We start from the raw sequence: 70,167 nt of genomic DNA, 5'->3' as shown, positions 1-70,167 counted from the left end.
CTGGAAAGTAACTGAACTATTCTTGGGAGATCCACGAGCCATGAGGAAGCACACTCAGGTCTGGCATCTGTAAACTTGGAGAGTAACAACAACACACAGGGCTGAGAGTAAAAACAATCAAAGGATTCTGTAAAATCAGCAGAGCCAAAGTTCATTTAGTTTTGTCCCTGGGTTCCTAAGTGTTTAGAGTGTGTTTACCTTGTGTTTTCACACTCTTCACAACCAGAAATACTGATACACAAGATGGGTTTCTTAATTGAGAGCCAAGACTTTGAGGGAATCTTTGCATGTTTACAGCTAATGCTCTCCAAGACACACAAAACCTTATCACATTCAGCTGCCACCAGTGTGCTGCTCATCTCCCAACACTGCCACATCCCTGCACAAAACCTCCTGGAACTAGAGAAGCAGTAATTCGGATCACAGGCCAACACTGGCCTGTGAATGCTGCTTCACAGACCTTCTGCTCAACCTGGGCGTCGCTAGGATGTGTTCTGCACTGCTCCTGAAGGCAAGGACCTGTAACTCTGGATAAAGCACAGGAAACATCAGTGGGCAGCAGCCACCAAGGGTCTGTCTGCTCCCTGTTCACCAGCACCTCACGCTCTGACGCTGCCTTTCCACATGAACCAGACAGTGCCAACACCATGGAAACATTTATGGAGTAACATCAGGTTAAAATAACTTCTCATGGCTGTGACAGCCTTCTGTTGTACAGCCCCACATCCACCAAACCCTGGTTACTAAGATGAGCCCCTTAAGGACAAAGTAAAAGCCACATCTGCCTCAGTGCTGCCTTGGAGACAGAGCTGTGGGCAGGACTGACCCGAGCCCCCAGGGCTGCTCCCTGCACATCTGCCTTCCTGGCTGTTTTACTGGGTGTTGGAGAACAAAATCTAAAAAGGGAAGCAACACAAAAAGCAAATGCTGCCCATAAAACCTCCTGCCACTCCGTGGGCTATTACCTTCCAGAGTTATTTTCATCCCTTGGTGTCAGCTGGGATACAGATGGCTGCTCAGGGTTATTGCTTCCAAAAACTAGGTCAATGGTGGCACAGATATGAGGTTAAAATAAAAATCCTGGGCTTTACCCACCAAAACCCTCCCAGCAACAGCAGCCCAACAGACACAATCCTATTCCTGAGAGACCTCATCAACCCCAGACTTCACAGACATAGCTGCCCTACCAGTACCCAAACTGGCTGGCAGGACAGAGGACTGAGATGCTGTTATTAGAGACACAGAATCATTGTTTTTTCTCTAGAACCGAGTAATTCCCACAGGATCTCATCCTTCTGCATGACATTACAGCAGACTTCATCAATACTTTTTTAACATTTCCTATCATTTAGTTAATTGTTGGGCAACAGTTTATAGAACAAAGGGAGCACAAAGCCATTACTATTGTTCCAAGTCATACCAATGTACCAGGGATCAAAGACAGATCCCTGTGTCCCTTCAGACTTAATACAAAATGTTCTGCAGTCAAAGACCTTACAGAAGTTCCCTTTGCTCGTGCTCCTTTTAAAGCTGGTTTCCCAATTCACAGCAGACTCAGCAGTTGCAGGAAGCAGGGTTTTGCTGTGGAGCAGGAACAAGCAGCTGTGCTCCTGGGAAGCACCACTGCCAAGAGTTACCTTAAACTGGTACTGCTGCCAGAGAGCACAGCCACGCTTTTACTCACACAAACCTTCCCCAGGAGTTTTGATGGAGTTGCAGGATTTGTCCCTGATAAAATGCAGAATTGTATATTTCTCAGTGAGAACAGTCAAACCATGTCTGAAAGCCTTGTTAGAAAAGTAAAACACTGTGGGGCTGGAAAAGGTTTCCAGCTGAAACGATGCTGTAAGCACATTTAAATCCCATACCACCAGTGTCTGAGCTCTCTGAACTCATAGAGAGACCTTTCAGGAATGCCATGTGCTGTGTCACACAACAGAGGGACCTTTTCTAAATCAAGGGGCTGCACCAGCCCAGATAAGTGGTTGCATTTCCCTGTTTAACTGTTTCTCCAAGCAGCTGAATTTCATTTTGCCTGGCTCAGATTGCCAGAGATCCCTGGGCCTGGGGTGGGATCTGCTCAAGCCATTAAAGTGGAAACGCAGCGGAGTCAATGTTAGTGCTAGAAGGGGAGATGCTGCCCTCACACCCCTTCCCCTCCTGTCCCCAGCACTGACCCAGCCCAGCCTCGCTGCAGCTCCTTGGACTCAGGTGAGTTGATTCCCTTTGCTCACCTGCCAGGAGCTGTTTGGGGTTACATCAAGTTTTCCTGCTGGTTTATTGAGCCAAAAGAGTTCATGGAGGAACTGGGTGGTTGTTGAGTCAATGGGAGAGGAGGAGAGGAGGAGCTGCCAGGCACAAGAGCTGCGTTCCAGCAGCACTGAGCCATCCCAGCACGCAGGCTGCAACACAGACACTCACCCAGAGCCACTTCATGCTCTTGGGCCCTGATGGGATACATCCACGTGTGCTGAGGGAGCTGGCAGAGGTGATTGCTGAGCCGCTCTCTATCATCTCCAACAGGTCTTGGAGGGCAGGAGAAGTGCCTGAGGACTGGAGGATAGCCAATGTCACTCCAGTCTTTAAAAAGGGCAAGAAAGAGGATCCCAGTAACTATAGGCCAGTCAGCCTCACCTCTGTCCCAGGAAAGGTAAAGGAACAGCTTGTTCTGGATGCCATCTCCAGGCAATTGGAAGAGAAGAAGGTCCTGAGGAGTAGTCAGCATGGATTCACCAAGGGGGAATCATGCTTGACCAATCTCATAGCCTTCTACGATCTCATGACAGGCAGGGGGGGTGGACCCGATGATCTCTCGAGGTCCCTTCCAACCCCTACAATTCTATGATTCTATGATTGGTGTTAGTGCTGAGCTGAGCACCCTTTGATACAAAAAAGGGTCTGGGTGTGAGGCACAAAAAGCATCAGAGCCTGTCCCTGCACCCCACCAGAGGGTGTGAGGTACCTGAGATATGGACATACATCCTGTGCTGGGCCAGCAAACAGAGACCCAGAGAAGTCCACTTGAATCCTGATTCCACTCAAATCAATGGCAAAACCCTCCCTTTGTAGTGGTAAAAGAAAGAAACAGGGCCTTGTGTTTCAGCAACGTGTCTCTCAGCAGAAGTCATACTCTCTGTTCTCACAGGGAACTGCAAAACTGGAATTCAAATGAGACTCATCACTCTGCTAGGAAGAAAATGGTTCAGGAATCACACACGCAGCTGAGTGCTGAGGAGCAGTGTGGGATGCTAATAACCGGCTCCCAAGGGGGCAGCGATCTGCTTGTTTGGCTTTTAAGCCCTGTAAAACGTGAGAGAAGTAGGAAGAGAGGAAGACACAGGGGACACTGTGGGTCCCTTGGGACGGGGGTCAGGCTGAAGAGCTGCTGCTGTCATCAGGTGTGTGCTCCCCTCTTCCTGCACCTCGGGAACAAAGGAAGGAGGAGGGATTCTGGTGGTCTGGTTACAGGGCAGAGGCAGCAGCAGGCCCTCTGCTTCCTCTCACAACGTACAATGGTGCCTTTGTTACAGGGAGGCTAAATAAATAATGTAGCCACTGGATGCCATACAGAAAAGCAGAGTTAGGTGATTAAATTCCAGGTATGGAGCAGCTCTGCCCTGCTCCCAGAGAAACCAGTGCACAGTGATGGAAGCTGTGGGCTCTGCCAGCAGCCTGGGGGGTTTTACAGGCAAAAATTACACAGGGTCAACAGAGATAATGCCCAGAGCATCTTGTTCTTTAAGTACAGTGCAGAATAGTTAATGACTGGTAACAGGTATTTCTTTCTCCTATGCTCTTGTTTACTGCAGTGGAGCTGGTAAGTGTGTAAAACCAGCAGGATCTGAACTAATGACTCCTGAATGGAACTTTTGAAATGCCAGCCTGTCTCACAGCACAACTTGAGCTCATATTTTCACAAGGAAAAGCAATATTATTCTAATAATCACACACTAAGAAGAGTTCCAGAGGCCTCCAAGCAAACCTGGCTCGTTAATCACAACTTCACATTTGGCAAGCGTTCATTTGGCCAGTAGTCTGGAAATGCCAGTTAATAATTTAAATTCTGGACTCTCCCTGAGCTTCAGGAGGCATTGGGATGACAGAATAACATACAAAGCCATTTTACATTTAAGATGACTCTTAGGAAACACACATTTTCTTTTCTATGAACCCTTTCTGCTACTAAGGACGTTGCTCCTCCAGCCAGGCACAATGGAAATGACACAACAGCTTCTGTGGGAGTTTTTTCACAAGAAACATTTGCTTCAAACTAGGATTGGAATTCAGAGATACAGGCTCTGTGGACAGCCCAATGCATAATTACTCCTGGAGAGGTGAATAGCAATATTTTCAAATTCTGATTGCATTCCTTCCCTGTTCCTGAAGCCTGTACAGCAACAGGGACAGGAGCACAAAGCTCTGCGACCCAAGGAATGGTCTCTTGAGTAGCTCCACCAAGAATAAACCCCCAAAGAGGAGGGATATCACTTCACAGGCAGGTTTGTGTATTCTAGAGATGACCTCTGTACACCAGCATTGCTTCACATTTCCAACTGCAGGGACTTCCTACGACAAATGTTTATCCATCTGACTGGGATATTCCCATTGGAGACAAGTTCATGGGGTTTGGGTGCTCTTTTTTTCTTTAACTCCTCAGATGAAGCGTTCCAGCTGTTTAAGAACAAGTCTCAGGATAATACGTGGTCATCTCCAGGTTAAAAACACTCTGGCAATCCTTTATGAAACACCAGCTCTTCTCCATTAGAACTCAGACTAAAAATCTGGCAAGGGGCAGCTAGTGCACCAAGTGCTTAGACTTCCTTGGGTTTAATTTTCCTGTGAATCTAAATTTGGGGCTGAAATTAAATCCCTGAACAATCATTTTGCATAAATCCAGTGGAGAGCTGATGCATTAATGTCTCCATGCAGCCAATCTGCAGCTTGCAAGGCTATTCTTGGAACTTCTTTTGGAAGTGCAGTGTCAGCCACAGCTGGTGAAAGCAGAGCAGCTCTCTGCATCCCATTTCTGTGCTTCTTGGATCAGTGTCTGGGGGAGCAAAGGAATTGCTGGATTCAGAGAAGAGTTAGAAGCAGGTGGAATCAAGGTAAAGTGTGTTGAGGCTGGACTGGTAGGGAAAAGGATGGATGAGGTTGTCCTAGCAAGGAGGCTTGAAATAGGAGCCTGTAAAGGAAATCAACTGAGGGTGGGGAGAGCACCAAAAAACCCCAAGAGGTGCTAATTGGAGGAGGATGAAGAGGAAGACAAAGAAAACCAGAGGGGTTTGGGCTGGTTTGGCAAAGAGATTGGGGCTTGGAAGTATGTGAGGGACAAGAAGAGCTACAGCCCAGGCAGGCACAGGAAGAACCTGGAGATCAGGAGCTGTTCAGGACAAGAGAGGACAACATAACACTAAGTTCTGTTGCTCTCCTTTAAAAGGTTCATTTCAAGGCTGCTGAAGTAAATGGCACCTTTACACCGATTTTACCACTTTGACTCAGACCTAAACCAAACCCAAAGGAATGGGCAGGAAATAGCCAAAGCAATTAATCTTTTGCATACCCTTGAGATAAATCCTTCCATTGCTTAAGCTTGTTTGGATGTGCAAATGATACACTGGAGAGAAAAAAAAGAGCCAAAAGCTGTGCTGGGAGGCAGTGAGGTGGTACCCAGGGAGCCCTGGGGAGCACACAGGGGCTGGAGCCAGCCCCAGGCTCCACAGCCTGCACTGCCCTGTGCTTGGCCAACACTCCCAGTGTTGGCAGTGGAAATCCAGAGCTCCAGAACACTCTGCAGCAGCACTGAGCTGATACCACACCACCAAAAAATATGAAAACTCAGGTAACAGAAATGAAAGAGAATCAAAGAATAAAGTTTACAGGATATATTCAAATTTGGCATCAATGATATTTCCAACACAGGTTTTTTTTCCCCTTTGCAAATAACTTCTAAAGAAATTAAAACTTCATTTGAATAGCTAAGATTAGGAGAACATAAAGAGGAATTAACCATGATTAGATCTTTTTCCCCTCTTCGCTTCTTGTTCACTCCTTATTAAAATACTCTGTCCTAAACCACCATACCTATGAAATTAGGTTAAATTAACCCTCCCAGAGCTCTGCTTCTGTGTCAGCCCCACCCTTGAGTTACTTTGCAAACCCATTTTCCCTGTTTTGTGCCAGCAAGCCTCCTCTCCTGTCAAGTCACCACAGTGGGCTCAGCTAGTGCCAGCTCTGAGCTCCAAACTGGCCAAAGCCAACAGGAACCAGCCACCATGTCAACAATCTGGTCTATCACCTGAAGCCAGAGGTCAAAGGCAGCATCTCCATGTCTACTTTGGGACTGGCAGGGTCAGCCCAAGCCATGGCTGGAAGCTCATGGAGATTCCAGTTTGATGAGGACAGACTCTTCAGACATTTAAGTTACTAAACAATAAGTGAATAAATCAAAGCACATGTATTTTTCAGAGACTTATTAACTGGCCAGACTGGGGGAAGATTTTCAGAGGGAACTACAAAAAAAAAAGCACATCCCTGATGCAAATTCATGCAAAACAGAATCCAGTTCCTTTCTCCAAAGCGTGGGAAACCAGGCTGCTCAGGGACAGGTCAGCAGCAGGGAGAACAGGCAAGGTGTCCTTCTGTCCCCTGAGCTTCTGCTGAGGTTTCACCTGGCTGGCAGAACACCACACATGGGGACATCCCCCAGCGGGCTGGGGGAGAGAGGGGGAAGAGCAAGGTAGAACTCATGGGTGAGATAATATCAGTTCAATAGGACAGGAAAGGGAATCATAATAATAATGATAAAAGAACGTACAAAGCAAGTGATGGGAGGCACAACTGCTCACTGCCTGAGCCCCCAGCCACCTCCACCTGTACACAGAGCATGGCACCCTGTGCCATGGGACACCCCGTGCCATGGGACACCCCGTGCCATGGGACAACCCTTGGGGCAGTGTGGGCCAGCTGTCCTGGCCATATCCCCTCCTGGCTGCCCAGGCACCCCCAGCCTCCTCACTGGCAGGACAGTATGAGGAGTGGAGAAGCCCTCAGCTGCTTGGCAGCGCCTGAAACACTCGTTATTCCGAGCCCAAACCCAAGACACAGCGCGGTGCCCTCTGCCAGGAGGGAAGGGAACCGTCCCTGGGGAAAGCAGACAGCTTCTTAGAAATACAGGATTCATTTTGTCCACATCTTCCCAAAATTCTGGGCAAAGCAAGCAACCAGAATGCAAATTCTCAGGTGAAAAACTCTGGCAAAGTCAGAGGGGGGCAAGGAGCGTGTCACAGCGGCTGGTAGCACAGGGCTGTCCAAGCCCCAGCCCCTCTCCAGCCACCTCCTGCTGTTCCACTGGATACTGGGAGGTGGTTCCCAGTTCCCACAGCTCGCCCTGCACACCGCATGTGGCCAGCAGGACCCCGGCAGCCCCGAAGAGCCCTGTTAGCACAGATCTGGCCCCTTACATGTTTGGACTTGCACCTTAGCACTAATTAAGGCCAAACAAGAGACAGTACCGGTGTGTACAGAAACCCTCTCGGGCAAATTCATGAATAAATACATTTGCATATTCTCTCACCATTTGTAAACGGCTGGAGAACCTCACAGGATTCCCTCCCCCACACACTCGAGAACACTTTTCTTTCTGTCCCCTCCCCTGGTTATTCAACCTGTGGCTGTTTTCTAAACTCCCACTCCAATGGCTTTTCCAGGTTCTGCTGTTTTCTCATTAACACTCCCGGTTAAGCGCATGCTTTTTACATACAGCACTTTGGGAAGATTTTGCAAAACACTGAATGCTCTGAAGTTTGGGATTCCTTAGAAAGCACTCGCTCACTGAAATACATCCCGTTTCTACCTGAAGCCGCCTCATTCTTGCCATTAAAGGCTGCTAAGGAAACCTTTCGTTCCCAGAGAAGAATCCTATTAACAGGTCTCTGCACAACAGGAAGAGAAGGGTCCGGGCAATTACTGCCCCTGCGATTTCTGCAGGAAATAATTGTGCAGAGCTCGGGTCTTCACATTAACAGCAAGATTAGAACCCTCCTGCTGCAGGCGGCGTGCCGAAGCCGCATTGTTCCCCAGCGAACTGCTCCGGGGCTCCGGCCCCGCGCCCCTCAGCGCTGCCCAAGCATCAGGGCAGGCAAACTGCTGTCCCAGCCCCCTTCTGCCGGCAGCAGACCGCGCAGGACACCCGGCAGCCTGCCCGCCGCCCGCGGGACACGCGTGGGGACGCTCGGCACCGGGCAGGAGCCGGGGCAACGGCGGCTTCCCGAGGTCTGTGAGCGCCGCCCGGCTTCGTTCCCCTCCTCCCGCCCCGCAGCCCCTTCCCAGCGGCCGCCCGCGCTCCCGGCCAGCGGATCTACGGACCGCGGGCCGGAGTTTCCCCTGCGGCCGCCCCCAGCACCCCCATCCCGGCCTTACCCGGCCCCCCCCGGGCAGGACAGGGCACCACGCTCCTCCCGGGCCCGCACACGGAGCGAACTCTCCCGGCGCCGCTGCTGCCGGAGCTACTTGTAGGCTGGAAGGTGGCGGGGGAGGTCCCTGCCCCGCCGGGAGGCACGGGGGTGGCGTCAGAACGATGAACCGGGACCTCTGGCGTCACGGGAGCGGCGCTTCCCCGAGCCCCATCCCCTGCGGAGGGACGCAGAGCCCCGGCAGAACCTCCCCGCTCACCGGACCGTCGGGATTCCGCAGCCGGCCGAGATCTCGGAGGCACGGGAAGGGCTCCGGGGCAGCATCACCGCGGCCGGGAACAACCCAGGAGGGCTCCGAGCTCCGCACGCCGGCAGCGCATCCCCGCACGGAACGGAAAAGGCACAGAACGCTGTATTTCATCTCTGAAGCTCGCTTGGAACTCGGTGTTTGTCTCACCTCACCCGTACCCAGCAGCAGCACAAAATAAGACCCCAACGAAATGAAAAAAGCCAATTTCCCGGCTTGTGCGTCCCGGGCACAGCCGAGCCCTGCAGCAACAGCGCTGCCAGGGCTGCCACAGCTGTGCGTTCGCTCGGGAGGAGTAAAAACATCTCTGAAGAACATGAAGTCACAGCTGGTACGGTGCCACTTACCCGCCCTGCGTGAGGTTTGGGTACCAGCAGCAGGGGATCCACGTTTCACAATTCTTCAGGGCTTTCCTTGCTTTCCAGCTGGTAAAGAGCGTGTCAGGCAGGAGAACACACCTGGACAGGTAAAGTACCAGCAAGAAACATGGCAAACAGCTTCCCACACCAAGGCAAGAGGAAAAGCACCTACTATGTGACCCCCATTTCCTGGTTTTAAATATAGTTTCATCCAATTATTTTCTTCTGAAAAAAGAGGAGAGCACTGCAGTCCTGCCTACATGCCTATGGACAGGAGGAGAAAACCCCCCAAAACAAACAGACAACCCAGCTAGGTCCCACCTGCTCATTCACACTTTGCCACTGCTCTTTCTAGATACCTGGAGCATCCACAGCATACCTAGCTAAGGTACTGTGGAACCTCCCATGACACTTTGAGAAGCTCTCAAAAGCAGCAAGATCACTCTCCAACCTCCTTCCCCGACAAAACCACCTCCCAGGCTGCCCCACAACCTCCTGGGGAGCATGCAGCTGGGGAATGAGGCACTTAACTCAGAGACCAGGTGGAAATTGTTCCACCAACACAAGGGAAAGGGCCAAATCAAGGAGGAAAAGGCAAACCCCACCCCCAAAGCAGCAACCCTCAGCCTGGATCTAATGTTTTCTGACCCAAAAAGCCACATTTATGGGTGCATGTGTAGTAGTACCTCCCTGTAGCAGAAAGGGCACGTGCAAGCAAACAACAGCACTCATTAACTTCAGGGTTTAATTCCAATAAAACTTTAACTAGATTAAAGGTCTCTCTCATCCAGGTTCCACACGAGCAGTTGTGTTTGTAGCTGCACAGAAGTCTCCCTGTGTGAAAGCTTTTCAGAGACCCATGTGGAAGGACTCAGCCCTGCCAACCAGAACCTTAATCTTTCTATTTTTGGGTGCTATCCAGCCTAGAAACCCTGTGAGCTGTGGGGGTGTCCCAGAGATAATGCCAGTGGAGGTGCCCTGGAGCTCTGCTGCCTGCCATAGCTCCTTTCTGCAGCTCTGGTTTCTCTTCAGAGAACGAGCTCTCATTATTTTTTTAAAGAATATCTGATTACAACAAGGAGACACCTACTAGTTTTCCACATGGTAGCTGCTTAGTGGGTAAAACTCTGAGTGCTGTAATTTAGCATCAAGCATCTTCCTCAGTCATCTCATGGATGATGAAAAGTACGGTGTGAAGAAGTTGTAAACTGAACTCTTGATAAAACAGAGCTCTAGGAAAGCACTCCAGAAGCTTTGTAGTCATAAAACTGAAGAGGTCTGATGAAGATACCACACCAATACCCAAACAGCCCCCAGCAGCCTGGCCCCAAGGGACAGAGCAGGCTCCTTCTGGGGGCTGAGGGAGGCTGTCAGTTACTCTTTGCTCATCATTTGTTTTCACAACAGGACAAAGTAAAACTTTTCTCACGCTGCTGCCTGTCACACCACTAAACCATGTACTAAACGAGCCTGCTAGCTGATTACCCTATCAAGCAGAGTTATTAATTCCAGTTGGACCAAGTGTTGACAAGGTCACTTCTCAGCAGTTACACAGTCAGCCCACAGCAATGCCACGTAAGATATCAGGGAGGCAACATGCCCAAAGGAATGGCAGCAGGAGCTCAGAACTGCACCATGATTCTGGCTTGGCAGTACCTTGCTCTGCATCCTCAGAGGAGCCATCCCATTTATCTTTATCTCTATACAGCAAACTCCATGCTCAGCCCAAGCTGTTTCAGCTATCAGCCAATATTCTCTAACACTTGAAGAAGTTATCTATTTTATTGACCTATAAATAGTACCATAAACCAGAGATAAGGTTTCACTTTTACTCAGAATCTCCAAATCCAATATAGAATGCCTGAGATATTACAATGTTTAGTAAAGTGATAACCTGGAATTGATTTTCATAAATCTAGAAACTCTGTGTAGAAGAATTGAGTGTTCTAGGTCTTTTAGGAATGAAGGATAGATACCTACTGTGAACAGCAGAAGTGTAGCTATGATAGATAACTTCAGGCACCAGTATATATACATTTTGCATAGTGGGACTCCAGTACTTCAGACATGAATGCCTCAGAGCAGCAGTCAGAGGCAGAGGAAGTGGGGTTTTCTGGTTGACTCATGACTGTGCCCTTGTCAGAAGAAAACCAAATAATCTTATGACACTGAATACAGCATCTGCCTGGTCCCCTTAGCTCTGCAAGGATGTAACAGGACACAGTTCTTTTTAGCTAAGGCAGAGAGAGGCCACAGAGGGCAGTTTTGAAAACCAAGGGGGATGTGACCCATCTTGCCCCAGTGCCCTGAGCCAGCCAGCACCCACACTGCTACCCGGGGGGCAGCTCAGGCCCTGGTTGTCTTCAGGCACAGAGAAAGAGGGGGAGAGCTCCCTGGAGGGGGTTGTTGTCTTCCAAGTGCTCTGGGCTTCCAGGTACACCACAGAGCCCATCTCCTTCCTCCTCCCACCTTCCTCAAGTGGTGGAGTCAACCTCCAGGGAATGGTCTTTCCTCACCCCGATGCTCTGGGGACCTCGGTGCCACGTAAACAGAGGAAGAGGCTCTCCTGGGCATATCCTCCTCGTGCCCTGCCTGGGGAACTGAGGCAATTAGAACATGTTTTGCATTATTTTATGTTCTAAAACCTTATTAGTGCCAAAAAACCCAGAATTTCACCATCTCTTTAAAAAAGCACATCATCCCTTCTTACCTCCTACAGCAGCAATATTCTGCAGACACCAAAGAACACTCCAGATGCATCATGATCATGGCCATGTGCCCAATCCATGTCATGTCCTTACAAAATAGCATTGTCCCAGTGCTTGAATGTTCATAATTTTTAATAGAGTCACCCTCAGAACACACACCCCCCATGAGGAACAAGCCATATGGGCCACTGCTCATGGGGCCAGCTTCCATTCTTCACCATGACATTTTCAAACAGACCTTCATGCTGCCCCTGATGCAAACAGCAGCAATGCTCTTATGATCTTCTTTAAATCCCTAAAACTCCACTCTTCCATGATGCCAACAAACAGAAGATAAGTGTTCATATGCTAAGTCTCTTCTCTTGTCCTAATTTCAATTACAAAGTCTCTGGGCAGTTTATGCAGCACAAAGTGGGCTTAAAGTCCATTAGGGAAATTTCTAGGTTCTATAAATAATGATAATAAAGTGATGACAAGCTAAACTGTAAAGAAAACAAATTATATAAGCAAAGCTGCATAGGTAGGAGGAATAGTCTGCAAGAAAAAAGGAATTCATAAAGTCTCCATCAGTGCCACAGCTTAGGTCTGTGTCTAGGAGATTCCAGCTCTTTCCCAAGCACTTCAAGAACACCGACCTTTCAGCTGGGAAAACATGACTTCCATGGGAAAATTACAGATATGATAAATAAGAAAAACCTCATCCACTGTGCCTCTGAAAACCAGCCCAAATGGCAGGTATGACTACAGGGACTATGGAGATGGCTGCAATGGACAGGTACAAGGTGGGACTGAGGAATGAGGGGGCAAACAGAGCCCAATCTTCTGGCTGTCCCCACTTCAAGGGGCTGCTGATGTGATTGGCAAGGAAATAAAAACGTGCTGACTTGAGCACAGGGTGCTGTCACCAGAGATAAAAGAAATCTGGTTTACACTGTGATCAGAAAATCAGTGTGTGTGTGTTTTTAGCTCTGATTCTGTCTCATCCAACAATGAGGTTTGTACATGTGCATAGGTTCTTTAAAAGAAGTTCTGTGATCTTTTTGGTTTATGGCTGGAAGAAGCTGTTAGAAGCAGCAGGAAATGATTCTTCTTTTGAAATTGTTAGAAATGGCCACAGGTCCCATCTGTAGAGCAGACAGGTCTCTGCCTGGGCAGTCAGCTGAGCTTCTGCAACATTATAAATGGACCCTCAGAGGGCGCCTGATACTTCTTAGATCTCAAAGCCCTCTGACTCAGCTGAGTGAGCCAAAATGCAAACACACCAGCTATACCTGTGATCAATGCTTTTACTCCCCTTTTCAGCTTCCTGGCTCCCCTGTGAGTCGTGAGGCTTCAGTTCTGCACGTGGGGATTGTGGTGACTGAAGGTGTCTCACCAGTGGTGTGCATGTCCAAGTTGTTAAATGTGGATGGGTTTTAGGATCAGGCCACTGGACTATGCAAAAGGGTGGGATATCTCTGGCCAGAGCCAATTTAAATCTACAGTTAAAAGTCTCCTTTCACCTGTTTTCACCTCTTCAGTCTACTTAAGCAAGCTTTTTAAAAGCTCCATGCTTAAGAATACCCTCTTCAAGGCAGTGTATGTGTAAGATTATTTTGGCACTCACCATCCAGAACAACCAGTAAGGATTTGCTGTGCCTTCAGCAGCCAGAAGTACCACTTGTGTCCTGTTGAGCCCTGAGTTACTCAAGATAGGCTTAACTGTTCTCAGCTTGTCCAGTGGTTTCAGTAAGGTAAAGCAAATATTCACCTTCTGTTGGATTATCTCACGACCACTTCAGGTCCCTGACTGGACCCGCCACAAGACCTGATAACATCACAAATCAGTGCAGAGGAGAGAGCAGGGGAGAGCATTTGCTCTGGGGAAGAGGGTTAGGTTAAGGGGCAGCTTGAATTGTCACAGAACAGCAGCAACTGTAGTTCCATTTGTTTGACACTAATGTGAAGTGGGACTAATTCAGACCCTGGAGGGAAGGAGCAGATGGGCTCGGCTGGTGCAGGCATGCTGGGCTGAAGGATAGCTTTTTAAAGGGAATCAAGGTACAGACCACCTTACTCAAAGGAGTTCCAAAGTAGCTGACCTTAGAAGTGACAGTATCCCACCCTCACAGTGATCAAACCAGCTCTAAGAAATCTAGCAGAAAAGGTTATACTGCTTCAGATCATAGACTGTTCTCTGAATCAGCCTTCCACTCCAAATCAGAGGCCAGGCTGACATCTCTGTCAGTTAATTAAACACTCCCCAAGCAGACAAGCCTTTCTCAGAAGCTGTAAGATGTGTAAGTTAAATTACAGGTGAGGTTTCACTAGATTATTGACAGCACAGCTCTAATTAAAACAACTGTAACAAAACCAGATTTACCCCCATCCCTTGTATTTTGCTACTTAAATAAAACTAAAACCCAACCCTGGGTTATGTTCAGCTACAAGAGTCGCTGCCTGTTGCTGATGCAGCTCGTGTTCCTCCTTCAGAGCCCTTTGGAGCCCTTTGGAGCACACTCCTCTGGTGCCTGGCACTGCCTGAAGCAGCCCTCTGCTCCCTGGGTGCCTTACCTCAGGCTGGAGGTAAAGATGTGTTGTGTGCTGGAACGAAGACACATCTGATCCCAAGTCCCTCTCTCTCCAGTGGAAATCACTGCCTAGAGAGAAGTGAAGCATGAGACACAGGTTAAGAGAAAATTTAAACCCAGTTTCTCCTAGCTCATCATTGTTAAGAGCAATAATATTTAGTGTTCCGTATTTCTGCCACCGGAGATGGATGTAGCTGGCCAAGCCAACACTAACTTGTCTCCCCAGCTCCCTCTGGAGGGAGCACACCCCCTCCTTCTGTCACCGTGTGGAAAAGCTTTAACTCTCACACAGGGGTTTTGTTTAGAAGCAGCCTGTGGTTCCAGCAGCCAGCTGCAGCTCTTTCCCTCTGGTTCCCAATCAGATGCCCCCCTCCCTTTCCACACCTGCAGCATATATAAGGGATGTGGCTCAGCTACTCTTTTTTTTCCCCCCCTTGAGTATTTTAGGGGAGGCAGTTGTTTGGCTGCTCAACCCTAGAGACCATGGAGAGTACCTGGAGGATTTGTGTTTGTTTCTACTGCTGTCTTCACTGGCTTTCCATCAGCATCCAGTGTTCTCCCCACTCCAGGGGCCGTGTAGTCTCTGACAAGACCTCTGGGTTCCTGGTAGCTCCTGAGAATGCTGCCAGTGAGCTAAACCCATTGCTGCAGCTCCCCAAAAGCGTGAGGGGTGGATATGCTCTCCTGCCTCCCCTTCTCAAGGTGTTTTCTGACCGGGGAAACCAGGACTGGGCCAGTGAAGCCCCCAGGCTACAGCCGGACTCCAGAGCCCTCCGGTACATGAAGAGGCTGTACAAGATGTCTGCTACCAAGGAGGGGATCCCAAAGGCCAAGAAAAGCCACCTCTACAACACTGTTCGACTCTTCACTCCGTGCTCAGAATGCAAGCACCGCCACGGGGACCTAAGGAAAGGTAGGCTGAAGTGGGGGTTTCCAGGTGTTCTGTGCTGGCAGCATAGTGTAGAGCTGTCTGTCTGGAGTTGTTGCTGGTTTAATCCTGATGGCTTCTCTCCTCAGCTGTAGAGGCTTTTCATAACCTACTTCTCCAGTGGTGTGAGATGTAGACTTTCCCCCCTGGTTTGGGAGCTGCCACACAAATGGTACTATGCTCAAGGTGATAGTGATGTTTCAGGCTGACTCATCTTCTGATGAGTCAGAGGAACCTACAGTCAGCAATAATTAGAGCAAGACAAGAGGAAGAAATGGTGAGGTGTAATGGACATCACGTTTCCTTCTCCAGCTCGTCCTGGGCTTGCTTTTTTCATGGCCATATAATCACAGCACTGTGGTAAGATGTAATGAGCTGCCAGAACTCCACTGCAAGCTGGCTGCTCCCCTTGCCTGGCATGTTTGCTAGGGCAGAATCCAACCCAAGTGTCTGAACAGCCTAAAGGGGAGAGTAGAGCTACTTGTAAATCAGGCTCAGGACTGCCAAACAGGGGTGCTGGGGCACGGTGTAACATACCATGTAACACACCATGCTTTCATGGTTTTCTCCAGGGTGGTTTGGTCACAGCTGGAGCAGCCAGAAATCCTTGGCCTTGCGTTTGAGTGGTAAGATCCCTGACAAGTGATCAGAATTCTCCTGACTTTGATAGTTTCACCCAGAAAGATGGATAACCTTAAACACAAACATCTGACTCGTGCACAGCAGCACCTCCTTCAGCCTGAGGTTCAGTCAAGAAGCATTCACTGTGGAAAAATAAAACAAAGAAAACCAAACCAATGTTTAGGACTAAAATTTCCTAGCACAGTATAACCTACTGATTCAGAAACATACTCTCAATTAACAGCTATTATCATGACTATATATCCTAAATGTAGTAGTTACTAAGGCTGGTCAAATTCATGATTTTAGAGAAATTCATTAATAAGGAAATAAAGTTTATCAAGGTCTACAGAGCTCTCATCTGGTGTCTTATAACTTGGCCTATGTGAGTTCCATGAGATCACTTAATGCATTTTTGTGGCCAAAAATGAACAATTTCTAATTACAGAAAAAAAATACAGTGGTGAGTACTTTAAAAAAGGCAATATATTAAACATGTGCTGTGTTCATCTTTAGAACACAGGCCAGTCTCAAAATGAGAAGGAAACTGGACCAAGTTCACTGAATGCCAGAGAATTCTTAACATCATGGGAAAGAGAAGAGCTGTGTGTTTTACAGGAGGGGTGAGCAAGACAGCAATGTGCATTTAGTGTAACCTGGAAACTCTGATTCTGTTTCACAAAAGAAAAGCAAAGAATGGCAGTGGGTTTACACTAATAATAAACTAATAAACTTCCACCTTTTTATTACTCAGACTTGCTGGCAGCTGTTGGTCAAGAGATTTAAATAGGGGGAAAAAATGTGAGTAGGAAGAGTAACAAGAGTTAATGCTGAAAAGCTCTGAAAGGATTCACTTCAAGACCTGAGCTCTTTCACTTCATGGCTTGTATAATCTGCAGTGTGTAGCTCCTGTTCCCCCCCAGCAACAATGAAAATATCTGCTGACTTCCTCCTGGGCCACTTTTTAATGAAATGAATTCTAATACCTCTTAAAAGTGTGAGCTTTCTTGGGCTTCCTGTCTCTTAGAATTTAAATCTCTCATCCCTGACTACAGTAGAAATTCTGCACAGTAAAAATAAGGGATGGCACCTGAATTGGCTTTGCTGCTGAATTATTTCTGCTTATCTGCTGTACAACAGTACTTGTGCCTAGGTGGAAAATGAAGATGCACTAACTCTGCCCGATTTTGTTTCCCTTCTCAGATGTTCACTCAGTGGATTTGCTCTTCAACCTGGATCGTGTTACTGCTCTAGAGCACTTACTCAAGTCTGTCTTGCTCTATTCCTTTGACACATCAGCTCCCATTGCTTCTCCCACTGTGTGCACGTGCCGCTTGTCTGTTAAGGAGCAGGACTTCTCCAGCCAGGTCTGTCCCAGCGCTTCACACTCCGTAGCTTTTAGCCTGCACTTCCAAGTTAGAAAACGCAAGTGGGTTGAGGTTGACGTGACCTCTTTCCTCCAGCCCCTGATCGCTACGAACAGGAGGAATATTCATATGGCTGTGAACTTCACTTGCCTGATGGGTGACCCACAGCACGCCACTGAACTGGAAAACCCCATTAACATGACACTGGTTCCCCCTTCTCTTCTTCTGTATCTGAATGATACCAGCGAGCAAGCGTATCACAGGTGGAACTCACTGGGACACAGGAGGAGAAACCCAGTGCGGCCCCGGCAGAGGAACCGCCTGCGTGTGAGTCCCACGGGTGACAAGGGGACAGAGAAGAGGGGACAGGGGAAGAGGGCCTCACGACGGCGAAGGGACGAGCATCTGAAAGAAGCCCCAGCGACCCCACCCTACAATCTGAGCGACTATTTCAAGAGATTCCTGGTCCCTCAAAACGAGTGTGAGCTCCACAACTTCCGCCTGAGCTTCAGCCAGCTGAAGTGGGACAGGTGGATCATCGCACCGCACCGCTACAGCCCTCAGTACTGCAAAGGGGACTGCCCCAGGGCTGTCAGGCATCGCTACGGCTCCCCCGTGCACACCATGGTGCAGAACATCATCTATGAGAAACTGGACTCCTCTGTGCCAAAGCCCTCCTGTGTTCCCGCCGAATACAGCCCACTGAGCGTCCTGACCATCGAGCCCGACGGCTCCATCGTCTACAAGGAGTATGAGGATATGATAGCTACCAAGTGCACGTGTCGGTAACGGGTGAACCCTGGCTGGTTTTACTCTGGGTTTGGGTATCTTTTTGCATCCTCAAAGTATCTGTAGCTGTGATTGACTGGGTAGTGTTTGTGTAATCGCAATAGCTCTATAAAACCGGGTAGGATTTAGCATGGAGTTAGCAGAAGGGGTTTATAGCATAGCACTTATTTTTGTAGCCACTCAGCCTTTCTAGAACGTGAGGCTGAATGTAAAAATCTTTTTATTGGAGTCATTTTGCATGTAAAACTTGGAAAAGGTTTCACCTGCCAGATGTCTATTTTAAGCTGTTTTGTTACAGATTTAAAATGAAGGAAATAAAGCCTATGATGCATACCACTTACATTCACTGCCTCCTAGTCTTCCTCTGCAGAAAGATCTTTTGTATGACACCTCCAGCAAGTGTCTGGAAAGGGAGTAAAGTCTTTAACGTTAGAATTACTTTCTCAGCTTTTCCATCCTTCTTTCTTTTCTCCCTACCAAACTTCCAGTTCTCCCAAGCAAGAAGACTCCTCTTCCTCACAGTTCTGTACAAAGGGACAAGCTTGTTTCTTGCTTTTCTTCTGTTGCACTCCTTGGGCTTTCTCAGCAATGGGTGGTAAGGATATGGGGAAAACTTCAACCACTGAACTGTTTCAGTAAGAACTGGTACCAGCTTACTGGTGAGCTGTTTGACCCAGAAAGGCTTGACCTAGTTGAAGAGGAAAACACAAGCTCTTCCTGGGGTGAGGGCACAGGATTCCTCTCATGGAAGCCACTTGCTTCTGAATTATGAAGAAATGTCTGATGCTGTCAGCTTAAAATATCTATTAAAAGCATTTAGAGGCCTGGCTTGAATTGGTTTATTTAAATACTGTTGTTGGTTTAAAAGGCTGAAAATGTGGGGCCAGAGCCTCCTTTCCTCTCACAATAAAGTTTCAGGTAACAGTGCCTTAATGCTGTACACTTTCAAACCAACTTTTTACTACAACTGACTTAGTTTCTCTTAGACTTTTCTAGAATTCTGTCTGAAATGCTGGTTTCAGGCTGGGGACCCAAGCAAGGAGAGCTTTGGACAGGGCTCGCACACTGAAGAGCTGAGATGGTAGGCTTTATGTGTGTGGTTTTGTTGTTTTTTTAAACAAAAGGCTGTGGAACAGCACAGTCCTTTTCAAAACTCCTTAAGAAGAGCCTTTAAAACGCTGACTTGCCAACACATTGATACAGAAACGGCTTAACGTCCTCCAGTAAGGCACGGAAGCAGACTTTGTCCTTCTCTCCTGACCTGTGCGCTTCCCTGGGGCCGGGGGTTCGGCCTGGCAGAGAATTCCCTGTGTCACCATGAAGCTGATGGTGGTGGGACACTTCTCTGGGTCTGATGTGCTCCGTGGAGGTGTGGCAGGATCTGGCCACCAGCCACATCGCTCCCAGACAAAGGAAGGTCCTAACTGAAGGTGTAAACGCCCGGTTTAAATCAAAGGGCCTAACGCAGCATCGCTCCTGTTGCTGCCTTTGAAAGGGCGGGAATTCAGCTGCCAAGGAGGGAAAGACAGGCAGTGCTTGCTTTGGCGATGGTGGAGAAGTCCCCTCCGGAGAACACGCTGGAGTGAAGATAAAGCTAAAGGGGGCAGCTACGAGCAGCGCAGCCCCTGGGGAGGGGCTGAAGGCTCCCCGGGGCGGGCTGCCGCTCCTACCCCGCTTCCTGGCGCAGCACCTCCAGTGCTGGCGGCCCCCGGCTGCGGAGGCGGGACACCGCCACCAGCGCGCCGGCTCCCACCGGGCTGGCACTCGGTGTGAGGCGGTCCCGCCCCGCCTGCGCAGCCCCGCGCTGCCGCCGCCGAGGAGGAGAAGGGGTGGCCCCAGGCCCGGGGCCGCCCGTCCCCGGAAGGGGAAGGAGCCGAGACGTTTCCGCTTCCAGGGGCGGGCGGCGGCGGCGGTGGCCGGGAAGGTGACACCGGGCAGCCATGGGCCATCACTTCGGTAACCTGGCTCGGGTCCGCCACGTCATTACCTACAGCCTCTCGCCCTACGAGCAGCGAGCCTTCCCCAACGTCTTCTCCCAGGGATTGCCCAACGTCTGGCGGCGCTTCAGCTCCCAGGTCTTCAAAGTGGTGCCCCGTGAGTACGGTGGGCGATGCCTCAGGCCTGGCCTGAGGGAGCCAGGCCCGGCTCCCCCCCCTTCCCCTTCATTCCCCCCTCAGCATGCGGGGCGGGTGTGCGGGCCAGGGCGGGTTGGTGGCTGCGGGTCGGGCCAGGCTGCTGCGTGGTTTCCAAGTGACCTTCCCTTCCCAGCCTTCGTGGGAGCCTACCTGCTGTACTCCTGGGGCATGCAAGAGTTCGAGAGGCTGAAGAGGAAGAACCCCGCTGACTATGAAAATGACCAGTAATCAGCTTAATGAGGAGATCGTTACCTGGCCGCGGTATCAGCCTCATCTTGCTCAGCTTGTTCCCATGACTAGGAGGGTATTAAGGGGGAGATAAGTCTCATCTAATAAACGTTAACTTTGCCCCATGACTTTGTGTGAAGTCTGTTTCTCGAGATGTTGAAGCTGAGGAGGGAGCATCAGATCTCCGTCTGGTTCACTCCGTGCAGGGAGATAATCAGGCTAAAGTTCTGTGTGCTCAGGCAGTCCCACGTTAGAGCATTTCCAGCCTGTTTGAGGCCTCCTTTCTTTAGTGTAACTGGTGTAGGGAGGGCTGCCTTCAGCTGGAGGCGATTTGAAAGAACAGCTCCCTGCTCCCTTTATCATCACTGGCCACTTCTTTTTCCTCTACCCTTGAGATCTGTGAAAAGCAAACAATCCAGCTGATTTGGTATTGCCCCAAGCCACACGAGGTGGCTGATGGCTCAGGATTGAACGTGGACTTTGACCTCTGCACAGAGGTTTGTCCTTCACAAGGAGCCCCATGCAGAAGACAAGGAGCAGGGGAGAAGCTTTGTCTTGATGTAACAAAAGTTTTTTAGCAGTCAGTTGCTGGAACAACCTCCCCAGGGACAGCCAAGTCCCCAGCTGGAGGCTTCAGAGATGTGACTGGATGGGGGTCAGATCATCTCACCTGGGCTCCCTTCCCATGACAGGCTGGACCAGATGGTCTTCCAAGATCCTTTCTCTGACTGGGGCTGTTCTACCCTGTGATACCAATTACCTAGTAGTCACATTAATTGGATAATTGAATGCAATTCTGCTAATTAATGTTAATAGGCTGGATTAGAAGCTGCCTCTTGGAAACTACCAGGAGAAACAAGCCTCTTCAAGAAAAAACTCCTGAAAGCGACTTAGAAACCAAGGCCAGCAGTTTCAGTATGTGACAAGGAAATTCACCCCGTGGCACCTTGCATATAAACAAGCTTCACTGTTTGAAGTCCAGAACATCTGGCTGGTTCCTTTATCCATTTTCTTTTCCCTTCCAGTATTCAGCTGACTGGCCCAAGCTCATGCCCCACGCAAAGCACCAGGTTTATCTCCCTGCTGTGCGATCCCTGTAGCTGGTACTGAGAGTTTATCTTATCCACGGGGCAGGAGTGACGTTTCCCTGTGTTAAGTCTCTCGGTGCGCTCAGGGCTGGGCTGTCTGGATGGCAAAGATGCTCAGCCTCTCACCTCGGGGAGCTGGGGGGTGTGATTGATCATTACAGCCAAACCCTTGAGTCTTTGGGGCTCTTAACACACGTTTAGAGCACACGATGCTGAGCTCAGTCTTAGGGCTGTTCCTCCCGTGCTTTTGTTTACTCTGAGCAGAGGCTGAGGTTGGCATGAACAGGAGTAATCCAAGCCATGCAGTGCCACAAGCTGTGCCAAAAACATTCTGTTCTAAAATTTAACTCTGGGTGGTATTTTCTAGGCAGCTTAAGCAAGCAGGGAGCAACGAACTGGCCGCTACAATTGCGAGAGCTGGTAAAGACGTCCAGAGGCAGGTTAATTCGGTACTTGCACTCGTGCCCTGCTCGTTTAGCCAGAGGAGCACCCACAGCAGCTGCTGGGCAGCCCCAGTGACAGCACCTGTGAGCTTCTATGATGGTAGCAACAGTGAATTCCCATCCTCTGATGCTTTTCCTCCCAGCAGCGCTGCTGAAGGCAAGGAGCTGGTCTCAGCCGCCCTCCCGAGGTCTCTGCCCCCGTTCACAGACAGCTGAGCTGTGTCCATCTCTGCCCCGGTTCACAGACAGCTGAGCTGTGTTCAAACAAGCTGACAGATGACTGTAAACAGTGTGGCACCTTCACCTCGGCCCGTCCGGTGCTCGGCCCCGCTGCGCTGTCAGCAGCGACTCAGCAGGCAGGCTGGGCCTCCTCACCCTTTGCTCCACTGTCCCACCAGCCCTGCTGAGCCCCGGTACCCCCGGGCAGGGAGCCCGGTACCCCCTGGGCAGGGAGCCTGGTACCCCTGGGCAGGGAGCCCGGTACCCCCTGGGCAGGGAGCCTGGTACCCCCGGGCAGGGAGCCCGGCACGGGCAGGGGTGGCTCCTGCCCGACGTGCAGCGTTCAGCATTTCAGAATCCCAACACGGGGTGTGAAATGGTTCAGGCACTTCACTTATTTCTGTTCTCCCTGTGGTGACTGGGAACGCAGCAACATTTTGGGTGACTTTACTGGCATGCTGGACTCCAGTACAAGGAAACAACTGGTGCAATTTTACTCTTCCTCTCTCCAGTTTCTTGCACAAACAGATTGCTGCCTGAAAGAGACACGCTGATGTCAGCAGTAACCCAGAAGGCCACACAACAGTTTTGACACATCCCAAAGTACTAGTCTTACCTAGCCAACACAGCTGAGGAACGACAGAGAGGGCACTGCAAGTCCCTGTCAGAGCTGTCACTGCAAGTCCCACACGGCACAGATAAAGTTGAGGCTGCTGCTGCTGCTCCTGTCTCCATTCTGTGCTAGTGCCTAGTGGAAACAGCAGCAGTTAGAACTCAGAGGCACACAGAGGCTGGACTTTGTGGGGAAAACAACTGAGAAACTCACAGCCAAATGGAAAAAGAAACTTTCATGCTCAGTGCCATGACTTCTTGTCCCGTTTCCTTCCCTTCCTAAGACCAGGAAGGTGAAATAACAAAAGGTTTTGATCCCTCCTCCCTGGGAAGCCTTCCTAAGGAAAGATCACATTTTGCAGTACTGGTTGTAGACAGTGTGGTGGGAAGAGTTTTTATTTAATGCTGAGGAAGTTTGGGCTAAGGGATAATCATCTGGAGCCAGGAACCTGACAACAGGGCATTATCTTAATCTCCGTGACTTGCCTTGCCTTCCACGCTGGCACTTAGGCCTCCAAATTAAGCAATCACAGAAAATGGCAGCCTATTGTGTCCAGACTTGTACTTACCATTTAGCTAAAACCTAGTTTGCTACTTTATAGGGAGCTTCCTCCTTGGAATAACTCAAAACATGCTCCAAAACCAACACGCATGACACAAACCAGTTGTTATCCTCTGACATTACTGTGCAGTATCAAAACCCTGATAGATACGGTGTGTGTGGGACAGATGTGGGAGCCAGATGTGCAAGACCTCATGGAGGAGGAAGAGGAGTGAGGACCAGCAAGGATCCTTCACAAATGGGTAACCTCTGACATAGGCTTCTCCCACTTGTCCCCCAACAAGTATAAGCCAAGAGGATTATAGAGGAGAGGAGAGGTAGCGGTCGCTCCTCAACACTTTTCTCTGGGCTGTTGGAAACTCATGTCACAAAATGAAGAAAAAAGTCTTAAATAAAGATTCCTCTTAATTACAACCCACCCATCCACTTCACAGGAGATGTTGGGACCTCCTAGAAGCTTAACTCACAAGTCCCACCGCAAGGTGCAGAGGCAGACAGGAGCACAGGGCTCAGCCAAAGAAACCACAGTCCTGGTCCTGTTCACAGAGCAACACAACTCCAGAACACCCTCGCAGCAGCCTCTTTTCCTAGAGGTACTGGCTATCTGGAGATCCCCTTCAATGCCACATGTGCATCTGTGGAAGAAGAGGTCTACTATTTATCGTGCACAAGAGACTATTCACAGCCCCAAACTCACCTGAAAAGCAGCATATCTGCTTTGAGCTGCCACGTATGTGGAAAGTTAAGTAACTTTCTCGTGATTCCTTCGTTTACCAAGAATAAGAAGCAGAATCAAAAGCATGAGCCTCTGCTCCAAATAAGCTTGATAAGACAATACTTCCCTCCAGACAGCAGCTCCAGGCTGCACACGCTGTGAATGTCATAGAAGTGAAATAAGGTTATGGCTTTTGATCTTTACCACAATACTTTGGGCCAACCACCCTTCTGCTTGCAAATACCCAGGGAGTTCTTCTGGTAGCACATCGGGGAGGTTTTAAAAAAAGGAACAGTTGGCACCCAGGGTAAGCTGAGCAGACAAAGTACAAGTGGAAGGAGAGTAAATCATTAGCTAGATAGACAGGCCTTGAACTAGATCACTTCAGCAGATGCTAACTTAGTAATTCCCTCTTGCTCCAAAGCGAACTTTGCTCCTGTAATGACTGACAGCTGATGCAATGATAAGAGAATGAAGTCTATAAAAATGTGGCTGAAGCTTGTGAAGTTCTATTTGAGGCTCTTCCTACCTCCTCCGCCCGAGGCTGGTCCTACGGTGGAAGTGACAGCTCGCCCTGCGAAGATGCACTGGTGGAAAACGATGGCAGTCTTGCTGCTCTGCTCCCTGCTGCTCACCCAGGTAAACAGAGAGAAGGGTTTAAAGCGCTAATTCAGAGGGGCAGGGAGTTAATAAAAGCGTTGGGATTTGCATGAGTCAGAGTAACTGGCAGGAGTCGGAGGTGACAGTGGGCTCGTCCAGAGGAAAACAGGCACTGCCTGGTGACAGCTGGGTTACTGAGACATACCTCAGCGGGCCTCCCCTCCCAAGGACAGGAAAACCCAGTTAATTCCACCACTGCTTTGGGGTTAGGGTACAAACAATTATACTTTAATGGAGCTATGGTGCTGGAAAGGCAAAAGATTCCAAGTGCCTCACTTTAAGACTCCTCACGTCAGTGTGGTGACCAGCGCTGCCGCGGGTGCTGACGCTCGTACTTTGGCTCTTCCAGACGCACTGTGCTTCCCTGCACCACCAGCCCCGGCTGTCCAGGCAGAGGAGGATGACGCCTTTCTGGAGAGGAGTCGCCCTGAGACCCGTCGGAGCCTCGTGCAGGGATAACAGTGAATGCATTACAATGCTCTGCAGGTAATTAATCCTTATCAAGGCTCGGTGACGCTGCCTATTATGTAGGAGTTCCCACTTCTTCTCACCTAAGCGAGACATGAAGTCTGCAATAAAATGGATACCAGGAATAGGGATGGGGCAATAGATCCAGACCTCTTTTGTAAGCATGGCAAACAGAGCAGAGTCCAAGTGCCCCTGGTTACAGCCTCAGCCCTCTCACTGCAGCCCCAAATAACCTGTCTGTGCAAAAAAACCCACAGCTTTTAGGTAATCACTTTACATGCCTCAAAACAGATCCCTCTTAAAGCCAACACTGCTAACTTCAAAGCCTATATGAATCAGGAGTAGTATTTTGTCCTAAAGTAATCCCTTTAAGGTGATTACATAAGCTCATAGTTAGAAGACAGGTAAAACAGCAAAAGCCATTTAGTTCTCATGGGCTCTAGACAGGAGCAAATCAGCCAGCTACGTATAGCTGAATTGATTGGTTAAAATTATTATTGGCTGGCCCTGTGTGGAGCCAGGATCTGGACATGATGATCCTTATGGGTTCCTTCCAGCTGAGGAGAGTCTGTGAGTACTCAGTTGCTGGAAGCCGATTCTGTGCGGCAGCCCCTGCCCCCACACCATAAACGGGGCAGAACACATCTGGAACGTACCAGGATGCGGTACTCGGGCTGCTGTTGTGCATGTGTTTGTGGTGCATCACTTGGTTCTACCACGTAACATGGGTGAACTGCAACAGCAGCTACAGGAAGGGACTTCTAGTGTCATTTCTACACTGCGGCCTGACCGTGCAGCCCTGGGGAGCGGGTGCTTTGGAGCTGCTGTGCAAAGCACAGAACAGAAAATGACTCCAGACAATCTGAGTAGAGTTAGAGGTGAATATAAAGTGCTCGGCTACACAAGCTGAACGCCAGCCTTGCTGAGGATGTACCTGAGGCCGTGCCTGGGCCCAGCGCTGCCGCAGTCCGCGCTGTCAGGGCCTGACGCCATTTTGTTTTCCAGGAAGAACCGCTGTTTCCTTCGGACAGCCTCAGAGTGACCTGCAGGACGAAGAACACCCGTCACTGTTACTGCTAACAATGCTCCTCTCTACTTGGGAAATATTTATTGACCGTTGGAAAGCCAGGACAGTGAATGAGCAATAAGTATATTGAAGATTTCTATGGTGTGAACTGACAAAAGGACCTCGAGGAGCTCGAGAGTGTGTCCTAACCCGGGCTGGCCCTCTGCAGCTCAGCCTTCCAGATGACTCTCTGGCCAGGCTCAATAAAAGGACTCTGCCTCCCCTGTTCGCTTTGGTTTTTTTGTAATTGTTTTTTTTTATTATTATTATTTTTTTAAGGTATGAATTAAACATTTATATCCAGCAAAGCACCTTGGTTTTCCTTGTATCCTGTGAGCAGAGCGTACGGTGAGGGTCCAGCCGGTGTTTCCAGCAGGAGTGCTCAATTCCAACTGGACTTTAGACGTTTATCCCTCAGCCTGGCAAGCGCGCAAAGTAGATCATGCTCCCATCTCATTTCAGTCCCAAGCGCTGGACTCTTATCAGTGCTTCAGATAAAGGCCTGTTAGAAAGAGGGAGCCAGCAAACTGATAATACTGATAGCATTTTCAATATCCCAAATATAGCCAGCGATAACTGGAAGGAAAAGTATTTACTTTTAATTACTTCTAATCAAATTTACTTAAATAAATGTCCTAGACTGACTCTGGCTACTGAAGGATCTCCTGTTTTAAATAAATCGATCAAAATCCCATTCTGATCTGTTGCCTGTGAACTGGGAGGGCTGAAACAGACAAAGCCTCTTTTGATTAGACAACAATCAACCAGTCCAGGACACAAATACTTCTAAACACGCACGGAGATACCTTCCCTCTGTCACACACAGGGCCCAAGGACCACACCAGAAAACTCCACTTAGAAACGAGGTACCGGGGAGGCGAAGGCCCCAGCGAGAGACACAAGCACAGAAGGTTTGCAGTTTAATACAGAAAATCTATTTGATATTTATTAAACTTAGTTTCTCCAGTTACAGTTTTGCATTGTACAAAGCATTTTAATGACACAGTAGTTAAAAAGATCTTTACAAATTGAAATGTGATACCCTTTTCTCCAAATATTTTAATTGCCATAAATTTGTTTAAAAATACACATTAAACGCATGTTTCAGACACTAAACTTTCTATAATCTCAATACCACAAAATACATAGAATATACTATACAGATGTGGAAAAAATCTAGTTAGTATATAATACTTTGCTCACCATTAACAGCTTTATTACGTGAAATGCACATACTGACTTAGAAATCCTAATTTTGAGCCCCAAAGTACCCTTTGAAATTTCAAATGTATTGCAACAAATAAAATCACAGTTTGTTTTTTTGTTGGGGTTTTTGTTTTTTTAGGTTTTGGTTGAAGACAGATGCCTAAATATTCTGAGAGAAAACAAAGTGTAACACATGGACTTGTCGCGTACAAAGCGTAAAACAGAGACATCCCATCAGTTACTAACAGTACCTTTCCGTAGGAGTAGTAAGGGCTTCATCCAGAAGTGAAGTGACAGGTTAAAAGTGACCTTCCCACCCCCCCCAAAATAAAAAGCCCTCCCCCAAAAGAAAAACCCTTCTGCACCAAATAATCATTTCAAATAAGATAAAGGATTTTTTTCTTTAATAAATATATAAGCACTTTATCCTCCATATACAAAATTTCTTAAAACAATTTCAAAGGGGGAGCAGATACAAACGTTGGGAACTGTGCTTGCTAAAGTCATGCCTGGTCCTTGGAGGGGAGTTGGGGGGTGCGATGCCAGCGTGGCTGGAGCCACACGTGGCAGCACCGCGTGCCCAACTGCACCAAGGGCTGGGGCTGCATACAAAACCGAGCACGGGGAACAACTGCCTCCCAATCTGCCTGTATCAGCTCTGTTAGCAACGTGTGGAGAGTTACACCGGGAACGGATACGCTTCCATTAGGTTTCTGGATGAAGTGAGAACAGGCGGCGCGCCGACAAAGACAGCCAACATCAAGGTGACGCCGTACCGCGGCACTCGAGGCTGCTCTGGGTAGCGTGCTGGAGCGAAGCTCTGCTGAGCGTGGGCAGAGAGCGGAGAGCCAAGGCTGCGCGAAGGGCTGGCCTCACACCTGCCAGGGCTCTGCGCCGCCGCGCTCGTACGAGACCAACTCACTGACCGCACAGCCAAAAGCTTGTCCCTTCCCTCCCCGCATCCCCCCACCCCGGCACCGCTGTCTGCCGCAGCATCGCCCATTCCTTAAACAGTCATGGAGCTGGACACGCATCCCCATTCCCTGAACGATCCAGTTTACGTAACCTCCCTACTTCGGAAATCTGTCTCCTGGAGTAGGTCGGGATTTGTCTGAGTTGCCCAGCGAAAGCTCAGGCTCCTCTTTACACTTCAAGATGCCTAACGTTAGCTTGGAAACACAGGGTTTTCCGTAACACTGATTCCTCAGGTGGAGCAATTTAACCCCCCGATCAAAGTATTTGCCAGAGATCAGAGAATTTGGGCATTGTTTACTCCCCAATGGGTAATTCAAACTTGACTTGCTCAGGCCCTTCTGTTTCTGCCTCAATACGAACACTGCAGTGACAGCAAGTATCTGTTAGGTACGTGGAATATTAAATACAGCAAAGGTAGTCTCTCTCTCTCCTTCCAGTAACGTGCCAGTTCGGCAAACTCCGTGGTTATCTGCCTACAGCTTTATTTGACTTGCCCCGGGCAAGCGCTACATTATTTCCATAAAGTCCTGACTCTCCTTAGGTTGGGGCCACCCATAAATACATTTCAGGGCATTATTTCTCTTTTTGTTATCACAGCAATCAAGCCTCAGCAATCTAAAGGAATATACATTGCACTCCTGTATAATATGCAAGATTTGTCACCAATAAGATGGCGATTCAGCACTCAATAAATAATATCTCAATATAGTCAGTTGCACCATAATCTAAAAACAAGTATAACATATACTTTGGACAGACTGAGTTCATATATATATACATATATATTAAAAGACACATACAATACAAATTGCATACTGCCATCGAAAGCCGGGAAGAGCCATCCGTATGCTCCGCTTTATGGCTAAGAGTTTCAAATCAAAAGAAAAGCCTCGGGCTGCTTCACTCTGGTGTCCTCAAGATTCAGTTAGAATTACAACTGGTTGCACCTTATCACCTGGGAACCTGCGAGCCTGGCAGCAGATCCAAACAGCTTTGATATCTGAGCAAGCCTAGTCTGATTAAGCCATTATTTTTAAAGATTCACCAACTGGGACTGTGTTTCAGTGAGGGAATTCCAACTCTGCGTTGATATGTTACTGCATACACTAGGGAATCGTTTGGGAAGAGGCAGGAGCTCAGGGTTCCCTCAGGGCAGTCACCAGCAGTCACGCTGTGGTGACGAAAGGACAGGTTTAGACGGTTCACCCGCACCCTGACAGGGGGCTGGAAGCCTCTTTCACCTCCCTGTATCCATATTTTTAAGCTATACATTGGACAAAGTAGGTAACTTTTCTCTCAGAAACAATGGTAAGCCCCAAACTACAATTTGGAATCGCCAAGTTTAGATATATCTGTTTGAAATAGCCACAGATGCAGAAGGCATTTCTTTCCTGCTAATGAGACCTCTGCCTACCTCCCCTACAGAGAGAAGACCCGGGACAGCGCTCGCCAGAGCACCTCGCTACCAAGCAGCGTCCTGCTTAGGTGGGACATGTTCAGCCAGCACAGGGTCCACATTCTGACATGATGGAAAAAGTCTTCCAGTCGTTTGAAGACAAACTGTGTGAGATCCACTGACCTAGGGATAAGCAACACGTTTTTCAGAGACCAATTGCAGCGTGACACCAAAAGGTATTTGTGGGACTCGAGATAAGGGGGGGAAAAAAAAATTCCCAGAGATGAGACCATTCCTGGTAACAGCAACGGTCACTGTGCACAAAGGAGCAAGCCAAAAAACACCCAAAAAAATAAACTATGAATGCAACTTCTACGAAGGTATCTTTCATATAGCGTCAAAAGTGTGCTAGGCACTTTAGAGTATTAAAGGAAAAGTAGTTGACAGTGTCCCATTGACCAAGATGCAGAGTCTGAGGGTACTGAGTTCTGTCCCCGACAGCAAACGCTAACAGAAACGTGACCTTGCACAGTGATTCAATAAAAAGGATGCTCCGACAGACCTGCTGAGTCAATCCAGCTCTCTCCTGGAAAAAAAGTCACAGGTCTGTTAAACCATGTATCAACTGGTACGTAGCAAAGCTCTTCTGGAAGTACAAAACACGCTGGAACGCAAAGGAAGCTCTACGAATATGCAGCTACCTTGTAGTAGGTTACTAATTTGCAAAACTTCTAAACTCTTAAAGCCCATAGGACATACTGCAGTACTAACAGCGTAGAATTCTATTCCTTCTCTGGAGGTTGCCGTGATTTTTTGGCACTTAAAAACTACAACTACACAAAACAAAATTTAGTGCAATAATTTTCCTGAACATGCACGTTCGTATCCGGTCCAGAACAAAAAGGGTTCAACTGGGAGAGAAAAAAAAACAAAGCAGCATTCCACAATCTCACTCCAAAAAAGGATTCAGCTTGGCTCTTCCAAGGAGCCCACCGCGATGGAGCAGTCAGGGTGTGTGACGGACACTAGATCTTGCAGAAAGGAAATGGAATTTTACCCAAGTACTGCAGAAGACCACTGCATACAGTATACCTGGTCCTGCTGTAAAACATCTTGTAAACAGTTCATAAAATCTTCATCTAAAAGTAAGGCATAAGGCACACCAGACATGTTAGGGGCACTAAGCAATACTGAAAGCAGTAGCATCAGAAACCTTTTGACTCGGACAAGCACCTCACGTGGAAAGGTACTTTGGTTTGCACTGAGAGCAGGCAACTGCCACTCCACCAGCCACCTCTGCCGCCCCACGGCAACGGGACCTTCCTTACGACGGGGTAAACACCAGGGGTTTAAAATCCATTCGGCATCAGAACAGTCAAACTCCCCCCCGGAACAGCAGGTGTGCTCCCACCCCACCGCGGCTGCCGCGCTCTCATCCTGTAGTGTCCATCGCCTACCAGACCCTAAGAGGAAAAAACCAAAATGGACCTTGGTTTCTACTGAAGATTCCTGGTTTCTCAGTCAATGGAGAAGATGTGAATGATGGTTCTGGGAGGAATTTGAACTCCTGTCGGTTTTTAACCACAAAGTTCCCCGATTTGGTAAGCGTCAGGAAGTGACAAGCAAGGAAACGAGACGTGTTTTTCAATGGAGAGATACAAAAAAGCACAAGATTGTCCATTTGGGAAGCCTTTCCTGGATGCATCATCGCAGCTCCTTCCTACACCATTACTCCAATGTTACATTAAATGCAAATTACCGTAATGTTTTGTGATTCCTATAGTGTTAAATTGACATTTTGGAACTGCCCTGAAAACAATCCAAGCCAGATCCAGCTAAATACTTTTCCATATAAATTTCTTTATAATTAATTTAAATGAAGCATCTTAATACGTAGAAGAATATCTGAAACTTCTCTATTTAGTACAAATTCTGCAATAATAAATCTGTAGTTGTCACTTATTAGTTGACTCATAGGCATTAGGCATGAAAAGTATGGTGTCCCTACACGTTAGAACCTATCAATCCTAGTTCCTTTTACAGGCTCTACCACCACAAGACATTACAGAGTAACAAAGCTCACAAAGTACTTAAATAAAGTGTCTATGTTTAATTTCTGCTAAGTACTCGAACGGGTAAATTTCGGGAGGAAATAGCTAAAAAGTGCCCCAAACTGGGCTTTTCAGAATTAAAATTTTAAAAAAATTAAAATAAATAGGATTTAAACGGACTATTTATGTATCATGACTGAAATTCCAATGATCTATCCAGGATAGATCAGCAAAACTACACCTTTTCCTGTAGCAAATTTTAAAATATTTAAATAACTTAAGACGGGAATACTGAAGGAGTCCATTCACCGGGTGATTCGGGGTTAAAACACAAGACATGGGAGACATGAAAGCATTCCTTGCTCTTAGTGTCAACTAAGCAATGTGTTATGGCAGTCTTCCTTATTGACATGACACAGTGTTGTGGAGATAAATCAGAGGCAGCGAGTAAAAAGGGGTTCGGTTTTCCATTCCTTCAGTCCCAAGTCTCACTTGGCATCCAGGCGCAACCAATGCAATCCCTGACGGGTGTAACGCACCAGGTCTGTCATGATGCTGGAGTTAAAAATCAGAGGGCCCATAACTTTATCCAGTTCAGCAAAGAACTCTAGAACGACAGAAACACGAGTTAAAAGGATGCCTGTAGTGTGCAGGGGAAATGTTATGCCCAAGCTCCCCATCTTTTCAGCAGGAGCCTTGCAGGTTTAGATAAGACAGGAGAAGAGAAAGATGGGCAAACAATGGAAGAATAATAAAGGGGAAAGGTCCTTTCTAATCAGTATCTTTACTCTTTTGCAGAAGACTGGTTCACAGAGATAAAGAGTATGGTTAAACTAAAGTAAAACATCTTGCCTTCCCCCTCAAACATGTATTTCATGCACCACGTTCCTCTTCCTACCCCTAACATTCTGCAGGAGATGCAACAAAGGCTTTCAATTTTTTTTTCTAAGCAGATAGCTGGTGGGAAACCTTCCATCTCCACCACCACCCTGGGGACCAAGACAACCAGCCCAGGGTATCGCTGCAATCGTATGACTTTCCATCTTGCTTCTGCAGAGGGTCTTCAGCACCCTCTGATGCCACAAACCCACCTGTGCCAGCCCTTACCTTTCTGTTCTTTAGACAGTTGTTCGGCTTGGTCCCAAATTTCAGTGGCATAGAGGAAGTTGGATGTCACTTGGACGTAGCTGGCTGCCATCTGATGGATCCGCTGGGGGATCGTCACCGAAGACCCGCTCCCCGAAGGGTTGGCTGCCCCGGAAGAGTAATTTCCTGAATTCCCTGGAGACAGCTTTGGCGAGACCGGAGACGGCATACCAACGGGCTTGCTGCTCATCCAAAGAGAAAACAGCAGTTGGAAAATGAGTGTATCCACATACTTGAGGCACATCATGCTCTAGGGTGCCCTCTGAGACCTCTCTTCCCACATCTCTGGGCGAGAGATGCTGAAGCACCCCCACTTTACACATCAAGAGGCCAGGATTTGCCCTACAACAAATTAAATGCACGAGCTGGTAACAACTCCTGAGGACCCTCCAGCTCTGTCTGATTTAATTTCATGGCCAAAACTGACCCACCAAACCTCCTCATCTTTCAATTCAGTAACATCTTCAACTTGCTGCTTAAATAAACTGAACCTTAAGGAATAACAACGACAACATTACAACCGTGTGGAACTATTCTGCCATGATGTGACACCTTCAGAGAACACACAAGTCTGACCTGCCCTAAAACCTGAGTATTCAAAGGCTCAGCACTTGGTTTTAAGGAGCGGTGTAACTTGCTGTGGGAGTGAACAGGCAGGCTGGCAAGGACCTGTGGCTGTCCAGGCTCACAGCACTTATATGGCTGTTGCTTTGAGGGGAAAAAGCACGAAATGAAGCAACAGAACCCACTGAGAAGTGACTCTGTGTGTTAGTGACATGCTGGCCCTGTGTTTGCCCCACAAACTCCACTGCTCGCAGCGGTTCTTCCAGGGCCTTTAGCAGAGGCAAAGAGCCCAATCAAAGTGTGGTCAGGACAATCGCCCCGATGCTGTGAGGAGTGAAAAGCTCCCCTCCGGGCAGCTCAGGCACACAGTGTATGCAGAAAGCTGGCCAGGAATTGAGAAACAGAGGAAACAACTTTTCCTACTCACCTTCCCATGCCAGGTGATGGTGCTTGAGAGTTATTGTAGGAATTCTGTTCAGGGAGGAAAAGAAACATGTCATCTGATTTAAGTTTATGCTTTCTCAAGTTATACTTTATCTGCTTATCTCATTGGGTTTTTTTGGACCAAATTATCTTCTGTAGTTTTTCTTTTAAGCAATAATCAACATTCTGAATAATATCCAAGTAAATTCCCCATCTACAACACCCTGATGCAAATAAATGCCTTCAAAGGATGCAGCTCTTCATCTCCTTTCCCTGACAGCGCTGTTAAATGGTTGCACAGGAACTGACATGAATTCACAGGGGAACAGAGGATGGAAGAATAATCACAAGCAATTAAAATAACATCTCCCACCTCACAGCAACCAACAAAACCCCAGAAAGGCCGATGTGACTGGGAATTAGGAGCCGCTCTGCCACCAGCCGCTGTGAAGGCTGAGTGGCTGCAGCCCGTGTCAGGCACCCCAGGATCCTGAATTCTGCTGCAAGAAAATCACTTTCAAATTCCCCTTGGAGTCTACTAAATTTATCAAGACAAAAGCTGGGAGAAATTACTGACAGAGCTACATGCTAGGAGCAGCAGGGTTCTGACAGCCACACCATCTCCTCCCAGCTCTAAACCACCTGACTTCAACACACTTCTAAGGACTAAGTGGGGTACGTTCCATGTTCTCATGGAGATGTCTGAAAACTGACTTCAGGAATTCAGCGTGGTGCAGAGCTTTAGTCTGCCCAGGTGTAAATATTCCAGGAGAACACGTGTGCAGTTACCTTCAGATGTTCAGTCAGAGTTTTGGAATATTTCAATGCACTTTCCTTTTTCAGTTTGAAAAGCCTTAGGTATAGCAGAGATTGACACCGGAGACTGACCAAAGACAGAACAACAAAACACTGAGAGTTAGAGTCAAGTGTATCACAATCAATCAAGTTCAGCAATCTCAGAGCTGTGCTTTTATAGCCTTTCCTGCCAACTCATGCTGTAGGCCTACCAGAAAAGCCATAAGCACCTTTAGATTCTCAAGCCTTAAGCTGAAGCTGTAATTTTCAGGCATCTTGTGATGTAATCAGTTCCCAGCTTCGGAGGCAACTCAAAGTTACTTCCTAGACAAGGGCTTCATTTGTTTTCTGCGAGTCCAACCCACTCTTTCCCGACACCATGAGGTTCTGGCCCTCCACCCCTGCTGCAGCTGTGTCATTAGGCTGGGAGGTTAATGAGCACTCTTTGCAGCCAGTCCAGATCCGGACTGATGACTGGCTGAGTACCTAGGAAGCAGCCCCATCCTTTCTGCCATTACTCCAGATAAATCTGTGATTTCCTTAGTATTTCAAAGGCTTCGTTCCTCACTGCCAACATCCCCTCTGCCCCAAGTCACAGCCACCAGCTCTCATCCTTAGGTGAGATGTGTGAGGCTCCTACACTGGCCTCACGTGGAGGAATCACTTGGGCCAGGCAGCGTCCCTGTCCCCAGTTCGGGCTGCACATACCAAAGCACTGCGAGCCTTTTATCTGCAGCCGTAGCATCTGGTGCCAAGTAATTCTTCAGTTTCATAGTGTATCTACAGGGAAAGACATCAGGTAAACAACAACAAGAACTACAGCATCCTCTGTCAATCACAAAACACAAGCTGTTACTGACTTCTGGTTTCAACTGTCTTCATTTTGGGGGCCTCTCTCAGCCCCTAAACAATCCCAGCAAGGGAACAATTGGAATACTTTTGCTTCCCATGTTACATGTTGTGGAGAGACTCCAAGAGCCTCAGCAGAAAGGATCACAACCTTCATGAGAACACTTTAAGCTTCAGCAACTGGAACAAACTGGTAAGTGCCCCAGTTTTACTAGAGAATGATAAGAGATTTCAAAAGCTGGTGGAAAAACTTCAGCAAACCTCAAAGCTCTGATGCCCAGAGCTCCTTCCCACCCACCTGACTTGTGTACCCGCTGTGCAATGCTTACTTGATTAATTCCACAGTTTCTGAATACATAGGGAACGGGGACTTGGATTCCTGAGCATTTTTCTCCAATGCATTCCCACACTCAATGAACGACACGACAGCGTCTAGGTAGTAAACAGCCTTCTCAAACCTGTCAGACTGAGGAGAGTGGAAAAAAACCTTCTAAGGACAAGAACAAGAGAGGAAGAACAAGAAAGCTCTGGAGGAGAAGGGTAGTGAAACAGCAAAAGCAGTAAACAAACCCCAGTGTAATCACAGAATCGCTGAGGTCGGGCAGGACCTTTAAGACCCCAGAGTTCAGCCACAAAGCTAACCACTGCAAGCCCACCACCAAGCCACGTCCCAGGTAACACTGGGAATTGACTTACCAATGCATCTGCATTATGCTTTAACTTCTTTGCTTCCTGTAAATAGTGATCAGCTGAGTAAGTCCTGCAACAGAGGATGGAAACACGTTTACAGATGGACTTGGCCCCACCCACACTGCATCCCCTCTTAAGACCAAGTTGCCCAATTTCCTGTCTTGTCTAAGTCAGGTTACACAAGGATTTTAAAAGGTGGTTAGATGAGTTGACCAGTATGATTAACTACAGGGTGATAAAATTGTTGAAAACGATCTGAAGTTAGTTATCTTGGTTCAGGTAACTCAACACAGTGTTTCTAGCAAGCTGGTAAGTACACAGGATTTGGTTAAATTTACTGTATTTGATAGTCAAGCAAAGCAAACACTTGACCAACAAAAGGGCAGGGAAAGGGAAAAGCCCAGGAAATGTGAGAATAAATTAATCCAGTGCCTCCAGGACTCACAGAATCACCAGGTTGGAAAAGCCCTTTAAGATCATCAGGACAGTTCCTGTCCTGTGCTGACCCAGATCCCTGAGCACCTCATCTCCCCTCTGTGAAACACACCCAGGGGTGGGGACTCAGCCCCCTCCCTGGGCAGCCTGTGCCACAGCCCCACAACTCTGCCAGGGAAGAACTTTTCCCTCCCATCTGATCTGACCTAAGGCCTGCCCTGGCACAGCTTGAGCCCACTTCCCCTTGTCCTATCAGATTCATGTTACTGAGGGTGTGAAATATTTTAAAATAATTAATACTATGAAATAAATCAAGGTGCATTCAGGTGTTAATTGCTTTTGCTCAGCCACCCAAGACAGTCCATGCTAGCAGTGGAATATCACATTTCCATGTATTAACACGCTGCCTATGAACTGATTACAGTTCGAAACACATTTTCCCTTCTCTCCCATCTCAATTGTCTAAGAATTAAAGATGCTTGAAATCAACATTTTTAACAGTCCACTTACAGGCAGCCGATGCCCTAACAAAGCAAAATCACTATTTAAAGGGTCATATCCCTACAAATTTTGTTCAATCAGCCCTAGGCCCAAGGAAACCTAAAACACCTCAATCAAACCACACAGTGAGAACATGTCACTGTTCCAAAACACAACTACCATTCCTCACACACTCATTGCATCTCCCTGTACTTCAATACACAGTCAGGGTGGGTTTTTGTAAAAAAAAGTCTGATCTTATCTCAAGTCCCTGGCCCTGTTTGTCTTGGAATGGCTGCAAAATCCCCACAACCGATTTCATCCTGAACAGTGTCCTGGAACCATCACATTCACTTGACTTATTTCTTTTTGCTTTAAGGAGTAACTACCAGGAGTAACACACTGGCCAGCTGGCATGCCCACTCCCAGAGGGTCCTAAACCAGAAAGTTCCTTCTGCATGTGGTCTAAACGTAATTTTAACTGTAAAGTGACTTTAAAGAACAACAATGCCTGGAGAGCAAGCACTGTGCTGAGACCTGAGCTGGTGCAAGTGAAAACTCACACCTGCACAAGATGGTAAAATAGTTATTTTCCTTTCAAGGGATTTTCTTTGCCCCCACAGGATTAAATCCCAATCCTGCTCTTGTGGATCTGAGATTTCAAACCTGAAGGCTCCTCTCTATCATGAGTGATCACGACTCCTGACTCCAGAGGACAGAGCTCTGTTGAGATGCAAAGAGGGAGCGGTAGCCCCTGGTGAGGTGAAAAGGGCCCATCAGCCATGAGAGCCAGAACCACCCTGAGCTATCTAAGTGCACTGCCAGTCCCGTTACACTCAGCAGGAAGGAATGGGGCAGGCTATAGCTCCTTCTCAGGGACCACACTGTCCACTGACTGAACAGCCTGGGAGCAGGAGCCTGTCCTGACCAGCCCCTGTGAGGCAAAGCAACAACTCCTCTCCATGGGGAGCTGGCCTTGCTCCAGGATTCACAGCCCCACGAAAGGAAAGGCCCCTTTTGCTGCTCTTACCTATCATCAAAAGCAAGTTTTGCTCTTCGTGCCTTGGAGCTCTCTGCAGACTGAGCAGACACTGGAGGGCAGTTTGATGAGTTGTTCAGAATCTTTTCCTGAAAGGAAAATTGTTGCCAAACAATAAATTTAAAGTACTGTTAAATCTTCTCTGTTTTCAAGACAAACATTTGCCATACCAGCATCTCCCACTTCACACATTCAGTGTGCTAAGGTCACTTGTGGAGCTGCTTTGGCTGCCCGTCGCCACGGGCAGTAACGGGACTTCCAGGAGGCTTCACCTCAGGGGGGCACAGAGGGGGGCACAGAGGGGTAACCACGCTCCCAGAGTACACCAGGAGACCCTGTGAACCCGCTCTCAGTACCCAAACAGCACAGAACAAGTACCCAGCTTCACACACGCTGTGCACTCTGGGTTTATCAGGACTAAAGGCCGCCTGTAGAGACGTGTTTCATAACCTACAGGTGTCAGATCTGCTCCTCGGAAGGATCCCAGAGTTGCAGGGCACAGGGTTTGCACAGCAACGTCCTACCTACTGCTGCAACGTCACCACAATAACAAGACACACACTGGAATGCAGGAAGAGCAAGTATGGCTCTGAGAAAGGCATGACTAGGCAGATCTGAAGGACAGACCAATAAACATCTCAGGGATGTGTCTACACTGACGAGCACAGAAGTGATGAGCACAGAAGTGATGAGCCTCAGCCTGGCAGGTAAAGTCACTGCCCACAGCTCCTGGAAGTGTCTCACGCAGCCACTGGTATCCACAGCCCTGCCAGGCTTCCACCATCTCAGGGCACTGGCACCCGAAGGGATGCAGCACGTCTCCCAGTTCAGAGAGTCGGGAACTCCACCCTGATGACTAAGCTACTCTCAGCCATTGCTGATGTCTACCTGCTGCTCTGCTCCTCCCCACACCAGTTACCCATCCCCAGCATTTCAGATGTTGCTTCTGACTGCCAATCCAACTGCACCCACAGCACGTGCTGGAGGCGCAAAGATGATGGTGAAATCCCTCCCAAACACAGCTGCACAAGCAAAACAGCCCATCACAGGCACTCAGTGTACACCCTGACATCCTCACAGGTGAAATTCTGTCCAGTAACACCACATTTATACACTGATGGAAACGCACACCACAGTTTAGTGACCTAAGAGCATCTTCCTAAAATATCTTTAAATTCCACCATCCAAATGTCTTCCTGATCTAAGGCTCTTCAAAACCATTGTCTGCACCACCTTATAACCACATTCTCCCCTCTCTGACCACAGAGAGTACTGCACATTCCTGCACTGCAGGGAAAATAATCTTCCTGGGCTCCCAGGATGTCACAAAATGCAGCTACAGCTTCACATCCCAGCACTGAGCACGGATCGAGCTCCTGCTCCTCCTGTAAAACCAGGGCAAGATCTGTACCTGCTCCGATGAGATAAGAGTGACCTCACCACTCCACTTGCTGTGGAGTAAAGTGCTTTCTAGAGGTGTTTCTCACTAACAAATTAAACCATAAGCAGGCAGCATGACTAAGCATGCTTCGCTGACATAAGAACCAGGCAGGAGTCAGCACTGGCATTCCCCCATCCTTCCCAGGTTACTTTCTCATTCACAGACTTTCAAGGCACTTCACTGGGTCATGAAGCAATGGGCATCTGAACCAAACTACATTTTAACCTGGACTGCAAATCCCTGTTTAGGTCGCTCTGAGCACATCAAAGTGCAAAGCACAGAGGCATTTGCAGAATTAGGCCCTTACCTTGGTTTCCTTAGTGCTGCCAGAGCCCTTCCCCTCTGTCTTCTTCTGTTTGGAAGACGAGCTGCTCTTGCTGCCGCTGCTGCTCTCCTTGCTGAGGCTGCTGCTGGACTTTAAGGTTGATGACTGACTGACCGTCCTCTTCCGGGAGCCGTGTTCCTGCTTGGAATCCTTCTGCAGCACCGGGGCAGCAGGAGATGGCAGCAAATCCTTCTCTTTAACAGCACTTGGCTTGGAAGACCTGGACAAAATGGCTAAGTTCAGGTTTGGGGGTTCTTTCCTTAAAAAAAACCCCTCAACAAAACAACAATAACAAAGCATCTAGCCCCCAAAAAGGCTTTGTAGTGTCTTTTGTTTTAAATAAACCCCCATTTTTTTGAACAGACAAGATTTTTCCTGTGAGACCTCAGAAACCAGCCATGGAGGAAAAGAACAAGAATCATCAGCTGGGTGGGCAGGTTTCTACGAAGCCAGAACGAACTCGTTTTCACCATTTTATTTGTCCTGACCTGAAAACACAGCAGACAAGTTCTAACCATAAAACCACATCCCTACAACAGTTCTTCTAAAAACCACCCTGGGCCCTTGCAGGGTAAGAAACTGATGCCCGTGTCAGCGCCAGGCTGCCTCTTCCACTGAACAGCTCAGAGAAGAGATGGTCCAGATTAACGTTCTGAGGGACCAGGACGCTGGGAAGCTTTCCCAGCACAGCCTTTCACACTCTTACCTCAGCTGCTGGGAGTCACTGAGGACTACTCTTGGCTTCCCATAATTCTTTCTACTCATTACTATTATAAAAGCACATAGTTTCATTTAATTAAATCCCCTTCAGAGATCTGCTTGCTGGGTAAGTTATCAGAAATAACAGGTGAGCACAGCACAGCTGAGCTGGACGTGCCCCCGTTGGCTCTGCAGGTTTCCTAACAAGCAGCAAGACACTGTTGAACTCAGAGCAGGCGAACAAGACTTCGAGCATCCGATGTGCTGCAGCTTCTCACAATTACTCACCACACAGAGACATTTTCCATGACATAACAACACCAGGTCTCAGCTGCTCGATGTGAAATAGCAGTTTTAAAAGGCAGTGGGGAAAAAAAAAAACCCTTATCTCTTTCCTGTGGGTTAACACTGACCACGAAAGAGATCGAATAACAGCACAACAGCTACTGCAAAAAGCATGGAAAATACCAAAACAGCACAGGAGGATGAGAGCATCAAACAACCTCCCTGAGTCACTGGGTCTGTGTTTGGTTTTGTGCAACTCAAAGTTTTCTTCAGCTGCTCCACTGAGCAAACATGAGGCTGAATCCCTGGATCCAAACCTCAGTGCCAGTCCTGGAGTTACAAACAGTAACTGCAGTCCCTCTGGTTACAGACTTGCTCAATGGAGAATTACCAGGCTGGGCTCATTGAAATCAGGGATTTCTGCAGGATCAAAAAGCTGATTTCTAAACCAAAACCAACCCCCACTGTGTATCAGAGAAAACCCAGGAAGGATCCATCCCCTAATACCCAACCCTTCACATGAGGGCTTACCCTACTTCTGCTGAGTACAACAGCTCTCCCTGGCCAAGGGTTTCAGTTATGGAAATTAATTTCCACCAACTAGTAGAAACTCCAAAGTAAAACCACCTGATGAAGCAATGAAATTATTCCCACTGAGTAATAATGAGGGGACACTGATTTGAGGGACAACAACAGTGCTCAGCACCCATCTCCCTTGATCCCCCTGAGCCTTCAGTGTTGAAAACACATCCCAGATACTCACTCCCTACTGCTGGAAGTCTTGTGTCCTGATGGAGCTTTCTCTTCCAGTTTCGTTTTCTTGCTTTCACTGGCTCTGTTTTCATCCTCATTCTGAATAAAGCAAAGGAGAAACACATCCAGGCAAGTGTCCACAGGTACAGCTTCACTGAGAGCCACCTTTCACATTCATTCATTGAACAGGCGATTCACAGCGTACAAAGTAAGACCACAAAACCATTCCTGAAAGCATCCAGTCTGTCTCAAATACTGGAGCAGACCCTGATATTGGAACAGAATGGAAAACAAAGCCTGGTTTCTCAATTCACAACCTGCAGAGCAGCAGTGAAGTTGTTCATCTGAGCACAAACACGTTATCACCAGGAACCACCAGGAAAGTCTGCTCGAGGTTTGACAAAAGCTCAGGAGATGGATTTTAGGTTGGGAAGCCTAAGAGAGGGGCCATGAGTGCCATAGAAAAAGGTAAAAAGTCTCCCAGTCTGTTAAAGTAAGCTCAGAGGTGGTGAGGACTAGATTTTATGAATTATGTAAGTGTAATTCTAAAGTCAAAGGATTTTGAAAGCACATTTCTAAGCTGTCTTGAGCAAGCACTGAAAGTGTTGGTATGGCAAATAAACAGATACACAGGGCCTCACAGAACAAGTCACCTGCTAACACAACCCAGGTTGAACCCCAAAATGTCATTTCTGTTATGTTATGGTGCAACCCTGAGCCCTGTGAGCAAGGAAAGAGGCACAGGACCCAAGGGGGGACAGTAGCATACTGAGCACTCGCACACAGAGACACTGGGGAGGGGGTTTCTTTCAGTGCCTCAGATAGGGTTGTGTCTTCAGGATGTACCAGTGAGCATCAGGGTACTCTGAGGATGCAAACCAATTAACAGCCAGGCTACTTGCTGGGATAAAGCCTACATGTAATTGGCCTTCCCAAAGCTCTCTGGTTTGGCTGTGAGAGCACAAATCTTTCAAGCTGTAACTCCAGACGTGGACTGAAAGGGGTAACAGGTCAGGCAGACAGAAGTCAGTGTGTTCTGAATCACTGAAGGTGTGAGTGTGTTCCCACAGCATTAGGAATTATCTGGCAGCACTTGCAAATTATAATTAGAAACTGTGCCAGTCAGAGCTCACAGAATCGGAGGGGTTGGAAGGGACCTCAGGAGATCATTGGGTCCAACCCCCCAATTCTACTAAAAAGCTCACACTTTCTCATTTAATTTCCTTATCTGCAGGAAAGGGGAGGCTCAGGAACAGTACAGGAGAAACCCCTGTCTGTGGTTGTGTACCAACCCCTCCTGGACAACACTGAGTTCAGCAAAGGACCAAAGTTACTTGGGTTGCTCAGCAGGAAAACTGGCCTGACTGAAATCACCTATCACCTCTGCAGAGTCAAGTGACTCTCCGGGTGATCTCATACAATCCTCTGACTCCACGTGGCAACAGTGTCTTACACCCCCTGCCAAATCCCTGTCCAAATGGAATGAATCCAGAATGAATCCAGAGCAGTGTGGTGATTTGTTAATCCCTGGGCCAGGGCTCTGCACTCCTAATTTCATGGAAATGAGGATCACTGAGTCCTCTTACAGCCACAGGTTTGCTCTTTACACAGTCTGTCTGTATGCAGAGGCTTACAAAAGCAGCCTCAATCACACCACCAACTACTCCTTGCCATTCCCCCCTCCAAGACTGTTCCTTCATTCAGCTCCTCCATTCGTTCCTGTCCACTTCAGTGCCCCCAGGAATCCCCAAATTCCACTTACAGCTGAAAAGATTAAAGGCTTTTTTTTGAAAAGATTAAATATTGTTATGGAGAGATCCCCCTGCTCCCAGTAAAGCAGCACTCCTGAGATTCCAGTTCCTGCTGCTGCTGTGGCCCAGGCTCATTTCTACCCTGGCAGTGCACAGATGCAGGATTCACAGGCTCAAGGAGCCTGTTTTGCACATTCTCCATTGGATCAGCTGCCTGAGCAGATGGGGGGAGGCACAGGAGGGCAGGATGCAGAGCTCAGAGGTACACACACTGCGCTGCCTCCACGAGCTCTAGCTACAGCACCACAGGTGTGTCCCTCTCCCTCTTCACACCAAAAGACAATCCCAACTCCCTGATGTAACAGCTCAGGGATGTTTGACACGTTCTACACAAGACAGCAAGCCAGAGCCACCTCCTGAATCGCTCAGAGTCACCACACCGAGGTCTGCCCCGCGCTCACACCCACAGCAATCCACGGAGGGGCTGAGACAACAGCTGAATCTGCCTACAAAGTGATCACCTGCTTATGTTTCCTTTTGCCTTTCGTAGAGCTTTTGTCAGATGGCTGCTTCTGGGACTCCCTCCCGTGCTTCTCCTGCACGTTTTTCTTTTCCACTTTGGGTGCATCAGCATCCTTGTAAGGCTTCCCTGGTATTCTGGATAAGAGGCTCAGGTCAATCTTCACAATAAGTGGGTACCTTTCGTCAGGATCACTGAGTGGTGAAAGAAGCTCTTTCTCTTCCATAGGAGAGAACATTCTTTGCCGAAAAAAGCTGTCATCCTCCTCCATGGAAGATTTAACAGGAGTCCTATTGCTCTCAGAGTATTTGGGTGTTTGTGATGAAGGAGGCAGGCTCTCGTTTTCATCTGAATCAGAGGATGAGGTATCTGTTTCTATGAATTCCCTGGATTTCTGGGCAGATTTGCTCGAAGCCTTGTATTTCTTTTTCTCCGTCGTAGGCCGAGGGGACGATTTGGGCTCTTTCTTTATGTTGGGTTTTCTGGAGCCTTTTGTGGCTGCCTTATGCCTGTTTGAAGGTATATTTGTTGCCATGTCTACTGGGGTTTCACTTTCTATTTTAAGGCCTCCTCTAGGCTCTTCAACAGATGTCTTTTCTGCTTTCTTGGGCTGCTTTTTACCTACAGTCCTCCTCTGCGTTGAGCTGTCGCTCTGGGCAGGTGATTTCTGCCTGCCACGACCGCTCTCCGAGCCCTTCTGGGTGGGTTTGGAATCTCGCCCCGGCGTGGAAGAAATAGAATCCTTGGAGCCACCCTGATCAGTGTACCCACTCCCTGCCCCCTGATCCCGTCCCTCTTTCTTGTAGCCTTGGGAGGATGGGATATTGCTGTCCACAGAAGAAGCTGGTGAGACTTTATGGGAATTAACTTTGTTCAGCCAGTTATCCAGTTGCCACTTGTTGGTCGGCGGTGGCTCCGGCTGAAACAAATAAAAACCCCAACATTAGATAAAGTACTTCACATTATTTCCATCTTTCCCTGCACGCCAAAGCAGGAGGTGCACCAAAAGACCCCCAAATGAATAATGAATGTGATACAGGCTGATGAATATGGGTACAAACAGCAGCTCTGGCCTTCCCTTCCTGGGCAGCAGCTTTCTGCACTAAAAGCCAACAGGTTTTTAACCTACTGCCACCATATCCAACTTCAACACTCCAACTGGTGCTAAAAATCACCTCAAACATCAAAATGTGCTTAGACAAAGACTTGTTACCAGGCCCAATTACAGGTTCTTTGGTGAAAGGACATTCCTCCTTCACAGCAGTCCCATGATGTCAGGCTAACTCATTGCACTGAGGTTTGGGGGTTTTTTTACAGTTTTAGAGTTTATTAATTTTTTCCCCTGCTACTAAAACTTAAAACTTTGAAGTTTTAAAGCCAAGCTAATGAAGACAGCCCAGACCCACGTCAAGCCCTACCTCGGGGGACGCGCTCTGTGACGGCTCGTTGGCTTCGCTGTCACTGGAGCTGCTTTCGCTCTCCGAGTCGGACCCTGAGCTGCTCTCAGACCCACTGTGGCTGCTCGAGTCATCCCTGGAATTCTCTGCCCCTTCGCTGTTGTGCTGGGAAGGGTCAGAATTGCTGCAAAGAAAAATGAGGAAAATGAAACCCCGCTACCCAAGGCACAAACACACTCCAGAAGTCCTTTCATTATAAAGAATAAAAGGGAATATTTTAATTAATATTTACAAAGAAATTCACATAACTGAACACAGCTCACCCTAAAAACAACCAGACTTTGGTTTTTCCCCCCTTCCCAAAGCAGTTAGTATCACATGCAGGATAGAGGCTACTCAATCACCAATTAAATTCTCATCACCAATTAAATTCTCATCACCTTTTGCTTTAATACAAGGCAAAAGACAAACAGGGGTTTAGAAGTGAAATCAAGCAGGAGTGCTGACTGGACTGAACATCACCCCACTGCTTCCTACGCCACAGTGCTCCAGGAATGCCTACCTTCCAGGCGTGCTCCTCGGCACCGTCTTATCGCAGTCCTGCAATTAAGGGAAAGAGCATGAAGCTTCTGGGAGTGACTTCTGGATTGTAGATACAGTTAAAAGTTTACAGTTCTTTCCTAGAGAGTGGTGAGGGGCTGGAACAGGCTGCCCAGAGAAGGGGTGGGTGCCCCATCCCTGGGGGTGTTCAAGGCCAGGTTGGATGGGGCCCTGGGCAACCTTGTGTAGCTCCAGGCCTGGAGGTTTGTGACCCTGCCTGTGGCAGGGGGTTGGAGCTCTGTGATCCTTGGGGTCCCTTCCAGCCCAAACCAGTCTGGGATTCTATGATTCTATGAAATTGCAAAGCATCAATTTAGAGCCTGTAAATTTTTGGCACTATTACCCTGAATCACATCTGTCAGCAGTTTAAATCTGTCTGCATTTGCCTTATACAGAAGGGAAAACCAGTCAGAGCTTTCTCCAAGTCTTCACCACAAGCACTAAAACCAGGAGCAGGAAGAAATGAGCCAGGAGAGGAGCATGGCTCACTGCTGGGCAGCACACACAGTGCAGGGATTCCCGAGGTCACGTGCTAAATGCCATTTCTGCAGGGGCTGCACAGAGTTCATACTGACCAAGAGGAGAACAGACCATTTGATAAAGGCACTGCTGCACTCCTGGTTACAGGTACAACATCCCTTATCACCTCAGAGACACTGATGTTCACACCACGTATGCTTTAGCCTGAGTGGCAGAACACAAAGGGCTCTATCTTTAAACAACAGCCCATTGCACAGGTTTTTCAGCTGGCCCCTTGTGATCAGCCAAAGCCCACCTGAAATCAGCAAAGCCACATTCTCTGGATAAAAGCATTCTGTTTCAATACATTGGATGATTTTCCCCAAATCCACACTGAGGAATACCTACAGTTTGTCTCAAAACATGCTGCTTGATTGCGTTTCCTACTCATAAATCTGCTCCCCAGCCACTCAGTTCACTCTTCAGTGCAGAACCTGCTGCAACGCTGCCCCGTGAGCACTCTCACTATGGCCCTCAGAGACTGATTTACCCCACATACCTGCTCTCCATCGCTGTCTTCGCTGCTGCTGAGTTTTAAGTCATCTTTCAACATACTAAGGAAAAGGGAGAAAGTGAGACAAGTTTTTCCATGCACTTTAATTACTTTCAAAGCATTCTTCTGCATTTCAACATGCTCTTGTTTACACTGGGGAGCTGGCTGCGTGGGTGCACTCCACAAGGTGCCATTAGAGCATTTAATGTGCAAGAACGGTGAGTTAAGCCGTGCTTTAGAGAAGGAGGACTGGGGTACTCTGGCTCCTCAGTCCACTCTGTTCAGTTAGGAGATCAGACACAGTAACTTGGGTATGTTCAACGGACACAATGGCCAAAAATCCTGTTTCAAGCAGAAAGCCAGCACTGGGGGCTGTTTCCTGCCTCGTGGCAACTGTTGGAAGCTGTGATTATTTTATTAGTACTCAAAGCCATCGTTATTTACGGCAGTCACACACACACACACACTCATCCACAAGCACAGAGCAGGGTACAGGGCCTGTGTGCTTGCCAAAAACCACCTTTGATTATAGAAATAAAACATCTTACTCTGTCTGGTTTGAGTCGCATCTGGAGAAAGAAAACAAGAAAGGATTAGAAGTCTAATACCTCTGAGTTTCACAGTACAGCTGCTCTGCCTCTAGGATCTAGTTCCTGAGACATTCTTCATTACTATCCTTTCACAGAAGATGCATTTATCTCCGGGTTTTTTTGGCCAGACCACAATCACTTTTGTTTTAAAGTTATTTAAATTATTTTCAGTTGTATTATCACAGTAAACATCACCTCAACTTCCTTCCTATGCATCCCAGTTCAACACATGTCCAGTGCCACCCCACGTTCCCCAGCACTGGAAGCAGCCCAGGTCCCTTCCAGCAGTCTGTGCTGCTGAGACACAGCAAAACCAACTGCTGAGCTTCTGCTTCCAGCACGTGTGGAACCAGCTGCACACGAGCAGCAGCTCCCAGGCAGCTCCCAAGAACACACTCTGAGCCTACAGCAGCAAAGGGGTTTCCCTGTTGCTCGATTCCCTGCCCATACAGCAGGCATGTTTTAATCTTGCCAATACTGTGGCACGTGCCCAGACAAGCAGAAGAACTGGACTTAATCCTGTGACTGCACTAAATGAACGTTAACTCAGACTGATGGGTTTTCAGAACCTACAGCCGCCTGCGTTAAACGTACAGTCAGCTGGTGATCCCTTCTTTTCATGGATTTGCTGTTTGCAAACAGGCTTTCAAGTGTACATAACTGACTTTCAGGTATTTTACAGTCACCCAGAATATTCCAGCCACTTTTTCCTCCCAGCTGCATGACCAGCAGGACGCTGCATCCACGTGCACAGGTAATGTCTGCCAGCAGGTAAGAGACCGAGTGACGGTAACCAGATCCCACAGTCTGCTATCTCCTCCAACCCGACCCAAACCCATCTACCATCATCCCAGCTGACAGCTCTGCCATGCACACAGCTGTAAGCCCCATCCCACGCTGCCCAGCAGTGTGTGCTGACACCTTTCTGGTTCATGAGCCAATTCTGAGGTCCGAACTCTTGCACACAACTGGGAGGCAGACAGGGGACCAGCACAGCACGTTCATTACTCACTCCAATGTGCCATATTTGCTCTATTGTCCCAGAAAATGGTTGTTTAAAGTGAACCCCTTTTTCTGCCAGTCCAGGACGTGTATGCTAAAGAGTCTGTGCAAGAACAGACACGTTGCAGGAACAGGAACAGCTGTTTCCCAAGTCTCTGACAGCTCGACTGTTCCTTGAGAAACGTTTTCCCAACAGCCACTTACGATTTGGACTGGTGACCGTTGGATGCTTTTGATGAAGGATTGTATCGTTCTACAAGAAGAGAAAGAAATGCACAGTTGAAAACTCAGTGAGCAAAGTCAGTCACCCTGAGCTCCTCAGATAAACCACCAGCAGCCAAGCAGACAGGAGGCAGAGCTACCCAGCTGGTGCCAGGCACAGTCTCCCACAGCCCAGGGATGTGAGTGGATGCAGAGATAGAAATTTAATCAAGGAAATCTAGAGAACTATTTAAATCACTGCTGTCTAAACCAATACAGACTTAATTTGTTACTAATGGTGTGAAAACCTGCTTTGCTTCTATCAAGATTAATCTATTGCCTTCTACATGCAGGACATAGGATATAAATCACAGCCTGTCAAGCTCTGACTTGTCTCAGCGTTCCTGCTTACTAGTGGATGAGCAACCTTTAGATCCAGAAATCAAACTTGAAAGCAGTTTGTACAATAGGAATATGTACTGACATCATCTGCTTTTCGGGGGGGCGGGGGGGGGGTTGGGGGTGTGTCCTTCCCTTTGCTCTAATTTTGGCAAACTGCAGTTCTCCAGAAACAAGAACTGAGGTCGTTAAGTGTTTCCCAGAAAGCTCAGGCAGGAGCTAAAGCTGGTTCTGTGCTCTGCCCCGTGTTGCCTCTCCAGTCCCCACCGAAAGCTCAGCTGCTCCTGTAACCCAAGTCTCTGGTTTAGCATTATGGAATTAAGGTTTAATTTGTTTCCTTAATTCCCCATGCTGTATCATCAGGTGTTTAGATTAAGCTGCTTGTGAATATCTAAGAATAAACCATTCTTCTTTTACCAGTTCAGCTGTTTAACCACTTAGGGAGTGGGAAGGCTTTTGGAAGGTATTGGCACAAACCAATTCAGCTCTACCTGGTACCTTTCCTGTGCTAAATTATTCATTTCAGCAACACTGAAAACAGGGAGTTAAAGGGAGAGAAAAGCTGCTTTTGTCCAAAATCTGGAAGTATTCCTGCAACAAGAAATTCAGGGATTTGAATCTGAACACCCTACGAGCTCCTGACCACTTCCCTGGCCTTACTTTAAAACGTGCAAGTGAACAGTGAAAGAGCAACAAGTTTTTTCCACTGAAACATAAACATAAACACAAGCACTATTTTGGTTTCTAACATGTCCCCCCACAGGGATTCTGAGTTTTTAGAGACTCTTTCATTTTCCTGCTCAGCTATTTTCAGTTCAAATGACTGAGGAGACATTTTTTTCCAAGAATGTGACTGATTAAAAATGTCTATTTTTTTTCCCCTAGAAGACAGTAGGAACCCCACAACTCAGCCAGAATGTTCTAGATCTCAACAGGAAACATGAGGGAAAACCAAGCCACTGCTTTACAGGTTAAAAGCTTGAAGAAGTACAGAAAATCTTAGACCAGTCTGGAAAATCTCCTTCTCTGAAGAGCATGACATCTGCAGAGATACTAAAAATACCCAATCACAACAAAAGCATTAAACACATTACAGGAAGTTTAATATACTTACTCTGTTCTCCAGTGCCAAAACTGGACTGCTGGGACTCCTAAGGGAATAAAAGATCACAAGTGGGTTTTTCACTGGGGACTTCAACAGCTCACAACCCGCGCTGCACTCAGGGTATTCCTTCACTTAAAGGATGGGGACAAACCTTACACCACAACAGAATGAGTGACTTTTTACCTGGGCCCCAAGCCCTCTCCCCCTCCAGCGCAGGGAAAGGGTGCTTCATCCTCCTCTTCCTCAGCTCAGACCTCCCGCTTGCTTGTAAGCGGGGCCAAGTGCAGCCACAGTATGTGATAACTGAACTCCAGACCTCCCTGTGACTTCCAGAAATCCCACCCTGGTGTGTGCTTAGCGTGGAGGGGAACCATAAAGCATGTTTTCCTTCCCTCCCTCACACACAGAAGCTCTGCTGCTGGCTTTACCTGTCTGCACACCAATTCTTTTCCCTGCATTTTCCTTTCTCAAACACAACCCCATCCCGGCAAACACACGACGGGCACAGGGACATCCCAGCAGGGAGGGACATCCCAGCAGGGAGGAAAAACCACCTCAGCTACAAAGGAGCCCAAGAGACAGTGAAACTTCAGATGTGAATAGCTCTGCACACTCTGCCCCAAACCCCACCTCATCACGTCTCCACACCAGTCCCCGGTACACACAACCAGGCACAGGCAACCAGAGCATCCCTCCTCCCAGTGATGGCCAGGAATTCCTGGCCAGGATTCCACCCTTCATGGAATCAGGCAACTCACTTGTGCAAAAGCCACTAAGCTATGCCATGTAACGGCTCTGATGCACAACGAATCTGTCCCCTATAGATCTAGCCTTGAAAGCAGAAGCCTTGCAAATTTGAGCATCAATATTCCCATTCCAGAAAACCCAATTCTGTCTCCTAAAACCATAGTAGATTTAAAGGTTTTTTTTAAACCACTAAAATGTCACTTAACTATGCAGAGGCTACTGAGTTACTAAAAACCTACTTCTAGGCTAGAGGGCCATTTTAAAATAGGACCTTCCTGACCTGATTTTCAAATGAGGACAAATTCTGGCCCCATCAATGAAAACTGAAAATATCTGACTCAATCCATAAAGTTATACACACAGGTTTTACTTAAAACCTTCTGGGAACAGCAAACCAGAGGACCAGCCCAGCACTGAAATCCAGCTTTCCCTGTACCCACACACCAGGCTTCCCCAGGAGCCCGGCCAGTGGCACGCTGCTGCTCTACATGGGGTTCATTAAGCCAGCCTTAAAGCACAGCAAAGCACTCAGGTATTTCTCATTTCTCTTCGCTTTTCATTCCAAAAGTGAAAGCAGTTGCAATACTCCATTGAACAAGTGGGCTGTTTTGATAAGGAACCTGATGGGGTCCTTCAAACACCTCTAATCCTTCCTCATTGAAAGGAAGGGACAGTAAAAATAGAATTAACCTGTGCTTAAAGCACAAAGTGAGGATGAAGTTGGAGAGAAGCCTCGTGGCTTTGACAGAAAGCAACAGCTACACACTTCCTTCCAAAGACAAACCAATCTTTCTCTTTCACATAGGTACAAGGGCTGCAAGTGTCATTCCCCCATTGCCTTTTCCCACTGGCAGCTTGCGTAAATTCATAGAATCCCAGACTGGTCTGGGCTGGAAGAGACCCCAAGGATCACAGAGCTCCAACCCCCTGCCACAGGCAGGGACACCAACCTCCAGGCCTGGAGCTACACAAGGTTGCCCAGGGCCCCATCCAACCTGGCCCTGAACACCCCCAGGGATGGGGCACCCATCACCTCTGTGGGCAGCCTGTCCCAGCCCCTCACCACTCTCTCTGGAAAGAGCTTCCCACTAATATCTAATTTAAACCTTCCCTCCTCCAGCTTCACATCCCCCTTGTCCTGCCAGTCTCTGCCCATTCCCCTCCTGTTCCTCTGCTCCCTTCAGGGACTGGAAGGCTGCAATGAGGTCCCCCTGCAGCCTTCTCTTCTCCAGGCTGAACAAGCCCAGCTCCCTCAGCCTCTCTCCGTAGGGGAGCTGCTCCAGCCCTCTGAGCATCTCCATGGCTCCTCTGAACCCTCTCCAACAGCCCCATATCTTTCTTGTGCTGGGCCTCAGCTCTGGACACAGGGCTCCAGCTGGGGCCTCCCGAGGGCAGAGCAGAGAGGGACAATCCCCTCCCTGTCCCTGCTGCCACCCCTCTGCTGATGGAGCCCAGGATCCCATTGGCCTTCTGAGCTGCAAGAGCCACTGCTGTCTCATGTTGAGTTCCTCATCTACCACAATCCCCAAGTCCTTCTCAGCAGGGCTACTCTCAAGGAGCTCTTCTCCCAGAGTTGACAAACTAAAAGTCAAAGAAAGAAGTGAGGACCACAGAATAACCAGGCACCCCATCTCCAGAGTCACTGCACCGGGGTGAGGACGGGGAGGAACCGGCCCCTTTCCTATGACAGTGTCACAGATTCTGCAGAAAGCTGCTCACTGTCGTCAGCTTCCTATTTCTGAGGCTGCACACACAGCCCTTCAGTTAAGTGCGTGTTAACGAGGTGTTATGTCTCAATGTGCAACTTTTTCCAACTCTCCAGCCATCTCTCTTGCCCTTGGATACATATTGACTTAAGAAACTCAGAGATTTTTTTTTTTAAAAAAAGGCAATTCCTTCACCTCTGAAGTTATTTACAGCAGTGTCTTCTGAAGGCTTGCCTCAGAAAGAGGAAATTAAAAACTACTTGAAGCAAACCCTTTAAGCTCAAGAATAATACACTGCTGAGGTTAGATAGTGCAGACACTTCAGCAGCTTGTCCTCAGACACAGGAGCTGAGGAGAGACAAACACTGGCTGGATGAGCCCAGCGGCGCCGGGTACTGGATTCTCCCTTGGAGGGTCCCAGCCTGGCAGCAGCCCAGGCTGTGGGACCTGCTGCCCATCACCACTGGCAGCCAGCTCAGATCCCTGCTTTGTTTCTCAGAAGAAAGCTTCTGCATCACAGCAGCTCACAGGATGTGAGTGCCAGCCTTCTCAGTAAACCCAGGCAGGGCAGATGCTGATGGCAGCTGGGACACAGCCCAGTTCTTCAGTGATGCCTCCAGGTCACGGCACAGGGAAGAAACTGCTGACACACTCATGTTGCTTTGAAACAACCAACTTCCACCCTCCAAAAAACAGTTGAGGGTTTAACATGTTTTACAAGCAGGCCAGTGTTCTGGAGGCTTGGACTGCGAGCCCTTGGCTTGAAAATAAGTTACAGAAGATAAAAATATCGAGTGTTAGGTCACTGGACAGCATTTTTTGTCAAGGCTCAGGAATCTACATTTTTTTCATAGCATCCATAAAAAAATCCCTGACCTATTTTCATGAAGTTTTATCTTCTGATTCAAAGGCTTCCTGACAATCCTTAGATACAACTACAGTAAGTGCTGAGAGGTCCCAGTCAGGAGTGAGTCCCTTCAAGCTAGTCATGAACACGGGAAAAGTCATCTTATCCCAGCAGTCTCAGAAATCAAATCGACTGGTCCACCAAAGGGAGCTTCATTTTACGTGGTGGGAAAAACCTACCATGCTTCTGTGTGCAAGAGGAACACTGTGAAACCCTGTGGCATAACAAAATCGAGCATGATGCTGAGGAGAACAAGCTCTCCTCCAGCAGAACTGCCTGAGGAAAGCAAACCACTGCTTTGTTTTGTTTTCTGAATTCCACTCTGGGCCCAGGCTGCAGGAGCTGATGGCTCGCTAACTCACTGGAATCCTGAGATCTCACTGCCAAGAACAACAGAGGGGAGAAGGCAGAGGAAATGACAGGCTTGGGATGCTGAGGGAGAAGCTGACAAAGTTCCATCGCTACGATGTGCGGTCAGAAAATAAGGCTGGCTACAAGTGAAAAGGCTCAGAGCAGCCATAAATGGAATGTTTTGCAAACCAGAGGGAGAAACACAATCCAGGTCAGTGGGCTCCAAACCCCAGAACCCACCTTTTTTGTTCAAACTTCAAGCTTGGGGAGTTTCTCTCTGCGTCACCGAGACACACGTATCTCTCCACGCATCTTCTCGCTTCCCAGACTGAGTCAAGCACCAGAGAGAGTTCCAGCAACCCCACAGTCAAGTGTGCCCCAAAGTGGGTGAGGGGAAAACCACCTCCCCAGAGGTTCAGGAAGAGCTGTTCAACGTTGTGGGGTAAGTAGTACCCTTGCTGATGAGGAAAGGTGTGGAATTCCTTGCTGTACTGTAACAGGTATGAATCACATCCGAGTTGACAGCTTTACAGAAGGCAGGAAACCAGCCCTGACTAAAGGTGACACAGGCAAGATTAAAACTGATCAGAATCAGCGTGGAGATGTTAAGAAATGAGATAGGGTGGTTTCAGAAGTGGCACATGCTTTCAAAAGGATGTTCTTTCAAAAGCAAAGCTGAGAGCTGTGAAGGATGTTCTCTGTTTTCAGCTCACTGGAGAGGGAAGCAAAATGCAGCAAGACAGGAAAACACCACGCAGAGGATGATGCCCTGAGCTCTGGGGCATCCAGCCAGGATGAGAACCTGAACTGTTTAACTCCCCTCTGATCCATGGGAGTTCTGTGGATTCACAGTTACACATAGGACCTGGAAACTCTGGCCATAAAAAGGTGATGTCAAAGCACTCTGATGAAGCAGTATGTTTAGACAGATCACATTAGAGACCTCAGGGAGAAAATCTTCTTAAAACACTTCACTGTTCTGTTCTGGGGAGCAGTTGAGGAAATGGCTAGCAACAGCCTGGTCAGAAAAAGCACAGTCTTCACTATTATGAAGGTAACTGTTCAAAGGCAAAGGGCATAATTGCTTTGCTCTGAAGTTATGCCAAATTAGGGGTGGAGTACCCCAATCGGTATGAGAGAGATGTTGAGCTTGGAGAAAACTTATATTGTGAAGCTCAGCCTTTTATGGGTAATCAGCAACTACAGGAAACAGAAGAGGGATTCTTGAATGAGTCAGCTATTGCAAGCTGAACTGCACTGCTAAGGTTGCTGCCCACAGCTATCTGCCCTGACTATCTGCACCCTGCCTGCCCAGTGCCTTTGAAGACCCTGCACACTGCAGAGGATCCCCAGTGCCTTGAAACCCTGGGGCTGCCAGAGCTGCCTAAGGGGAGGGAGCAAAAACCCTCCTCAGAGGTGTCAGCTTGAGCAGGGCTCCTAGAAACATGCCCTGTGCTGTCAACAGCAGCAAGGAGAGACTGATTTCTCTTTGGAATTAACAGCTTCAATGCTCCAGTACTTCTTAAGGACACAGGGGGTTAGGAAGAGATCTTTCAGAACAAGTGATCTGAAGTTTCTTTAGCAAAACATCAGAGTTTAGAACAGCTTTCAATAATTTGCAATTGACAATACAAGATCCAATAGAATTATTAATGGACATCAAGATTTTGAGGAAAACTCAGCTTGTGCAGAGAAGGATACTGAGATTTGTTGGTGTTCACCAGCCACTCTCGATGGCTTTGCCAGTAGGAGGTAAACACAACACTTGGTTCTACACAAAACAGTGTTTCCCTAACACAGAAAGAGGCTCAATGGCATTTTCAGGCTTCAGAAGTACCCTGGAGAAGGTCTGAATGTATGAAACAAGAATCAGGAGTAAAAGGAAAGCGATGTCAAAGACATCTTTGCAGACTGCTCTGTGTGTGCATGTAAACCAGAGGGAAAATGATGACATTCTGATGAGGCTTCTGCTGACAAACGTTGTGGAGCAAGATAAAGAGATGCAAAGCACTGAAACAAACCCAGAATTATACAGAACTGAATTAAAGGGAGTTTAGAAATCTGAGCTTTAATAGAAGTTACTCTTTCAGCAGTGTTCAGTATTTGACTACAAGACTAACCTTTGTTGGAAAAGGAAACTTTGACGGTTCAGTTTTGCATGGAGTATGAATAGCAGTCAGTGGAGGAGGCCAAGAATGGGTCATCTCCTATGCAGAACAAACAAGAAAAGCTATTAAAATAAAACAGAGATTTTAAGTTAAAATCCTGACTCAAACAGTAACCCCACCTTCTCATTGTCCATGCGTCACTAATCTTAATTTCCCAAACGTGAAACAAAAGTTTTTAGGCATAAGCCTAAACCCTAAATTGTTACCCATGAGAACAGATGGTTAAGACATAACAACAAGCAGAAAGGCCCAAGTCAGTAACACTGGTTGGCCTGAACATAAGCCACAGTTGAAGTCAGAGTCTGGTCATTCAGGCTGTGAAGAGCACACGTGGGACACAGGGGTAGAAAGAGGAATCCCAGGCAAGGGAAACCTATAAAGTTTGAGGAAAAGGGGGTGGGAATCAAATGCCTGAAGCTGGAAAGGAAGAGCCTCATCTTCCCTCAGAGCAACTCCCAGGACCATGGAGTACTGTGAAGCAGAGCTATCTGTAAGCCATGGAAGGGTTTGATTGATTCTTTTGTGCCGGGTGACGTACGACCAGGGGATCACACGAGGGGTAAAAGCACTTGAGAAAGTGATCTAGGTAGAAGAGGGGAAGTTCTGCTGTGAGGTAGCAAAACCATTACTATAAAGATACCAGAAGGACAGGGCTGTAGAACAACTAGGTAATTCTGGTTAGGTTACCAGGGAGGTGTCCTGGAGGAAGGACGCAGTGAGGGTTTCCTGGAGATGAAGCACGCACCCAGCAGTGCCCAGTGCCCACCTTGCACACAGCTCTGCTTCCAGTTTCCCCAGTATAGCTGCACTGGAGGAGTAACTGAAGAGCCCTCCTGTATCAACTTGCAGCCAAGCCAATGCACAAGGCACTGCTCAAGTGCAGAGTGCCTCCCAGCTCCACAGCAGCGTTTGCATTCTCAACAAGTAAACCATGAACACAGGGAACTTACTTTCAGAATTTCATCCACGCAGCTCACATCACCAGATGCTGATGCCTACAAACCAAAACTCAAGATTAACATCTAGAGCAAACTTTCCTTAAAAGATACCAGGGGTTAGAAACAGTTAAAGATAAACTTCAACCCTTATCATGAGTCACATGGACTTGATACAGATACACACAGATCCTGCTAACTAATTCTTTTCAGCAACATTAATGCCAATAGCAGGTAGATCTATATTTTTATGCCATGAGTCACATCCAGTTATGAAAAGCAAACACACGAGATCTATAAAACTGCCACAATAACCTCTTACTTTTCACTTGACAGTTAAAGTGATCAGAGGCAGTCAGTGATATTAAAAACAGAGAGGAGAGAACATCATGGCTCTGAATCGCTTCCTGGAAGCAGCCACTGGGTAATACCTGGATTCAAACGAGTGATGGTGATTATACAGTAATGACAAACTGCATCATGAAGTAAAACATGCATTAATGCAGAAATTCTGATGGTACTGAGAGTCTTCTGCATGCCTGATGGCCACAAGCACAAAGGAAGTGAAGCTACTGCACGATTCTCCACACCAGCATCACTGGGTCAAGTCTTCACAAATAAGAAATTAATTTAATTTTCAGATTTTCTTAACTTGCATCCTTATTCTGGGATAATAAGTCCCTTAACCTGGGTCTTATTCTGCCATTTGCTATAACCCCTGGACAAAAGCTTGTCTCTAGCTACCGTGAGTCAAGTGGCTACGCAGCAGATGCAATGGCATTATGAGGAAAGGCACCCTCCTTGTAACTGAGCTGTACTGAGTCTGTGCCCCAACAATTCCAGCATCACCAAACCTCTGGAAGTTGTTAACCCAGCAGTATTCTGTACCCAACAGGCCTGTGATAAGCTCTCAACACTTTTCAATTTGGTGTGCCTTAGGGTTAAGCTCCTTTTCCCTAGGTGAAAGTACAATAATCACACCTAGTAACTGCTACACTTCAAGAGAAAAGCAGATAGATGCAGGTAACATCACTAGGCTCCCAGTAATGACACTCACACTCTCCCTCTCTCTCTATATATATACACCATATATATAAGGTAAATATAGTATATTTATTGTATATTTAGATAAATAAGGTATATTTACCATATACATATCTGGGTTGTGTGTATATATATCATAGATAAATGTATCTGGTAAAAATATTCATGAATATCCTACTATTTCACTGACTTCTAACTACAGAAACAGGCTATGAAAACTGGCCTATCCAGGTTAAGTTAGCCTTTCCAAATGTCTCACAGGCTTTATTCAACAAAAATCAGTCTCCACATGGGAGAAACAGAAGGAAAGCATCCTTACTTTTGTAACTTACTCCACCATGCAAGTTTAAGATGCTCCATGTAACAAAAACAACAAAGCCAAGTGCCTAGTGAAAACTCAGTTTTGGTTGGGATTTTAAAGCAGCTGTAAATTCCCAGCCTGAAGTGACTTACATTTGAGAAGCCAGGAATCAGACAGCAACTTACATCTAGTGGCTGAGAAGGTATTTTCAGCTTGGTTAGATGTGCTTTGCTGCTCGGCTTCAGCTCATTGACACTGCTGCCGTGGGTCTGGCTGCTGTAGTGTTCAGAGGATAACTTTGGTTCCATGGATTCCTGCCCATCCATCGGCCTGACGTACGCGGTGGGTTTCTGCAACATTGAACTGGACTTGGACATTAGTGAAGGTGGAAAAGACTGATTAGAGTGTTGTCCGCTGGAAAAGGAGGGGACGCGGGAGGGGGAGTCCCAGTTGGCATCAGGATCCCGGGGCGACTTTGAACGTTGATGCTCTTTGCTGTGGTGATCGTTCCCATGAGATCGCGAATGGCTGGAGCTCAATGAAGAAACAGCAGATGGTTTTCCAGGGCTGGAAGAACGGGGTTTGGAGTGTTCAGACCCATGCTGGCTTTTTTTCCGGCTGCTGCTGCTACTGTAGGAGTCACGGTCGTGCCTCTGGCCACCACTGCTAGTGTTATTGCCACTGCCACGCTGACTGCTGTGTCCACCCTGTAAACCCGAGGACCTTTTCTGGGACTGGGAGGAAGTGCTGGGTGCTGGTCCTACAGGAGTCCATTTGCTGCTCTGATGAGAGCTGGCATTATGTCTCTGATCACCAAAGAAGCTTTGGTTGGATTTCTCATCGGGTGTGGATGGTACGGTTGGTTTGGGAATCCCAACGAGCTTCTGTAGCGATCTGTCTCCTATTAGATCCTTCATTTCATCATAATTACCAAGCATGCTCTGAATACGACTGGACAATTTGTCTTCTTTGCTGGTCTGGGAAAAGAATTTTGAAAAATAATGCTTATAAAAATAACACCCACAGCTTGACTTTCAGTTAACAACTGCTGCGGTTACTCTAAGTTTCAGAGCTAAGAGTGTAGCTAGCATCCTTGTGCTTTTCACCACTGTTTCCAATCCCAATTTCAGTTCTTAAAGCAGTAATTTAACCCTCAAAAACAAAAGGAAGAGATGTACTTCAGCAGCAGGACAGCTGAACCAGCACCAAGCCCCACTCTGAGTACACACCACTGAGCTGGATGCAAGTTTAAAACTGTAAATGCCTCCTGTCACCTTCAAGGCAATTCCTCTAATACAGAAGGCATCAGTACTAATATGTTTTAATTAGCAGTACAATCAAATCAGCTTAACCTCACCACTCTACCCAAGTTTTAATTGGTGTTTATACTGACATAATTCTTGTAGCCAACAATTATAAGGGTTCATTCTCATATAACCACTTGGTTTTTCCAACTCAGGTGTTGTTATCCATGAATCCCAACCAGCTCGACTTAGCTTCATGCAGGTGGGATTTGGTTATCAAGCAGGGTACAGTGATGGGGGGACAGGAATTAAACTCCACACACACAACAAAACACAAAGCACTTCTCAATTTTCCTCCTGTGGGAAGGCAGTTCTCAGACACAACGTTCTCCTCCTTGCAAAGCAGCAGGAATAAGGGAGGGGGTTTGCTTTAAAGTGAGTTTTGAGCTACATAGCTAAAAAAGTGCCAATTAAGATTTTAATTATCCTAAAATTAGGTTATTTTTTCCCAGTTCTGTTCAGCAAAGCAAACCTGGAAGGAAATCTGGCACTGGCCTGAAGCTGTACAAGAGCAGAGATTCAACTCCTTCAAAACAAGCTAAAAAAAACCCAACTCCAAACCAGATACAAACTGGCAGGACAGTAGTTAGAGCTGATAGTTCTACCCTATCAGGCATCTCAGCTTTTAAAACTAACCTCCTAGTTAAACATTCTCTTTCTGAACTCCCCCAGGATTACGTTGACTGAAGGTTAGAAAGTTTGGCAGCAGCCTAAAGCACCCCTCAAAAAATGCAATGTGGCATGACAACTGACAGTTCAATTGTTTCCAATCACCACAGCGAAAGTTGAAGAAATAAACCCAAAGATGATGGAGCTGTCATCCTTTCCCCTACAAAGCAGTTCCTCCTTCCTACCCACTATTACAAATCTGCCAGTTGAGCTGGTTAGTAACTGTCCATCCTTGCTTTCAAGCCCTGCTTAAGTATTTGGCTGAGGTAAGAGCTGTGAATCCAGAAAGAACACAGATAAAAATAGATTTAAAGTCTGAATTTGCATATGAATCCTGCTACAAAAAACACACTTAAAGGAACTGCATGAACTCACAACTTTGTAGGGTTCAGCAAAGAGAGGAGAGTTAGGTGGAAAGGCTTCTTCACCCTGTTGAATTTCTTGATTTCGCCTTTCCCTTTCTTTCATTCGCAGCACATTCCGGTCTTCACGGTTCATGTTGCTACAAACAGAGAAAAGAAATCATTCTGATCAGAGATGGGAACCAGGAGGGATGGAGAACAAGGAGGGAGGGAGAACCAGAAGGGATGCAGGCACGCATACCCAGCCCCAGGACCTGTTCTGCTCAGGGAACGACCGCAGTTAAGAGCCCCCCAAACCCTCTGAATGAAAAGATGTTTGAGCAATGTAAGACACCTCCCAGCTGGAAGAGCTGCAACCCACCCTCTGCAGCTAGTGTCTACCAGGGAAAGGGGAAGCAGGAACAAAAAAAAAAGACAAAAAAAGAAAGAAAAAAATCCACCAAGTCCTCAGGCAAGTAACTACATCAAACCATTTCACCCGCTTGAATCATCCCGCTGCTCCAACCCACGCTGAACATCTCCCATTCATTTCTGGAACACTTTTTCTCCTCCACAGCCCCCAAATGTTCTGCAGTTTTGCTCTCTCATCCCCTCATCCCTCCAGTGCCTGAATTCTGCTGCAGATCTAGGTTATGTTTGATGCTGACAAACCTCTACTGGCACCCAGTCCCCATCACACTCTAACCTCAGGCTTTGAGGGTGCTGCCAGCTCTCCCTCCCTGACTCCCAAAGACATTTCTACTCAGAGCAGTAATTTCAGTGACGTCCTGGCTACATCACACTTTTTGCCTTGGACCAGGATTTCCCTACTGCAAAACCACAGGTTAAAAAACCGCCAGACCCACCTTGTACCAACTTTACTGTGCAGTTTGGTCTCACTGCCTGAGTTAACAGGAACATGTCCAACTGTTGCAACACACACAGAGTTGGAAAAGATTCCCTATGAGCTTGAGAAAGCACTGGGACTTAAAGAGGGAAAGTAATGTGATAAATAAGGTGGCACTAACTCTTCTAGCCTGTGCTATACTAAATATCAAGAGATGGGTAAGCCTGCCTTGCTGCTCTGTGGAATATGGGGGGTGCTTCCAGGAAAGAAACAGATCTTCCACATAGTTTGCAGTGTAAAATCAAAGCACTGTCTGCTTAGAAAATGATTATCTCATGTATACAGGCAGCTGCCTGATTATTTAAAAGAAAAAAAAGTAAGTATTTGCTGCAGCTTTACTCTGAAGGCTACACAAAGGCAGCGACTCCTGCCAGGAAGAATGACAAAACCTGTAATTTTTTAAAATATTTGTCTTCTCACCTGAACATTTGAGCCTCTCACTGTAATTCCTTCCTCATTTGGCTTCACTTTGGGCGCTGCCCTGAATGCAGTGAGGCCTAAGAGGATGCCAGGACCAGAACGAAGCCACAGAGATCAAATCTCTGACAGGTTTCCAGGTGACAGGTTTGCTGCATTCCCCTGCCCTATGAGCAAAGGGAAAGCATCAGCCTAACCCAGCTCCAGGCCTGCGAGACTTCAGCTCCACGTGAAACATCACTTTACTTCCTCCAGTTATCCTGCCACCAGCTGAACTCAGGTGACTGCCAGCAACCACCACTGCGGCCTACACAGAGCAGGACCTGCACTGGAACCTGCCAAGCACAGTGCCTGGAGCATTCTGACTTCAATGGCAAACTATTAGAGCAAGTCTGAGGCTTAAAAAGCTTATTCCTCTGACTGCAGCCCAATTTCTCACAGGATTTAAAGGGAGACAAATAATTGAAGCATGGATACCAACCAGTTAAAGCCAACTGAACAGTTTGAATCTATTAAAGGCAAATCGTGAGGCGAGGAACAGGAGCATCCTGTCCTTAGAGCAACCCCTTCACACACACTAAGACTGTGAATTATACACAGTGATGCATTTGGAAGACTACAATCTTAACTAAGAATTTTACATCCACATCTTACAAATAGAGGATTAAATATTAACAAAGACCTTCACTTTTTTTTACAGAGAGGAGCATCAGCTTTCAAAGTTGTATCAACATTCACTGCAACTCTTGGGATGAAGGGAAAAACACTTGTACCAACCCTGTGACATGAAAGGGATGTTGTAGGAAAGACCCACTTGAGATCAGAGTTGCAGCAAAACCAGAGCTGAGCTGGCTCTACCTGCCAGGTCAACACGAAATCAGTCGTTAGAATCCTACCTGCTAATCACAACCACTCCTCCCCAGCCTTCTGGAGCAGAGCAGATGCCAGGCGGCTCCGTGGGCAGTCATTCTGGGGATTCAGTTTAGGTTTATTTTTAATTCTTTTACATTTTTTATTAGAGTCAATACTTTGAATGCGATTCAAGTTAGACTTGTTTGTGTCTAATCTTCTAAATCTGCACACAGAGGTATTTTAAGCGCCTCCAGTGTGCACTAAGCTATTAAAATCACACCAGCATTAAATGTGTAAATAAATGAAGTTAGTGGGGCTTCCTTAAGTCTGCACTTGACAGCTTCCCAGTCCAATTCCTTCCTTCCAGAGCCACAAAACAGAACAGAGGATAAATCTGCCTGTGTTCAGGAAATGCACTTTGCAGAAGCAGGAGACTGAGGCATGCCTACTAAATCAATTAACTACATCAATTAACTTCAGCATAAAGTGCAAAACGACGTGTTCAGACCACATGTAATTATAACAAACCTTTAAAATCCACTATCTAGAATTTACTACTGTGATTAAAGCTGTGTATCACTCACTGGCCCTCGGGGGTTCTTCCCCAGTCAAGGCGGACACCAGCCCCACCTCACGCTGCCACGAGAAGCTCCGTTCTCTCCCAGTTTCGATGCTGACTGGTGGGTCCCATCACTGCTCCCACCACTGCTGCAGACAGACAGAGCTGCATGGAGACAGAACTACTTCTCCCTCTCCCACATCCACACCAGCATCCCAGATTTAAACCTTTTCCCACAAGATAAAAGAGCCCGGAGCAGCTCGGTGCAGCCGAGCTCCTGCATCCCTCTGGGCAAGAGGGCAGCATCTCTGCTCCTCCATCCCCGCACACCAGGCCTGAAGTGGAAAATGAAGAACTCGTGGACTCGTAGCTGCTGCTGTCAAGAGGATCCTGCTACAATTTCCCTTTGCCTCTTCCCAGGAAGCTGGAGCAAAAGCGTGAGCTCCATAGAGGAGCAGATCCAGGCTAAAGGGGACAAATCTAATATCCCCTCAGCAAGGCCAAAGTCACCTCACTTCTGTATCTGGAGAAAGGCCAAAAACTACAAAGAATCCTAAAATTATAAGAGGCCTAAAGCATGGCACAGTGTTTCCATGCTTAGGAAGTCTAATTCTATAGAGCCTACGCCACCACCTATGCAGCCAGCCACACCGCTCTCCACATGGGCTGTTCAGGGTGTGACTTCACAGCATCACAGGGGTTGGAAGGGCCCTCCAGAGCCCATCAGGTCCAACCCCCTGCCAAAGCAGGGTCCCTAGGACAGGGCACACAGGGCAGTGTTCAGACAGGGCTGGAATCTCTCCAGAGAAGGAGACTCCACACCCCCTGGGCAGCCTGTCCCAGGGCTCCATCACCCTCACCGGGGAGAAGTTCTTCCCCAGATGGGTGTGGAACTCCCTGTGCTCCAACTTGCAGCTATTGCCCCTTGTCCTGTCCCCACAGACACTGAGAAGAGGCTGCCCATGTCCCCCTGTGTCCCACCCTTCAGCTATCGATACCCATTGATCAGATCCCCTCTCAGGCTTCTTCTCTCCAGGCTGAACAGCCCCAGCTCACTCAGCCTTTCCTCATATAGGAGATGCTCCAGGCCTTTAATCATCTGATTTCCCTACACAGCAGCTCAAGTCCCCCCCAGCTCAATAGGAAGAGTTGAACAGAAGAAGGAAACTCAGCAGGAAGTTCCCAGAAACTCCCAGTATGACGTTCACCTGCGCATGTTTTAGCTGCTCTAGAGACATACTGAGCTGACACCAACCAGTCGAGCGTCACTCAAATCCCCCAGACCAGAAACAGAGCTTTCATTTCTCATTCCAACACCTCCCTAAATCGTATTTGGGATTTCTGGCCATCCTTCATCCACAACGGGCACGGCTGTGGCTGGAGTCCACTCAAGCAATTGTTGTCTTGGGTCTTCTAACTGGTGTTAAAAAATCATGGTCCTGCCCACCCTCCACTTCCCACCTCCCCAGATCCCAGGGAAGGAATTTTGGGCCACATTTTTGTTTTAAAAAACCCCAAGTCAACACACCCATGTTGCCCAGGTTTTACTGGCAGTGGTACTGAAGAAACAAGGACTTGAGGCGTAGGACTAACAGCCTACCTTCCTCCCCACTCTTGAACCACATCAGGCATCCAAGAGCCCGTCCTTGCCCAAGTTCACCAGCACCTCACCAGCATCTCTCCATCTTCCCAGACACCGTAAGGCAAAACCATCAAAGGTGAAGGCCTGCCTGAGGAACCCTCCACACACAGCCCCATCCAGAAAGGATCCAAACCCAGCGCTTTTCAACCGGGCATTAGTGGGTCTTCAAAGCCTGTTAACAACACCCCGACTTCCTTCAAGACATCCCCGTTTATCTCGAGGGCTTTCTGCTATCTGCGATGTTTTCATAAACAGGAGAAATCAAGCAGTTCGTTTATCCAGCGGTGGGGTTTGTTTTATCAGTTGGCTGGGATGAAACACAAACTTTGTCTGACAAAGTTTGGCCACAACTGATAAACAGGCTTCAGAGAGAGCACACGGTATCTCTGCGGCTGGAGGGCGGCGGGGAGGGCACACCCAGCCACGCGAGGCACGGACAGACAGCATGTGCAGGGGGGGAAAAAGAGAGGAGAAAAAAGGGGGGGGGAGGAAGAGAGAGGAGAAAAAAGGGGGGGGAGGAAGAGAGAGGAGGAAAAAGGGGGGGAGGAAGAGAGAGGAGGAAAAAGGGGGGGGAGGAAGAGAGAGGAGGAAAAAGGGGGGGGAGGAAGAGAGAGGAGGAAAAAGGGGGGGGAGGAAGAGAGAGGAGGAAAAAGGGGGGGGAGGAAGAGAGAGGAGGAAAAAGGGGGGGGAGGAAGAGAGAGGAGAAAAAAGGGGGGGAGGAAGAGAGAGGAGAAAAAAGGGGGGGGAGGAAGAGAGGGGAGAAAAAAGGGGGGGGAGGAAGAGAGGGGAGAAAAAAGGGGAGGGAGGAAGAGAGGGGAGAAAAAAGGGGGGGAGGAAGAGAGGGGAGAAAAAAGGGGGGGGAGGAAGAGAGGGGAGAAAAAAGGGGGGGGAGGAAGAGAGGGGAGAAAAAAAGGGGGGAGGAAGAGAGAGGAGAAAAAAAGGGGGGAGGAAGAGAGAGGAGAAAAAAGGGGGGGGGAGAGCGAAGGAAAAAAAGGGGGGGAAGAGCGAAGGAAAAAAAGGGGGGGGAAGAGAGAGGGAAAAAAAAGGGGGGGGGAAGGGGGGAGAAAAAGGGGTTTCCCAACACCAGGATGCTGCATCCCTCCAGCAGTTACCTGTTAACTTATTTTGGGTATTTTTGGACACGTATCCATGACCAGCCAGGAGCAGCTGTGGAATCACCCATCCTCCCAACTCCTGCACCGAGTGCGGCATCCGTACTAAACCGGCCAGTAAAATCAGTCCTAAAACGCTACTCTGGCAGCTTTTAACACCAAAGCGCTCCCCTGGGAGCGGGGAAAAGAGGGAGAAATTAAACAAAACTCCCCCAACTGCCCCACGACAGCAACCCAGGAACCCACCAGCCCTGCTGCCACCGGCGGCTGTGCAGTCAGTCGGCTGTGTGAAGTGAAGGCTGAATTTAACTGCCATGTTATGGCAAAGGAAAATAAATAAAGCCCAAAGGATTAAAACATTTCTGCCAGAGCTTGGCACAAAGCAGCAGGCTTCTCCAGGTACAGCTGGGAGGCCAATCGCACCCCGCAAGCAGCACAACCACCAAAGTCCTCTTCAGAGAGCTTTAGAACTCGGACACAGGGCCTGGAGCTCAGAACCAGAGTTCACAGAGAATTCAAACAACTTCGTGGCCCAAGACACAGGAAAAAACAACTTTTCTAAAGGACAAAGTATTCCACATTTTACAAACGAGGGTTTTTATGAGCACCAGCCAGTGATTCAGCGTTAACACAAACATCAGTGTTTCTTGTTGCTCTAAAATGAGGAGAAAAGTGGCTGTTCCACCCTGCCCATCAGGGATCCGCAGTGATGTGCCCCAGGCGAACACCTTTGTTCCAATCAGGGGGGTGGGAGAGCTCCAAAACAAATAAACAAACAAACAGCCCAGGTCAGGTTAATGTTTGATGGGCCCTGGCAGGGAGGGCAGAGCTCCCAGTTCACCACCAGCACTTCTCCTTCCTGCCCAGCTCCCAAACCCCACTGAAAGCCCCAGAGAGCTCTATAAGCTCAGACTTGCTGCTGCTCCTCAAACCAGCACAAATCCTCCTTCACCATTAGCCCAAATTTCACAGTCCTGTTTGTAGGAGCACATTAATTCCAGTTCTGGGCTCCTCACCTTAAGAAGGACATTGGGGTCCTGGAGCGAGTCCAGAGAAGGGCAACCAGGCTGGGGAAGGGGCTGGAGGGCAAATCCTCTGAGGAGCAGCTGAGGGAGCTGGGGGTGTTCAGCCTGGGGAAGAGGAGGCTGAGGGGAGACCTTATCATCCCTCCACTGACCTGCCAGGAGGGTGCAGAGAGGTGGGCAATGGTCTCTTCAGCCAGGGGACAGGAGATGGGACAAGGGGCGATGGGCTCAAGCTGCCCCAGGGCAGGGTCAGCTCAGCTGGGAGGGAAAGTTCTTCCCTGGCAGAGTTGTGGGGCTGTGGCACAGGCTGCCCAGGGAGGGGGCTGAGTCCCCACCCCTGGGTGTGTTTAACAGAGGGGAGATGAGGTGCTCAGAGATCTGGTTTAACTTAGGATGGGAATGGTTGGACTTGATCTTAAAGGGCTCTTCCAACCTTGTGATTCTGTAATTCCAGCATCTCAGCCCAGTGCCGATGCCAGTAATCCTACCCTGGTCTGTAGTTATCTCTGTCAGGTTCCCCCTTGGCTCCCCGAAGCTCTACCCCCAAGTATCAGCATCTTCTACCAGACTGCAAGGATGGATTGAAGAATTCCAGTGATGGTTTGTAACTCCACACTAACTGCTGGGATCCTTTAGGACTAACGAGGCCCTGTAAGCATCACATCTCATTAAACACATGCCAAGGAGAAACGGGTGTGTTATTCACCACGCAGGAGGACACACTGCATTTGCCTCAGGTTAAAGTTAACACCCAGCAACTGGATTTTAGAAGCCAAATTAAGGAGGAAACCTCTAACTGCAAAGCCACTCGTTTACAGCCAAGTTCTAGGTCCATTCTGAAACAGATCACTGAAATAGCTCCCACTGCTTCCATCCGGAAAGAATTTGCAGGACTGGCCTGATGTCATTTACTCCAGGGACCTACAGAGACCCAAAACCACCCGGTTTTAAAACGTCATATTTTTGTGCAAAAGCATCACAGGGTGGTGAAAACGCCTGCCCCCCCCCCCCCTTCCCCCCCACTTAACCTCACAGAGGTGCCAGTTTATTGTGTGTCACTCTGAGGGACAAGCTCTGATGCCACAGCCACACAGCAGATCGCTCTTGGCTTGGCACCAAAAGCCAGGGAGGCACCAGGCTGCACCACCCCGGCTCTGCTGCCAGGCTGGCAGCTCCCACCCAAAGAGCTGCTCCAAAGACAGAGCCCTTATCTCCTCTGAAAACAAGCAGTCCTGAGGCTATTGCCTCTGCCCATCTTTTTCCTATCTCATTTATAGACAGTCAGAGGCAGCAGCTGCCCTGCTCTCAGAAACAAAGTTCCCAGCTCGTTTGCTCCGTGGAGAGCAGAGCTGCTCAGGGGACACCAGCTGTGGTCTGTCCTTTCTGTCCTGGCTCTTTGGAAATGGCAGGGATGTGGGGAGGCCTAGGAAGCAGCAGCACAGCTCCCTGCTCTCTCAGCAGCTGCAGGCAGCAGAGGAAGGGTCACTCCTCCATCAGCTGTCCCTCCATCTGCCCCAAAGCACAGCCACATGCGGAGGGCGCAGATCCCAGAGCAGTGACCCATCACTGGTGTTCCTGAACCAGAGTAGCTCTGGGTTTGAACACAGGGTACAGCAACACCAGGATCTGCCCAAATCATCCTTTTCTGCACCTTCCACAAGGCCAAGTCGGCGAAGGCAGAGGGGCCTCAACGTGCTCTTGTTATCGAGAGCCTGAGCCGGGCAAGGGAAGTGAGGCTCATTCCTGCTGTGAAGCCAAGCAGAATTTCCACACCACCTTCCCAAGTCTGTGCATTTCTGTTTGTTCATCTGGCAACACCAGAACTACTTTCAGGGACAGGAGGAGTTCTTCAGCAGGCAAAGATACTTTAACATCATCCAAAGCTCAAGCCCTGATGTCCTGCACACCAGAAGATCACAGAAACAAGAGCTCTACAGAGCCAAAAGCCCTCACCAGAGCTCTGCCATCCACTGGGAACACAAATCTGCTTCCCACAGCAATCTCAACTCAGCAAACCTCAACCCAGTTCAACTTCAGGCTCAAAGGACACACGTTCTCCATCGCTGGTGGATTCCATCCCCTGCACAGCGCAGAGACAGAGCATCACACGCACAAGCATTTCACATGCCATCTTTTCATGTCCACACAGGCTAAGCAAAGCACATGCTAATACTGCTTCCCAACAAGATTCTGCACCTTAATTGGTTAGAAACTTAATAACTGAATTCCTGTGCCTACATGTTCTCCTGTTCAAACTTTGAAGCCAAGACAATTGGTGTTTAAATTTTATTAAGCAATAGTTATTCAGACATCCAACATTTATCTGGCTATTACAGTTCTGACTTCCTCACATTAATTTACTTTCATAAAAGGCATCATTACATCTGAGTGTGCTGAACTCTACAGCAGCAGGATTAAGAAAGGATTCACTTCACAGAAACTCTCTGATAAATACGCTCTGCCTGAGATTACGAAGAGCAGACAAGGTTTTAATGAGGTGCCACCTAAACCAAAAGAGTGAAAAGGGGAAAAAAACCCCATACCACACTCATTTCAAGGTTCACATCCTTCTGCCATCTCCACAGAATGCCAGGGAAAGCGAGGAGAGAAGTTTATCAGATACATTCCGCAGGTTTAACTGCCACTTCCTCCTCTGCTGAACGCTCCTCGGTCTGCGCTGCCTCCAGACATTGATCTGGGGCTTCCCATCGCAGCCACGGTTAATCACACTCACATGAGCATCAGGGCTGGAGATTCACTCTGCCACTGTATAAACCACCGGGGCCCTTTGTAAG

General features: G+C 48.0%; 4 protein-coding genes and 1 long non-coding RNA gene across 7 annotated transcripts; 3 read left to right on the top strand and 2 right to left on the bottom strand.

Moving 5' to 3' along the window:
- Window positions 1-14,838: 14,838 nt before the first annotated feature.
- On the top strand, window positions 14,839-18,060 carry GDF9 (growth differentiation factor 9; the record flags this gene model as incomplete). The annotated part of the gene is made up of 2 exons (XM_084268471.1): window positions 14,839-15,268; window positions 17,108-18,060. The coding sequence occupies 2 exons, from the start codon at window positions 14,839-14,841 to the stop codon at window positions 18,058-18,060; spliced, it is 1,383 nt and encodes a 460-aa protein (XP_084124597.1).
- A 1,880-nt stretch (window positions 18,061-19,940) lies between these two features.
- On the top strand, window positions 19,941-20,551 carry UQCRQ (ubiquinol-cytochrome c reductase complex III subunit VII). Its single transcript, XM_084268869.1, has 2 exons — window positions 19,941-20,154; window positions 20,329-20,551. The coding sequence occupies exons 1-2, from the start codon at window positions 20,001-20,003 to the stop codon at window positions 20,421-20,423; spliced, it is 249 nt and encodes an 82-aa protein (XP_084124995.1). The 5' UTR covers window positions 19,941-20,000; the 3' UTR covers window positions 20,424-20,551.
- A 2,007-nt stretch (window positions 20,552-22,558) lies between these two features.
- On the bottom strand, window positions 22,559-24,286 carry LOC311195388. Of its 3 annotated transcripts, none has more exons than XR_014617497.1 (3): window positions 24,267-24,286; window positions 22,790-22,921; window positions 22,559-22,709 (listed from the first exon to the last, which is right to left on the bottom strand). It is a non-coding gene; the product is annotated as an uncharacterized lncRNA (long non-coding RNA). The 3 variants fall into 3 exon arrangements; XR_014617498.1 differs by lacking the exon at window positions 24,267-24,286 and adding an exon at window positions 23,815-23,944; XR_014617499.1 differs by lacking the exon at window positions 24,267-24,286 and adding an exon at window positions 23,000-23,113.
- A 281-nt stretch (window positions 24,287-24,567) lies between these two features.
- LEAP2 (liver enriched antimicrobial peptide 2) lies at window positions 24,568-26,484 on the top strand. Its single transcript, XM_084268780.1, has 3 exons — window positions 24,568-24,701; window positions 25,072-25,208; window positions 26,196-26,484. Exons 1-3 carry the CDS (start codon window positions 24,645-24,647, stop codon window positions 26,230-26,232), a joined length of 231 nt encoding a protein of 76 aa, XP_084124906.1. The 5' UTR covers window positions 24,568-24,644; the 3' UTR covers window positions 26,233-26,484.
- A 5,155-nt stretch (window positions 26,485-31,639) lies between these two features.
- On the bottom strand, window positions 31,640-61,015 carry AFF4 (ALF transcription elongation factor 4; the record flags this gene model as incomplete). Its single annotated transcript, XM_084268646.1, has 20 exons — window positions 31,640-32,491; window positions 32,992-33,212; window positions 34,022-34,065; window positions 34,807-34,900; window positions 35,521-35,592; window positions 35,991-36,127; window positions 36,358-36,421; window positions 38,297-38,394; window positions 40,054-40,291; window positions 41,819-41,907; window positions 44,084-44,998; window positions 45,498-45,660; window positions 46,039-46,076; window positions 47,095-47,149; window positions 48,885-48,933; window positions 50,395-50,431; window positions 56,217-56,303; window positions 57,215-57,259; window positions 58,730-59,521; window positions 60,893-61,015. The coding sequence occupies 20 exons, from the start codon at window positions 61,013-61,015 to the stop codon at window positions 32,373-32,375; spliced, it is 3,480 nt and encodes a 1,159-aa protein (XP_084124772.1). The 3' UTR covers window positions 31,640-32,372.
- Between the last annotated feature and the right edge of the window lie 9,152 nt (window positions 61,016-70,167).

Source organism: Gallinula chloropus (genome assembly GCF_964237585.1).
Source record: "Gallinula chloropus genome assembly, chromosome: 10".
In the NCBI taxonomy this organism is placed as follows: domain Eukaryota; kingdom Metazoa; phylum Chordata; class Aves; order Gruiformes; family Rallidae; genus Gallinula; species Gallinula chloropus.
Note: the sequence above shows the minus strand (reverse complement) of the source record. Positions and strands in the feature narration are given on the sequence as shown.

Bases quoted from the DNA above. Each gene is read 5' to 3' on its own strand.
- LEAP2 (XM_084268780.1), top strand. From the start codon at position 24,645: ATGCACTGGTGGAAAACGATGGCAGTCTTGCTGCTCTGCTCCCTGCTG. The intron at 24,702-25,071 runs GTAAACAGAGAG...TGGCTCTTCCAG, and splicing joins GCTCCCTGCTGCTCACCCAG to ACGCACTGTGCTTCCCTGCA. The intron at 25,209-26,195 runs GTAATTAATCCT...TTTGTTTTCCAG, and splicing joins TGCATTACAATGCTCTGCAG to GAAGAACCGCTGTTTCCTTC.
- UQCRQ (XM_084268869.1), top strand. From the start codon at position 20,001: ATGGGCCATCACTTCGGTAACCTGGCTCGGGTCCGCCACGTCATTACC. The intron at 20,155-20,328 runs GTGAGTACGGTG...TTCCCTTCCCAG, and splicing joins GGTCTTCAAAGTGGTGCCCC to CCTTCGTGGGAGCCTACCTG.